The sequence below is a fragment of the Coffea eugenioides genome, chromosome 7 (assembly GCF_003713205.1).
Source record: "Coffea eugenioides isolate CCC68of chromosome 7, Ceug_1.0, whole genome shotgun sequence".
Taxonomy (NCBI): domain Eukaryota; kingdom Viridiplantae; phylum Streptophyta; class Magnoliopsida; order Gentianales; family Rubiaceae; genus Coffea; species Coffea eugenioides.
This window is the reverse complement of record NC_040041.1, coordinates 12,021,158-12,093,246: the sequence shown is the minus strand read 5'-3', so window position 1 is coordinate 12,093,246 and position 72,089 is coordinate 12,021,158. Positions and strand designations below refer to the sequence as shown.

The window sequence follows — 72,089 nt, the reverse complement described above, 5'->3', positions numbered from 1 at the left end:
TTTCACGGAGATGATGAAAAGCTATGCGAGGAAATGGAACTTCAAATTTCTCGACTGATACGTGAGAAGATTTATCCCAGTAGTCCCCAAGTCCGACAAACTTATTTCCATGTCCTGACTGCTTCAAAGTTATCAAGTTCCTCAAACACTTCAACTCTAGAGAAGAATAAGCATCTAGTGGCTGACTTCATGGATTGTCTCGTTCACATTATCACGGAGCTAGTAGAATCTTGTACCAGTATTCTGGTTCCGATTATGAAGCGAATGCTAAAACTCCTTGAGGGGTTAAGATTCCTGACAATCCTTCTCAGGCATCAGCAGAAGTTCAAAGAGCTACGCCATGAAATGAAGACTCTTATTGCAGTTGTGGTCCGTGATGCAGCAATCGTAATTTTCTCCCTTTCTGTGAATCAGTTAATCACTGAAGGCTTGGCCAACGAAACAGATCTTGCTCTTCTTCATTTGCTCAAAGTGCTCAAGTTTATTAGGGCAGAAGTTACACAGGTCTATCCACTAACATCAGTTTCGGGATTTGGTTTTCCTAGGATCAATGAGTTGGGCTCTATGGATTTTTTTTTAAAAAATCTAAAGAAACTAGCAAGTTGTGATGAAATCAATGGTTCAATTGCTTTTCCAGTGGATAAAATCCAGAAAATCCAAAAAGATTTTGAATTTTTAAGATCTTTCCTGGAAAAAATCAAGGAGCAGTGCAATCAGAGCAAAAAAATCCAAGCTTTCTGGAGTCGTGTTATGGAGGCTGCATATAAAGCAGAGTTAGTGATCGACTGGACACTTGTTGGTGATGAACGTGAATGTTGTTTGGATGATGTTGCTACAGATATCAATCTTATGAAGACTGAAGCCCAAGAGATGTATGGTAGCATAAGCTATGATGGCGAAACCAAGAGAGTTACCGAGACTTTCACTTGCGTGTCATCACAAGTTATTGCGGCCACGAAAAATAAAGATTTTGTGTGTCTCGATGACGAGGTGAAAACTATCACTGATAGACTCACTGGAGGATCAAGGAAGTTGGGTGTTGTTCCCATCGTTGGTATGCCTGGGCTCGGTAAGACCACATTAGCCAATATGGTTTATAGTTCTCCTTCAGTAAAGTTGCACTTTCATATTCGTGCTTGGTGCACTGTTTCTCAAATATATAGCACACACAACTTGTTAGTTCAGATATTGCATAGTATTGATTCTAGGAGTCCCGAACAATATCCAGAGGAGAATGAAGGTGATCTGGCTATAAAGCTAAAACAAGCTTTGCTCAGAAATAGGTATCTCCTAGTGTTGGATGATTTGTGGGGCGTTGAGGCATGGAATTTGTTGGAAAAATCATTGCCAGATGATGCCAATGGAAGTAGGATTCTTATAACAAGCAGATTGCAGAATTTGTTTCTGCAATTCAAACTTGATAGCAAAGCTCACCATCTCCGCCCCCTTACCGATGAAGAGAGTTGGAAATTGCTGCAAAACAAGCTATTTGGCAAAGAAGGTTGTCCTGCAAAACTAAGTGGAGTTGGATTTCAATTAGCAAAATCCTGTAGGGGCTTACCTCTCACAGTTATCCTTGTTGCTGGAATTCTTGCTACTACTGATCAAAATTGCTGGCAAGAAGTTGCAAAAAGTCTAAGTTCCAGTATTGTCCTTGACGACGAATATTGCATGAAGACACTTGAGCTGAGTTATAGTCATTTACCAGGTGATTTGAAGCCATGCCTTCTTTACTTTAGTGCATTTCGAGCAGACAAAAATGTTCCAATTCGAAGGTTGTTATGGCTTTGGATCTCTGAAGGATTTGTGCAGAAGACTGAAGAAAAGAGCTTAGAGGATGTGGCAGATGAGTACTTGAAGGATCTGGTTGATAGAAGTCTAGTTATGGTTTCTGAACACAGAACTAGGGGTGGTGCCAAAGCCTGCCGACTTCATGATTTGGTACATGAGTTTTGTGTAGAAAAAGCCAAAGAAGAAAATTTTCTACATATTATTCATAGTCAGAATGATCTCACTATTCTTACTATCCCAAGCAACCCCCACCGAGTTTGTGATCAAAATGCCAGAAATTTGATGACTTGGGATTTAATGCTACTTTTTCCCAATTTACGCAGTTTGTTATTGTTTAAAGAGGATGCTTTCAGCCTTTGGTTACCTCAACTTCTCAGAGTGCTGGATTTAAGGAACTTGAAGTTTGATGCACATTTTCCGATGGTAGTAGTATTGCTTGTTCACTTGAGATACTTAGCTCTTTATATTAGAGGAATAAATAGCATCCCACCTGAAATATCCAACCTTTCAAGGTTACAAACTTTTCTGGTAAGAGGATACTCAAGATATTTTTTGTTACCGAAGACTATCTGGAACATTAAGACACTGAGGCATCTCTACTATACTACCAATGGCGGTTTTGCTTTTCCTGTTGAAAATCTTGAAGTATCCCCATGTTTAGATCATCTAGACACTTTAAACCTTGCCATTGATCCCTCCTCTCAAAGCTTGCAAAAGATACTGAGAAAGTTACCAAGCATCCGCAGGCTAAAATGTTCAATAACGGGTGGTGTCAGAATCGGAAATGGTGAAGGGATTCTAGAGTTTGACTGTTTGAGTCAGCTAGAATCACTTAATCTGTCTTATTTTAAAGGATACGGATTTAAATTCCCAAGGAATTTGAAGAAATTGACTCTCTCAGATAATGAGCAGCCATGGAGTGAAATTTCAACGATTGGAAAGTTGCCAAATCTTCAAGTGCTCAAATTAGACCATCAAGCCTTTGCTGGGGAAGAATGGGAAATGGAAGAAGGGGAGTTCCCTAGCCTCCGGGTCTTGATGTTGGCACGCTTAGACTTTCGCAGATGGATTGCTGCTTCTGATAATTTTCCCCGTCTTGAGCAATTGCTATTGTATAATTGTCGAAAGCTGGAAGAGGTGCCTTCTTGTTTAGGGGAATGTCCGACTCTTGAAGCGATCGAGGTGGGACGGTGTGGTGAGTCTGTTGTCAGTTCAGTGGAGAAAATTCAACAAGAACAGATGGACATGGGAAATGAAGATCTAAAGATCGCTATTGAAAAATGTGGTGATGCATGGATTGGCTAAGAAGAGCCAATCCCCTCAGAAACAGAGTCAATTCCCTCACAAGGAGTCTGATTTCAAGGTTTTTTCAAAGCAATTTCTGGAGCTTCCCAATTTTTTTTTTCATGCAGCTAGCTAGAACTTTGTAACTGCAGTGGCAAGCACTGTCACGCATTATTCAGTCCAACATTATCTATCAGAGTCTATGTCTAAACTTTTCTCCATGTTCTTTTCTGGTTCGATGATGTTTAATGGATTTTATCATTTTATAATCTCAACTCGCAAAATCTTCTTTAATGCTGGCTGCTACAGATTGATATGATGCTTAAAACTAGCTGAGCATGCCCATGCATACATGCAAGATACACTTTTCTCTCCTTTCTTTGTATTTCAGTCAGAGTAGTGCAGAAACTTGTGACTTGCTTCTGTTTTTCCTCAACAAAGAACCATACACTCAATTAATTAACATGTTAAAACATAAAATAGTTTCTGTTTTTGCAACAAATATTAAGAAGAGACAAGGAAAAAGAAAAAAACAAGAAAGGGCAAAGCACAACTTGGTTATGTTACTTTTCGATAGAGAAAGGGCGAAGCAAAAGAATAGTACAATTCGCCTCAAATGGTTGTCTGATACAATTTGCGTATTGTTGTTAGACGCAGGCCATTTTCATTGGCATTTGGCCTAGAAATAGCTTTGGATATCAAGCCGAAAGGAAAAGAAAATCCAAAAACTTGTGCAAGAGTTACCTTTACATGTGTCTTTCTTCTTTACACTAATTTCATGCACAAACTTCCTGTAAGTAATTACCAGTGCTTTTGGTAGTCTAAAGAATGTAAATATTCTAAAACTTTTTGTTTGCTGTTTCATCTTTTAGTTTGTAGGAAAAGGAAAAACAGAGACTCATAAAACGTTGCTTGCAATGTTATATCTAGGAAGTAAAGTTTCTTTCTTTTCTTTTTTTTTTTTGAATTATTAACACAGTGATCAAAGGCCAAAGGAACCAATAGCGACTGAAGAGAGTTGTGGAAGAAGGGCCTTGAATTCGTCCAGTTAATTTAAACGGTTCCAGAAAATTTACCTGTGCTTGTGCACTGCTTTACAAACTATTTGACAATATATGACATGACTTTCTTTCATAAAAATAAATTGTGGTAGTAAATTTGGTGTAACTAATAGTGAGTTTTTCCATAAAACAAGTAAGTTTCATAATTTATGTAACTTACTATTTAAATAACAAATATTTTTAGCAAAAAATTAGCATTTTTAAATATAAAAATTACTATTTTTCAAGCAAAATAATGATTTGATTAACAAATCTTATCACTTTTTTGAGTAAAATTTACAACATCATTAACAAATCTTACTAATTTTCTAGTAAGACTTACCATTTTTTATACAAAACTTACTACTTTTTCAAGCGAAACTTTTGACTTGATTAACAAAGGATTAATCACATTTATCGTCCTTGAGCTTTGGTCAAATTACAAATCAAATCCTGAGATTTGGTCAAGTAACAATCTAACCCCTGAATGAGCAAACGTTAAGCATAACGCCCCCTAACGTCGTCAACCGTTACTAACATTAATGTAAAAAGCTTGTGTGACTGCCCCAAAATGTCCTTAAGGAGCTCCTGTACTATTACAAACACATTTTTGCTTATTACCTTCTAAGCCAAAAAGAATATATTTTGCTTATTAGACTCCAATAGAAAAAAATACATATTGGCTTCCATAAATAGCCTTTCTCATAAAAATTGATATAAAAATTAGAGTAAATCTTTTATACATTATCAGTGTATACATAAACAGGATTAGAAACATGTCATATATATGTGCAAATTTTGGAATTTAAATTCAAATTGAAATGATATGACGTATGCATTTGTTGATTGATATGATAACCAATTCTTCCGGTAAATCTTTTTATTTTATGCAGTACTGTCGATTAATCGGATGACAATTCTTCCATTACAAAAAGTTAGTTAGACAACATAATGTGGTTGATTTTGGAAGTTTTCAATTATGAATCTATTATGGATTTGGCCGACATGACTTTGCTTTATGTAGGGTATAGTTTCTTTACTTTTGATCTGATATTGTTCTCTTATCTCAAATCCAACTTGGTGTTAATTTGGGACTTGACCAATAAATTAAGCAATTCCATTTCTTGGTTAAAAGGAAGTAAATATAAATCATAAGATTGTTGCATAAGCACTTAAGAGTTAGATACCCTGATATCTAGTTTTACAAGTTGTGAATTTATGGGAACTGTAATATGTTAGCTTTGATCCCACTAGCAAGAATTACTGGTAATCTTGTGAAGAAATAGCACTACTGTTTTTTGTTTCTTGCAATAGAAAATTGTGCGGTTCACCAACGGACAAGAAGCTAGACTGGTCCCTCAAATCTTAGATTGCTGTTGCACCATGACCAAGAATATGGAAAATAACCACTTGGGATCCTCAGTGACATGTTTTTTATACCAATCCAATGTCACCTATAGTATTGTGCCAAGTGTCCTGTTATTATTTACACTTTAATTTTCAAATAATTCAACTTGGTTTGGTTTAACACAAGTGTAAATAATAATAGGACACTTGGCGCAATACTATAGGTGACATTGGATTGGCATAGAAAACATGTCACCGAGGATCTCAAGTGGGAAAATAACTTAATTGAACCTAGTTATGAACAATGTGTGATTATTTATTTTTTAAAGTAAGTTTTAGTTGAACAATTCTTTTTAATAACAAAAACCTCCTTTATTGTCTTGGAGGTCAAACTTGATGGTTATATTTTTAAATTTATTTTTGGTAGGGAGAGGTGTGGAATTTTTAAGAGGCGGGAGGGGAGATTTAAAATTTTAAACCCAAAATCTTTAAATCCTGAGATTTCGACCCATTAAACTAGAGCATAAACATGTAAGAGTGATGAGAAAAATTAAAACGAAATTTTTACTTTTTAGGAAAAGAACTCTTGATGCTAGAGTTGGACTTTTAAACATTAATGTAGATACTAGTTTGAAACACCCTTCATTGCAGGGGGATCAATTTGGTTCCATTTTAAGTCTTCTTGTATTATAAAATTTGTGAGTAAATAGTTATAAATATGATTAAACTAACAGATAAGAGTAAGAGAAATAGAGCAAACAACCAAAAAATTCACCCAGTATAACACTATAATTGTTTAAGTACACTAATTTTATTTATAAGTGGATGCTTTATTTCTTCAATTGTCATATTTTCAGCTCGAACGTTCAGTGTTGGGCTAGTATTTTATTATTAGTCACGGTGACTTTTCATTGTTATGTATGTCATTTTTCTACGCGGTCTAAAATGGTCAGCTGTATGGGAATGCACTTTGGCAGCTGACTCGTTTAGGCCCCTCACGTCTCCATGAACACAACAAGGCAAGATTAGAAATTAGCCTGGCAAGTTGCAACTTGCAACAAGAAAAGAAGAAGAAAAGAGTCTCGCCGACAATAGCTGACTAAGTTCAAGACACAAATCTGATCTCAGAGTGGATAGAAACTACAATAATAATGGAGATATCCTGCAGTAGTAGCACTGATTGCTTTGATTTCGCTCTAGATTATCTGGACTGGTTGAACAAGACCTTCAAATATGAGTTGCACTTTTATATCGAGGGTCTGGAGATCGAGGTCAGCTTATTACAAAGCTTTGATCTGTATCTGACAAAGTGTAAGAGGAAGAGGAGGAGGAACCATGAAATCTGTCTGGAACAAGATGCGGAGGAGAAGGATGTTACTTCTTTCAGAATTCAAAGTCTGATTATCACAGGAATGCAAGACCTTGATTTTGCTTGCTGGGAATACTTGATGCGTTCTCGTTTGTCTGGTTTGACTCAGATCAAAAGTGAGCTCACCATATTCCAGGAAGCAATCGAGCTGTTTTTCGAGACAGATATCAAGGAATCATGCATCAACTTTCTGTTGGACTATTACTGGCTGAGGGATCCGGAACTGGTTATTGATTTCATTGATTCGGTTTCAAAGAATCTGTCAAAGCTTCGCGAAAGGGACGTATTCGAAACTCTTAAAGAGAAGCTAATGTTCTTGAAACATTTCATTCACTTTGCCATGCTTCACGGTGTCGAGGGTCAGCAATTGATGGATCTCTTAATTCACGCTGAAGTGGTGGCTATCGATGCATTACGCCTGATTTCTATATGGTGGTTTGACGGAAAAGGTGAAGTACGCAATGGCATGGAACTTCAAATTTCTCAACTAATAGGTGAGAAGATTAATCCCACTGATCCACAAGTTCGAGAAACTTATATCCATGTCTTGACTGCTTCAAAGTTATCAAGGTCATCAGACACTTCAGCTCTGGAGAAGAATAAGCATCTAGTAGTTGACTTTGTGGATTGTCTTGTTCACAATATTATGGAGCTACTAGAATCTTGTACCAGTATTCTGGTTCCAATTATATTTCACATGCAAAAACTCCTTGACGGGCTAAGATTCCTGTCAATCCTTCTCAGGCATCCGGAGAAGTTCAAAGAGCTACGCCATGGAATGAAGAGTCTTATTGGAGTTGTGGTCTGTGATGCAGCAATAGTAATTTTCTCCCTTTCTGTGAATCAATTGATCAAAGAAGGCTTGGCCAAGGAAACTGATTTTGCTCTTTTTCATTTGCTCAAAGTGCTCAAGTTTGTTAGGGCAGAAGTTGCACAGGTTTATCCAGTAACATCAGTATCGCCATTTGGTTTTCCTAGGACCAATGAGTTGGGCTCTATGGATTTTCTCCTTGAAAATCTGATTGAACTGGAAAGTTGTAATGGGGCTGAGGATTCAATTGCATTCCCAAATGATCAAATCCACACAGTCCTAGATCATCTTGTATTCTTAAGATCTTTTCTTGGCAAGATGGTAGACCAGCACAACCGGAATGGAAAACTCCAAGCTCTTTGGAGTCGTGTTATAGCGGTTGCTTACAGGACAGAGTTTGTCATTGACTCTATTGTGATTGGTGATAAACATGAATATTTGGAAAGTGTTGTCAGAGATATCCAGCTTTTGAGGACTGAGATTGAAACCTATGAGTGCACGAGGCATGACACTGGAGCTCAGAGAACTAACCGGAAATCTTTCCACATTGAGTCAAAACGTAGCACCCCAGTGTTGAATGAAGTTCTTGATGATGAGGTAAAGACAATTATTGATAGACTTACGAGGGGTTCAAAGCTGTTGGATCTTGTTTCAATTGTGGGTATGGCTGGACTTGGTAAGACAACATTGGCCAATAGAGTTTACAATGATCCATTAATTTCAAGCCACTTTCATATCCTTGCTTGGTGTACTGTTTATCAAGTATATAGCATACAGGATTTGTTACTTCAGATTTTGTGTAGTATTTCTGCTGGGAGTCACAGCCAATACCTTAAGATGGACGAAGATGATTTGGCTGAAATGATCTACAAGCGTTTGAAGGGAAATAGGTATCTCGTTATTTTGGATGATGTGTGGGAGATTGAGGTGTGGAATTTGGTCAAAGGTTCATTGCCTGATGATGCTAATGGAAGCAGGATTCTCTTTACCAGCAGAATTGAATTGCAATTCAGTCCTGATAGCAAGGCTCACCATCACCGCCAGCTTACTGATAAAGAGAGTTGGAAATTGCTGCAAAAAAAGCTATTTGGCAAAGAAGGATGTCCTCCGAGACTAATTGAAGTTGGATCTCAAATAGCAAAATTTTGTAGGGGCTTGCCTCTCACAGTTGTCCTTGTGGCTGGAATTCTAGCTAATACTGCTGAAGATTGCTGGGAAGAAGTTGCAATTAGTGTAAGTTCCAGTATTATCCTTGACGATGAATATTGCAGGAAGACACTTGAGCTGAGTTATAGCCATTTACCCGATGATTTGAAGTCATGCCTTCTTTACTTTTGTGCATTTTCAGAAGGCAAAAGCATTCGTGTCAGCGGTCTTTCATGGCTTTGGATCTCTGAAGGATTTGTACGAAAAACTGAAGGAAAGGACTTAGAGGATGTGGCTGACAACTACTTGAAGGCTCTGGTTGATAGAAGTTTAGTTATGGTTATCAAACAAAGAAGTATGGGCGGTGCCAAAAGCTGCAGGCTTCATAATTTGGTACATGAGTTTTGTGTAGGAAAAATCAAAGAAGAGAACTTTATACATATTATTCGTCGTGGGAAAGATCCTTTTAGTCTTGCTAGCCTAAGCAGCCCCTACCGAGTTCATGATGCAAATTCCACGAAATTGAAGACTCGGGAGTTAATGCTGTCTTTTCCTAATTTACGCACCATCATGTTGGATCAAAGTTCTTCTTTTTCTCCGTTGGATTTTGAGTTTTCGTTACCTAAACTTCTTAGAGTGTTGCTTTTGGAAGGCGTCAAGTTTGTTGCAGATTTTTCGATGGAATTAGTATTGCTTGTTCACTTGCGATTCTTGCTGATTGATACTAAAGGAATAATATCCATCCCATCTGCAATAGCCAACCTCTCAACTCTCAAGGTTGCAAACATTTTGGATAGAAGGAAACTCAATGTGCTATTTACCGAAGACCATCTGGAACATTAAGACATTGAGGCATCTATATGCAGGTGGCAATTGTGGTTTTATTTTTACCATTGAAAATCTTGAGGTATCCCCGTGTTTAGATCATTTAAATACTTTAAACCTTGCCATTGATCCCTCCTCTCAAAGCTTGCAAAAGATACTGACAAAGTTTCCAAGCATCCGCAAGCTAAAATGCACGAGATCCTACGAATCAGGAGAAGACCCTACCAGAATTGGTGACCGGATTCTCGTGTTTGAGCCTTTGAGTCAACTAGAATCACTCAATCTATCATTTTTTGCTGGATATGGATTTAAATTCCCATTGAATTTGAAGAAGTTGACTCTCTCACGTAATCGTCAGCCATGGAGTGAAATTTCAAAAAATTGCCCAATCTTGAAGTGCTTAAATTACTCCATCGCTCCTTTGATGGGGAAGAATGGGAAATGCAAGATGGGGAATTCCCTAACCTCCGAGCCTTGAAATTGTCTAGCTTGCGATTTCGCAGCTGGACTGCATCTTTTGATAGTTTTCCCCGTCTTGAGAAATTGATTGTACACGAATGCAAGAAGCTGGAAGAGGTGCCTTCTTATTTAGGGGAATGTGCTACTCTTGAAATGATTGAGGTGAAAGGGTGTGGTGAGTCTGTTGTAAGTTCAGTGAAAGAAATTCAACAAGCACAGGTGGATATGGGAAATGAGGTTCTAAAGATCGTAATAGGAGGAGGAGGAGTAAGAAGAAGAGGAGGATCAACTCCCTCAGAAACAGATGAAGAATCAAGCAGCTCAGAAATAGGAGGAGGATCAACTCCCTCAGAAACAGATGAAGAATCAAGCAGCTCAGAAACAGAGTCAATTGAGCCAAGTCCCTTAGAAACAGAGCCACTTCTCTCAAGTTTCCAGTACGACATGATGCAGCTAGCTGCAACTTTGTGACTGCATAATTCAGTCCAACATTAATTATCACACTCTGTTTGTAAAATGTTCTCCATGTTCTTTTCTGGTTTGATGTTTAATAGAGTTTATACTTTTATTATATAATCTCATTTCGTGAAATCTTCTTCAATGCTACTATAGATTGATTTGATGCTTATGACTAGCTGAGCACAAGCATATATGTGCAAGATTCACTTTTCTCTTCCTTTCTTTTTTAATGCAACAAATATTAAGAAGAGACAAGCAAAATTTGAAAAAAAAAAAAAATTTTGGTTATGCAGAGCAAAAGAAAAGTAAAATTTGCATATTGTTGTAATATGCAGTCCAATTTCATCGGCATTAGGTCTAGAAATTGCTTTTTTAAGCCAAATTTATGACTTGATTAACAAAGGATTAATCACATTTATCTTTCTTGAAGTTTGATCAAATTACCAATCTAACCGTGAATGAGCAAACGTTTAACAAAAGTCCCCCTTGACGTCTTCAGCCGCTAGTAATGTTGCCAAAAGCTTGTGCGACAGCCCCAAAATGTCCTTATAGAGCTCATGTATTATCACAAACATTTTTGTGCTAATTGCCTTCTAACCCAAAAAGAATATATTTTTGCTTATTACACTGCAACAGAAAAACTACCTATTGGCTTCCATAAGTAGCATTTCCCATAAAAATTGACAAACAAATTAGGGTCAATCTTTTATGCATTGTCAGTATATATACAAATGGGTCTAGATACATATCATTTTTTCAAAATTTTGGAGTATAAATTCAAATTGAGAATGTAGCATGCATCTAGGGATGCTAATGTAAATATTGTCAATGTATAAAAGATTAATCTTAAAGATTAACTACAATTTTTGTCAAATTCTTTCAAACTCAAAATTGGTACTCTCACAGTATCATAAGTCTAAAACGTGTTGGAATCATTTCCAAACTAGTGAAATTTTTATGGGTAGAGCTAAATCCATAATCTCTCAGTCTAAATTCACGCCCCTAATATCAAGATGACAGTACAGCCTACAAGAGTTTGATAGAAACATTTTTCAACACAAAAACTTGTATTTCATATAACAAAAGAAGTTTAAAATATCAATCATAAGTATTAATTAATTGAAATTGTTTGATACCATCATCCTAATTATTGATCTATTTGTGTTTTCTAAAATTGTACTTCAATCAACTTTGAAGTGCAACATGCCAAAATGGCAAAAATATTGTCTTAACACAAATAAAAAAAAACTCTCATCTCCTCTGAACATGATAAAAAGAGATAAAAACATTCTCCCCACCAAATAAGAGGAAAAAATAAATGACATCAAAGTGAATAAAAAAAATGCATCTCCTCTGAACATGATAAAAAGAGATAAAAACATTCTCCCCACAAAATAAGAGGAAAAAATAAATGACATCAAAGTGAATAAAAAGAATGTCAGATATGTTAAGACCATTCATAATGATAGAAATTTTAAATCCAAATGAGCACCATCTATTTTGAACAAACAAGGGCTAATTTTTGTTATTGAAAAAGTCTCTACCAAGCCTTATAAATGCTATGGGTTTTTTGGTCAACTTAGTTATAAGGATGTGGGTTTAGATCGTAGAAGTATGGATTTAGCCCCCACCCAATTTTTCTTTAGTCATAATTATGAGGTATATCCTCTTTGTCAAGTACTCATTGAATATTTTTAATAAACACGTCAGCTCTATGCCTAACCCCCTATCAATTCCTGGTTTTACTTAAAAAAAAAAAAACTCAAAACTGGTACTCATTGAAAAAGTAGTAAGTTTTTGTATAAAAATGATAACTTTTGCTTAAAAATTAGCAAGGCTTGTTAATGATATGGTAAATTTTACTAATAAATGGTGATAAGATTTGTTAACAAAATTATAAATTTTTCTTGCAAAAATGGTAAGCTTTATAAATTGTAAGTTTTGGAGAAAAAGTGGTAATTTTAGCTAAAAAAAAATAGTAGGATTCATTATTTAAAGAGTAAGTTACATAAATCTTGAAATTTACTTCTCTTATAACAAAACTTACTGTTAGTTGTACTAAATCTACCACCACAAATTTGTCAGTAGTAAAACCTATAATAGCAAGTGAAAACCTGCACGTGGAATCACATTAGCCATCCATTTGTGAGTTGTGGTAACTTCACTTCTTTACACTTTTTGTTCGCGAATGTGCCTTGGCTAAGTTTGGGAGTTTAGGATAAAAAAGAGAAGAAGGGAAAACTTAAGTTATGAGAGAAGAGAAGGGATTGTTGTGTTGTTTGGGAGTTTTGAGAATTAGTGGAATGATTTTGGATATAAAAGTCATTAAATATTTGTTCAAGACATTTTTAAGGATAAAATAGGTATTTTAAAAAACTTTCATAAGTTTCCTCCAACTTTCTCTCCATTTCTCTCCAATTTGGGAGGAAAACTTTTACTTACTATTTATTCTTTTAAATCCTTCCATTTCTCTTCTTTTCGTTCCTAATAAAAACTAACAAACGAAGGAAATGTTCACTTTCTCTTCTTTCCCCTTCTTGTCTCTCCAAATCATTCACTCCCAAACGAACATGTTTTGAAGTATTTTGTCATGATAGAAGAAGGAGAAACTTAAATCAAATTAATAGAACATGATTTCGACTATTTCTTTTCTTGGAGTACAACATGATTTTCTACAAGGTAATGCTCAAGTAGTTTACTATATATTTGGTTGAATTTGGTTAGTATTAGAGATGCAAACTAACAGCCATATAAGGGGCGGAACTATATATATCCTACGTTTGCAATCGCACACCTTCAATTTTTTGAAAACTATACAATAACTTATAAAAAGTTTAGCTCTTTACTATTGGCTCACTCTTGACTCCTGATCTTTCAAAGTATTCTATCTAGCTAGTCCCAAAATTGTCCCCAAAGAGTATTGAAATATTTTACATTTGCCCTCACTATTTCAAAAATAGATCTTGAAATAAAACATGACGCTAGTTTAATTTCTAATAAGTCTTATTTACTTACCATTGAATTTCACTAAGCTTGTAATGCTTAAGCAAAAGTTAAGGACGAGTCTTCTAATTGTGAAACCACTCGATATTAAAATTTATTTATTTTTTCAATCTTCAACTCTTAGAATTCCAAAGTTTCTAAAATGATCTTTGATTACTGTCAAGGGTTTATTCCACTTTGCACCCTTAGATTTTGATAGAAATATTGATCATTGCAATGACTCAACCGTTTTTTTTTTTGGCAATCCTTTTCTACGTGAATTCCTCCATAATGAAATACGCCATTGCTTTAGTTTTAGCGTGCATAGTGTCAATACTTTTAAAACTGATTGAGTAGACAAAATAATCAATAATCGAGCCAGTCACGTTAGTTAAGGAGACAAGGAGCTGGGGAGATTTTGGCCTAATAGTTAAGGTTGAACCTCTAGACCTTAAAGATTGTAGATTTGGAAAAAATCTACTTTTCGTCTCTAAACTTTGAACTACGGACGCATTTAGTCCTCAAACTTTTAGACGCAATATATTTAGTACATGAATTAATAAATTCTGATCAAATTTAGTCCAAAAACCGTAAGTTGTTCAATTTGGACGGAGAAGACTCACCTGTCTTGCACATGACCGTTAAGTAAAAATAATTTCTTGGTCAAAATCAACAGTCACGTGCCAGACACGTGAGCCTTCTCCATCCAAATTGAACAATTTACCGTTTTTGGACTAAATGTAACCAGAAATTATTAATTCATATACTAAATGTGTTGTGCCTAAAAGTTGGGAGACGAAATATGTCTCTATTCCAAAGTTTAGGGATAAAAAGTGAATTTTTCCCTTCTAGATTTTAATCCATCTTTTTCCTTTTTTTGCTTTTTAAATCCCAGCATTTCCTTTCTAAAAGGAGGGGGGGAAGGTAGACAAGCAGCAAAAACCATTTAAGACGTGCTTGCTGCCAACTGCCAAGTGCCAATCTTTTCCTGTTTGGACCCTTGTGAACAATGCAGTGAATTGCAAAAGCAAATTAAGAAGATGCCACAATCTGCCCTATGTAGGGTATAGTTTTCTTTACTTTTGATCTAACATTGCTTGCTTATCTCAAATCCCAGTTGGTGTTAATTTGGGACTTGACCAATAAATCAAGCAATTCCATTTATTGGTTAAGAGAAAGAAAATATAAATCATAAAATTGTTGCTTGAGCGCTTAGGAGTTATATATGCCGATATCCAGTTTTACAAGTTGTGAATATTGATCCCACTAATAAGAATTACCGGTAATCTTGTGAAGAAATTAGTCTGTACAGCACTACTGTATTTTGTTTCTTTCTATAGCAGGTCACTGGTGGAGGAAATTATGTGGTTCACGAACTAATAACAAATTAGACTGGTTCCTCAAATCTTATATGGGTTATTATCACTTTACCCCCTTAAATTATATCACTACTATCAGTTTACCCTTTAATGTTATCTTTTAGTCACTTTACCCCCATAAATAATTCAACTCAACATGTTAAGAAATTTTGGACAAAAATACCCTTTTATTTCATAGCATTACTACATTGTTATTATCATTTTATTCGTTTAGATTATAGTGATACAATCACTTTAGTTCATAACATTATTTTCTAGGCCTTTTACCTCATCGTTAATCTAACTATTATGGTCAAAAAATTTTAAATATATTTACCCTTTTTTATATATAATTAAAAGTAAAAAAAGTTGAAATGATTATTCTTCCTTTTTTTCACTTTAAGAAATAAAAAATATAAAAATAAAAGAATTTTCTCAAATTTCTTTTTTCACACTTATTAATACTAGGAAAAGAAAGAGAGATAAGAAAGAAGGAGACAGAAAATTAGATTTTGCAAAGAAAAAAAATAAAGAAAAGTTTAACATTATCATATTATTTTAAGGTTATTGGGATTAGGATTGGAATTTGGTAGTAAACAGAAAAGTGAAATAATTTTAAAATAATAAAAGTATTTAATTCTTTCTTATTTGTAATTTTTTAAAAAAGAATTGAGCTCTCCCTCTTCCCCTCTTCCCCTCCCTCTCTCCATCTTTCTATTTTTTTTATATTAATAAGATTGACAAGAAGAAAGAAATTAATACTTTGACTTTTTTTCTTGATACTAAAAAGGAGAATAGCCACTCTAAATTTTTTATTATTTTTATTATGTAAATAGGGAATTTTCTTCTAAAGTTTTTTAACTTGCTAAGTTAGTTTAATGGTAGGATAAATTGCCTAAAAAATAACTCTAGGGGGTAAATTGATAATGAGACTATAGTTTATGGGAGTAAAGTAATAATAATTTTAAGAGTTAAACATATCTTTTCACTTTAATTAACAAACTCCGTTAAGTTTGACCATTGGTCTTAGGGGTAAAGTGACTAAAAGATAACGTTAAGGGGGAAATTGATAGTGACACCAAACGTTAAGGGGGTAAAGTGATAATAACCCATCTTATATTCCTGTTGCACCAAGAACAAGAGTACAGAAAATTACTTGATTGGACCTAATTATTGTTTTTCACTATTTTGATTAGATAAATTCTATTTAAGAACTTGGGAAAGAAACGTAGTAATTGTAACTTTTATGCAGTTGTAAAAATAGGTATACATTGGCCAAAAGATATATAAGTCCTAAATTCTAGGACAATGGTCCCTCAATAAATTTAATTTTTTTTCTCCTTATTGTTTATACTAGATAGTTGTTTTTCTCGAATTATTTGGAATTTGTGAACCCCTTTTGTGATAAAAGTGCTTCAACAAATTGTCCTCTTTGTGGCTAAATTTGTTTATCCCTATTACTTCAACTGTAACGAGCTGGAGCCCTATGGTTTATCAAAACATTGAGGAGTTCATGTTCCCGGACCAACTGTAGTTGGTTTAAACAAAACAAACACTGATTGTATCTTGGTAGTTGATATATACTTTAAAAATATTGTTGTTTTTATATAAAGTTTACTTTATTATTACAGGAATATTAACATTACTAGTAACAAACAAAGATGTGTGGTAGATTAGTTGGCCACCGGGAATGCATTCATCTCTAGGATTTTTTGGAAGTTTCATCAGGTGCAAAAGCACCCGTTTGATCTGATAGTAGTTCAATCTCCCCTATGTTCTCTCTTGGTTTATTTAGGCCCATTCCCTCCCCCTTAGTATGGAGTAGAAGTAGGAGTAGAATAGGAAAGCTAAAAATAAAAAATATGTGGTCTAAGGAGATTAAAAATAAAATAACAAAAGAAAGAAATATGTGAATCAATTAATGCAGCCTCAAGCCCTTTTTTGGGCTGATCGTGTGAAGAGGCGCCTCCCAGATTGGTGACTGATTTTCAATGATGGCTGTATACACGAGGGATTGGGCTAATCTTATACTCCACATATTCTTGATTGTCCAAGAAATACAAGATATGGATTTGTTGTTGGTTGCTTCAAGACAGGAAAACTTGAACGACAAAGATTTGGAAAGGATATTCCTTTCAATGCACGGGGATCAATTTGGAAAGGGATTTGGTCTACTTTAAGCCATAGTGCTACTTGAACGATTATAAAATTTGTGAATGAATAGTTATAAATGATTAGATTAACATATAAAGTAAGAGAAATAGAGCATACCCCAAAAAAAAAATCTCCAAGTATAATACCATAATTATTTAAGTACACCAACATGACTACAAACCAGAATGACATAATGAGAGGTTATACTTGAGGACAGTAGTGCAGTGACAAGGAATCACTATAACTTACGAATGAGTGGCATGTGATGCTAAGTATAAGTTCTAACCTGTTATTACAGGTTTTACCAAGGACAAAATTGCGGTGTAAATTTAGTACACCTAATAGTAAATTTTTGTATAGAAGGAGTAGGTTTCACACTTATCTACCTTACTTTTTAAATAATAAATCTTACTAGTTTTTTAACAAAAAAAATTATCACTTTTTTTCCAAAACTTATAATTTGTATTGAAAACTTACTACTTTTTCAAGCAAAATGTATGACTTCTTTAACAAATCTCACTATTTTTTAGAAAATTTGCCACACCATCAGCAAATTTACTAATTTTAAAGTAAAGCATTTCATTTTATTATGCAAAACTTACAACTTTTTCCAAACAAAACGTATGACTTGATTGTCAAATCTTATCCATTTTTTCTGGAGATAATTTCACAGACCTCCCTTGAGGTTTTGGAATGTGTCACTGAGATCTTTTGAACTTTCAAAAATCTCACTTGGCTCCATTTTTTTTTTTTTTTGGCTGTTTGGGTAACAAATCAGCCTATGCCAGGAAAAGTATAATATAAAATGAATTTGACGAGAGAGATCCACCACACCCAAACTAAGACAGTCAATTTCAGTCGGGCTGGGAAGGTATTTTTCGAAAAATAATGAAAAGATTATAGCTCAAATCTCAAAACCCTAGCTACTAGTTCGATGTTGAATCGAAAATAGTACAACACGGCTTACATTTCTTCCTTTTTTCATTAAAAAAAAAAGGAAGGAACTTAATTACAAAGATTGCTAGAAATCGTCTAGTACGAACTGAGTTACAAATTCAAGAGAACTATAATCCAGAAAATCTAAATCATCCAGCACGAATTGAGTTACAAAACCCTCCAACGAATCATCCAGCACAGTTGGAAATCTAGGAGAACTTGCATTTGCAGCAGTTTCAGCCAATCGGGGGCATTTACGATTAGATCATACATAGAAACTGTGTAGCTGGGAAAGGCGATTTCCTGGGGCGGTTCATGCACGCCTCGATTAAGATGCCTTAAATTTATATATGCTTTTCTTAAGCTGCCTCATGTGGGCAGTCAAAGTTTCTGCGAATTGCCTAATCTACGCGATTACCTAAAAACTTGTCCTCTCTTGCTACGCCAAACCATAAACCTTATCAAACCAAATCAATATTCAACTCATAGCGTGTGTGTGAAAAAATGTGTTTTTACCGTTCGAGGCAAGACTGACAGAAAGCAAGTCCTGAGATCCAGAAATTAACGTGAGAAAAGGAAAATTATATTCAGCACATGTTATTATATTAGGGTTTTGCAACAGGTCTAATTCTTTTTAGGGCCAAACTGCTTTGCCCTCTCCATGTCTTATGGTAGAGTGTCAGTCTGTGCTCACTAATTAATCATTTCTTGTAGAAAAATCCATGCAACCGTTGTTTTTTTATTAGCTAAAAAATTAATTTTTATCAAGTCTTGAATGATATAGCACTTGGGAATCTCTTCAACTAATGAAGCCAACCTGTCCCAGTAAATTAAGAGGGTTACATTGGCTAAACTATTATGAAATCATTCAAATTGTTAGTGATAGAGCGGTTATTTGGCACATTTTACACTGTTATTTCGCCCTAATTTTGGCTACTTACTGTGCGAAGTACTGAGGTTTAACTTATATTTCATATTTGTATGAATTATAGGTGGTCGGCATTAAAAATGATCTCTTGAGGCAAATTTACAGAAGACCCTTCGTCTCAGAGCGTGGCCACGCCTTAAAAGGTAGACGTTACCGAAAACCGGACTCCGGTCCACGTGAACCGCGAGGAGCACGGGATTAAAACTCCAAAAGGCTAGCTTGAATTGGGCCAGACGTCTGAGAGCTCCTGGCGGCGGCTATACAAAGAAGAAAAAGCGAGATTCAGAGGATCACCACTCTTAGCTTTAGTTTTTACCTTTCTGCAAGATTAGTGAGACGTTGGCTTTTTCTTTCTTTCTTCCCTACGGGAGTTTGAGTTTTTCCTTTTCCCAGGCGCTAGACGTCCTTGCCCTTTTTGACTTTTCACTGGATAATTTCTGCGTAGTTTTTGGCTTGTACCGGCGGCTTCAACACGAAGCCAGAACCACGCGAGCTTCATCGTGAGAGCTTTTGTCTCTTCTTAGTAGATAATTTGACTTACGGCTTTGGCTCTGCGTTACTTTATTTCCTCCAACCTCTTCGGCAATTAATTGAATGAATTCAATTAAATCACGCGGGATTGACACGATGAGGAGCGGCTAATTTTCTCCTCTACCCAAAGATTGACGCAAAGGCGCGGTCCATAATATCTGTGAGATCTAATCGAATCTTTATTATTTCTTCCAATTTATTGCTATTCGTGCGTTTCCTGAATTAATTGTTCATGGGTATTGTATTAATTGAATATCAACGGCCAGGTATTTGATTTAATTTAATAGCCTACTGCCACGTTAATTAAATAGAATCCGTAATTGTTCATTTAGTTAACATCCCGTGACAACCACCATAATTGGCTTTATGATGGGGAAACGCAAGATCTAGCTTAAATAAACCCTCTTAGCGTGTTTATTGGTTAGGGTTGGGTTCTTCTAGCTTTAATGCAATTGGGTAATTAAACTCCTATGGTCATACTTAGGGTTGTTATCTGGTTAGGGAAGCAGTTAATGGTCGTACCTTGACTGTCGAAAAAGTAAGGAAGAACTGGTTGTCAGAGCTTATTGATAACTATAACCAATCTAGTGATGAATGGATGAAATACCTTTGCATCGATGAGCATTTAATTGGACCGTGCCTGAGCAGTTGAATCTTTGGGTAGAATTTTATTAATTGCCATTTTTAGTGAATTGTGCTTTGTGAGTTGGTTTTGAATTTAGTTCGCTTTATTTTTATTCTTATTTTTATTTTAATTGTTTGCCTCCCATTGAAAATCCCTGATAGGGTGTTAATTGTTGGTTATTTTATTATTAATCTCCCTTTTTATCCTTGCCAAATATTGTTTAATTGTTAATATTTACTCATATTTGGTATCTGAACTTAATTTCAGGAATGAAGCAGAAAACTACCAAAAAGGAGGGACTTTATGGAAAATATGGAGACTTCTAAGGGATTCAATTCTTGGGTTCTTGAATTGGTGGGGACCACAAGCTAGTGAAAGGCATTTAGCCATTTGGGCTCTTCAAAAGAAGCTACGTAGAGAGACTTGGAGAAACAAGTACTTTGGAGGTTTTGTCCACATGTGCGGGGACCACGGATAAGAAGCATGAGTCATTTGGACTCTAGGAAAAGAAACGTACAGGACTTTGAATTTGGTGTGGGGACCACTAGAGATAGCATTAGACTTCCTTTTGGCTTTTAAAAGGGAGAAACGGACGAGAGGTGAGGGGAGGAATAGTTTTAGCTTAGTTTTTAGCATAGTTTTAGATTTCTTTTCTAAGCTCTTTCGCATGGTTGTTCTCTATTAATGGAGGACTAATCTCTTAATTCTAGTCAAGGGGACAACTGAAGACTTGGTTCAACCATAACTGTGAGATCTAAATTATTTTAATTGTTTCCTTCATTTATTGGTATTTATATGTTTTCTGCTTTAAATTGTTGTTATAGCTATCGTGTATGATTGAATAGATGCGCAATATTTAATTATTCACGTAGGCTATTTGCTAGTTAGGGGTAATTGAATCCGTAATTGTTCGTTATCTCTACCTCAGTAGCAGCTGGCGTAATTGGTTTATGTCAGGGGAGCATATGATCTAGTTTAGACAAACCCTCGTAGCGTGTTTGTTGGTTAGGATTAGGCCTTTCTAATTATTAATGCAAACCAGAAATTAAATCCTACGGTCGTACCTGGGGTTGTTCTTGGGTTAGGGAAATAGCTAACGGTCGTACCTTAGCTATCGATAAATTAAGGAAGGGTTGGTTGTTTATCGCGTGCATGACAACTATAACTAATCTATTAATAAATGTTGGAGTTATTTCTGCATCAATGATCAGTGCATGAACCATTTCTGAAGTATACCCTTGGCTAGAGTTTCCCCAATCATTTCTTTTAATTAATTATTTTCTGCAGTTAATTTATTTAGTTAGCATTTAATCCAAAACCCCACATACTTTGAACTCTAGAAGAAACGAATTATCCCCAGTCCCTGTGGATTCGACCCTACTCACCGCTATATACAAAATCTGTATTTTTCTCGAGTAGGTATTTATTATTGTACAGGTTCGGCACCTGTCAATTTTTGGCGCCGTTGCCGGGGACTGGTGCCAGATTAATTTGTTTCTTTTTGAGTTTATCTTGTTTTCATTTTTTTAATTTATTTTTCTCTTATTTTTTTTTATTATTATTATTTTTTATGGCTGCTAACATTCCATATTTTGATGATAGACTGGACTTTGTTCCTGAATGGGGTTATGAGACTCATGTTTTTCCTAATGATCAATGGGCTGTTGCAAATGGTGAAACTTATTTTGACTCAGGTTATTCAACTGACACATGCCCCGCATTTCAAGATAATCTAAGTGCTCCAATTGGTACTTTTGGAGATTTTCCACCCCAATATCAAACGTGGTATGACCCTTATCCAAACAGGTATGATCAAGGATGGTGGGATAATTCCAATTTTAATTATGCGACGGGGCCAATGGATTTTCAACAGCAAGAGTCTCAGCAATCATCCTCCGTGTCAGGTATGTCTCTTGAAGAAATGATGGGATTACTAATTGCTAATACCAATCGATTTTATCAGGAGACACAAGCGAGCCGTCGCGACCTGGCGGATCAAATACGTCAATTGTCATCCAGGATAGAGCGATTAGCTTCTCACCTTGAAGAATTGCCCTCACAAACCAATATCAATCTTGAAGGAGATGAGGGTGCAATTATCCGGCCAAATGACATGGAACTGCAAGAGTTTCAAGGATACGGATTTAAAGATGCAGTTGAAAAGGAAGCTGAAGTACAAGAAATGAGACTCCAAGATCAACTCGTTCAAGTGAATGAATCCAGTGAACAATCTCCAAATGCGGTGACATCTTCTCCACTCCTTAATCAATATTTTCCTGACTCCTATTCTTCAATTCCTGTTACTGAAATTGATTTTATTATACCAGAAAATTTGAAATTTCATGACATGAATAAATTAAGAGTGGCAATGGAAAAATATCTTGAACCGAAGAATGCATGTGATGGAGGAGTGAATGGAGAATGCAAATTGTCGTTGACTTGTTTAGCACCATTTACTAGTCCATGGAAGCCCGCAATTTGTGTGCTCAAGGATTACTCCATCTATGAGGGTTACCATGATCACATTGAAGATGAAACACTGAAGCGAGCCACAAGATTTTATCCTCCGTGAACAAGCATAGCATGTCTAGCCAAAGACATTAAAGAAAGGCGCTTCTTGGGAGGCAACCCAATTGTTAATTTTGTTGTTTTAGTGCTTAATTATTAAATGATGTCGTTTCGTACGTGGGTATTAGTCACTCTTGATGTTTTCTAACTCTGATCAGGATAGGTAATCTTGGCGTGCCCACGCGAGGAGGGCACGCGTTAAGCGTCTAAGTCCAAGTCCCATGGTCAGTGGATGGTGGTAAAACATGGCGTGCCCACGCCGTGTTGGTAAATTCTCAACATCTCGCGACACTGGTAGAAAATGGGATCTTGGCGTGCCCACGCGAGGAGGGCACGCGTTAAAGTGCGTAAGGTAACTCTCGAAGTCAGTGGATGCTCTCTAATCTTGGCGTGCCCACGCCATGTTTGACAACCCAAAAAACAAAGGAAATAATTTTTCACTTAAAAAAAAAGGGGCTGTAATTTTTCACTTTCGAAAAAAAAAAGGTTCCTTTTTCATTTTCAGTTTTGGTTTTCAAAAATCGAATTTTCCAATCTCAATTCAATTTAAAAAAAAATAAAAAAAATTTCCAGAAAAAAAAAAAAATTTTTTTCTTCTTCTTTTCTTTCTTTCTTCTTCCCTATTTCCCTTTCCCTTCTCTTTGTCCGCCGCTGCACACGCCATCAGATCGCGGCCTCACCTCACGGTCGCCACCAGCTCTGCCAAGCCGCGCCTCTCCCCCACTCTCACCTTCCAGGAGTGCCGCCTCCTCAGCTTCGCTCGCCGCACCCCACGCCACTTCCAGCTCACCTCGCGGCTCCATTAAACTCAGCCCACGCAGCCCACGCGCCGCCGCTCCACCAGCAGCTCGCGACCAAGGTGCGCCGCTCGCCTCTCTCGCCTTCCAGACCGCCAACCCAGCTCACTTGTCCCCTCTGCCTTGCGCGCCCAGCCAACCTCAAGCGCCGCCAGCTCTCCCTCAAACTCAGCTGCCGCCTGAAGACCAGCACCACAACCTGAGCCGCGCGCGGCTCCTGCCTCAGCCTGCTCTCCCGTGCGCACCCTCAACCTCGCACACGCCTCCGCAGCCAACACTACGAGCCATCTCCCTCTTTGCCGCACTTCACCACCTGTCAAACTTTGACAGGTGGAGGTATCTCTCTTTACCCTTCCTCCCCCTAGACACTAATTACTGGATTTGGTTCGCAGTTGGGGTAATCTGCTTGATTTGTCACTGAGGAGTTAATTGGAGTTTCTCTTGCAATTTTGGGGTTGGTTGAGGACTTTTCTGACAGTTAACTTCCTTGGGCATTTCCTGCGGCTCATTTTGGCTAGATTAGAGTTTAATTGTTGCTAGATGTGGGGGTGTTTTCAGATATTTCTGGAATTGTTGGGCTGTATTGATTTTGCGTTTGACTACAGTGGGATCACTATTGCTCATTGCCTGTGATTGATGCTTTGTTGGGACGTTTGTCTCGACCTTTGGCTGCCTAATTGATTTAAATCCTCCTGTGTGTACACCAGTGGTACTGGTTGCATTGTTGCTTACAGTTTCTTGATCCTCGGTGCTTGACTGCCTATTTGACTCCTGGGTTTTAGTGCTTAAATTGTTTCTCGAATCCTGAACTGTGGTTGCTGGAATTGCCAGTTTCTGTGGTCAATTGCTAATTTTAGCAGGTTGAATTGGGGAATTAAATGTCCAATTGGAGACAGTTGTTCCGATTTTGGGTCCATTTGTGTCTAAATTGTATAATTTGTGTCGAATTGTGGGTAATTTGCTGCGGCTGTTGGTTAAATTAAGAGGTGCCTGTTACGCTTAAATTTGCTTATTGAAGTGGTTACCTCTAATTGCCTTGCTCAGGAGCATTTTATCCTTTTGGTTTCCTTTACTAAGCTCTTTGGAACACTTGTTGCATTTTGAACTGTCTTGATTCTGAATTTGACTACGTTTGGACCATAGGTGCTCATTGATTGCAATTGTTATTAGTGTTGGGGTATTCGTATAACCTGTGGGTGGTTGAATTGTGCATTTTGTTCATGGGGTTGGCTTTTCAATTGCTATTGCTTTGAATTTCCTGTTCCCATTATTTGTCGGTCATTGTTGTCTCTTGTCAATTGGAGTGATCTTTAGAACTAATGGTGAGGCCATGGTCATCTTCTAGGTCTGGACACCTAGAACCTCACATGGCGCAGAATTTGGCAGCATTTATGCACCATGCAGGTCTTGCTCCTCAGTTCTCGCCCGATCTGCCCCTATTTTGACGACTTCAGGGAAGTCCCGTTGCCCTTCGCCTTGCTATTACTATTTATTTATCACATTGAGGGCAATGTGTGATTTAGGTGTGGGGGGATCAGTTTGGGTGCTAGTATTTCCAATTTTCGATTTTTAGGTGTTTTTCCTTTGTTTTAAGTTTGATATGCATCTCTTTTTCGTTTATTTTCTTTTCTTTTTCTAGTGGTCAGTCTTCATATGAATACCAAGTTTTGATGTTGGATTGTTGCCTATAATTCTGCTATTGCCAAGTTTTATATAATAAAAGGGTATCAAGTTAATGTGGTTGAATCCAAAAACATCTCTTTGGTGAATATCGATGATTGTTTCATTCTTATAATTTTTGGTTAACTTTTCTAGGCATAGCGAATGATTATTGGCATTTTCATGTGAATTGGTCCGGTTATTAACTTTAGTTCTCCATGTTTGAAAATGAGGCTAGCTAATGCAAGTTTTCTTTTGGTTCTTGTGTTATATTAAGTTTTTGTGATTTTTAGCTATGAATAAATTGGACTGTACTCCGCTATTAGTTACTACTGAGTAACCGGGGATCTGCACCTAAAAGTGTTGATTCTCGCGTCAAAAAGTAGTAATTGCTATGAGTACATGGTCACGTGGCGATAGAAGCTGAGTAACCGGGCTCCTTCATCTGGCCAATGTTGGAGTTCGCGTCAAAAGGCTCAAATGGCTAGCGACTAAGTCTTTTGTTACTATTGAAAAAAAAAAAGAAAAAAAAATAGAAAAAAAAATGTGAAAAAAAAAGTGAAGGTTGTGTTAGTGTATAATAAAAGTCAGCTTGCCGAATTATGGATTTAATGTTGAGATTTTGGTTAATAGTTGGACCATTTGCTGATAAATGTTATGCGTTATTCCTTCTTCTTAGATTAGTTAACATGAAATTAGAGGATCTTGTGGTTTAGAAGCTAACCGGAGTGATTTTTCTTGGATGTTGACCTGTGATGCTTGATATTTATTTTTCTTGGACATCTTGGCAATACGGTAGTTGGAGCAATAGCCATTGTCGAATTTTTGGTGTTCAGTTGCTGTTCCCATGCTTGAGGGCAAGCATGATTTAGGTGTGGGGGGAATTGATAGGGTGTTAATTGTTGGTTATTTTATTATTAATCTCCCTTTTTATCCTTGCCAAATATTGCTTAATTGTTAATATTTACTCATATTTGGTATCTGAACTTAATTTCAGGAATGAAGCAGAAAACTACCAAAAAGGAGGGACTTTATGGAAAATATGGAGACTTCTAAGGGATTCAATTCTTGGGTTCTTGAATTGGTGGGGACCACAAGCTAGTGAAAGGCATTTAGCCATTTGGGCTCTTCAAAAGAAGCTACGTAGAGAGACTTGGAGAAACAAGTACTTTGGAGGTTTTGTCCACATGTGCGGGGACCACGGATAAGAAGCATGAGTCATTTGGACTCTAGGAAAAGAAACGTACAGGACTTTGAATTTGGTGTGGGGACCACTAGAGATAGCATTAGACTTCCTTTTGGCTTTTAAAAGGGAGAAACGGACGAGAGGTGAGGGGAGGAATAGTTTTAGCTTAGTTTTTAGCATAGTTTTAGATTTCTTTTCTAAGCTCTTTCGCATGGTTGTTCTCTATTAATGGAGGACTAATCTCTTAATTCTAGTCAAGGGGACAACTGAAGACTTGGTTCAACCATAACTGTGAGATCTAAATTATTTTAATTGTTTCCTTCATTTATTGGTATTTATATGTTTTCTGCTTTAAATTGTTGTTATAGCTATCGTGTATGATTGAATAGATGCGCAATATTTAATTATTCACGTAGGCTATTTGCTAGTTAGGGGTAATTGAATCCGTAATTGTTCGTTATCTCTACCTCAGTAGCAGCTGGCGTAATTGGTTTATGTCAGGGGAGCATATGATCTAGTTTAGACAAACCCTCGTAGCGTGTTTGTTGGTTAGGATTAGGCCTTTCTAATTATTAATGCAAACCAGAAATTAAATCCTACGGTCGTACCTGGGGTTGTTCTTGGGTTAGGGAAATAGCTAACGGTCGTACCTTAGCTATCGATAAATTAAGGAAGGGTTGGTTGTTTATCGCGTGCATGACAACTATAACTAATCTATTAATAAATGTTGGAGTTATTTCTGCATCAATGATCAGTGCATGAACCATTTCTGAAGTATACCCTTGGCTAGAGTTTCCCCAATCATTTCTTTTAATTAATTATTTTCTGCAGTTAATTTATTTAGTTAGCATTTAATCCAAAACCCCCCATACTTTGAACTCTAGAAGAAACGAATTATCCCCAGTCCCTGTGGATTCGACCCTACTCACCGCTATATACAAAATCTGTATTTTTCTCGAGTAGGTATTTATTATTGTACAGGTTCGGCACCTGTCAATCCCCCAATTCCATTCTACTAATTTGGAAAGAAATAATTTCCTACCCGCTCCCTGTGGAATCGACCCTACTTGCCATTGTACACAAAAGTAATACTCTTATAGACTAATCTGGTATATCGGATCAAGCAAACTCTTCGGGAACAGGGTGAATCAAGTAACCCATTGCACACCTAGGGTCCCTGCTCCAATACTTGGATTTGTTCTATAATTATTTGTGGTGGTAATTAGGACTTTTAGTAATTATTATTGCACAGGTTCGGCACCTGTCAGTTAGCAGTCACAAGACAGTCTCTCTTGTATCAATGAATTCATGGCATTTTTCTTTCACTGAAGGTCCTTGATTGAAATGTCGTGGCCAGTAGATATATATTTTTAGAAAGTAGAATGAGGTCCTTTTTGCCTAACCGTGATGGAAAGACAATGCATGAAAAATGAAAAACTGACAACAAGATTTAGAAAATACGTAGGCATTTCTAGGATTATGCAAGACAATATTGAGGCCTTGTTCTCGCCTGCTTTAGATTTTACAAAATCAATTATGGAAATTGATTATAGAGAATAATCAAAATCATCAAATGTCCTTTTTGGGTGATTATAGATTTTAACTATTTTTATCATTAAAAAATCTACAATATGAAAACAAAAGCAACTTAAAACATCACAAAAACTGATTATCTTAAATCAAAATCTATAATCAGTTGAATAATCAACCATGAACAAATCCTAAGTCATTTGACAATGGAAATCGGTGATTATAGCTTTTAACGAAACAAGTTGTTCACGAACATGTTGTTCGACTTGTTCTTGTTTGAAAAAAGTTAGATCGTTTAACAAATTAATCGAATTCAAACACGATATTAGGCTCAGTTAATAATCGAGTTGAACACGAACCTGATTAGTTCGCAAACATATATGCAATTATAAAAAATATATAAATACATTTAATACTATATATTATATTTTACTAAAAACGTAATTATACATAAATTAGTATTTAAACTTTTTTTAAAATCAAAAAATACAATTAAACTTTTTTTAAAATAATATATTATTTATTAAAAATATAATTAAATCATCTCCAAACTCAAATTCAAGCTCAAATTCTGCTCGTTAGTTCAATAAGTCGGGCTTGAACTCAAATTCGAATATTTGTACAAATAAACGAATCAAATTCGAGTAATACTTCTAGTTTGTTTAATATACGCATCAAATAATGTATAATTTTAACCCTTTCACCCCTTCCCACACTTTTCTGACCTTAACTGTCAGACACAAGATTTGAATCCTTCCTACACTCTTCCAAATCTCAACTGCTAAACACAATATTTGAATCTTGAATCTAGAAACTAGGAAGATTCTAAGAGTGCTCCCCTTGCTACTGGACCAATCCCAGTGGTTTATTAATGTATAACTTACTAGCACTTTTAATAACTACGGTGAACAAAAGATTGGATTCAAAATAATTTATAACTCCCTTCAAAAAATAATGTATAACTTACCACGATATGACATTATGAGTAAAGATGTGAGACAATTGCGGCCAGAAGCTCTATCTTGGCCTGATCATGTGAATGGGGTAAATTATCCTAGAAAGGAGACTGGTTTCAGATTGTTTCAGTGACTTGGGTTGAGGTTGTGAAGTCCCAGGGTCTTATATTAATATGTTCCTTCTGATTCAGATTTTCCAAAACAATACAAGATATAGATGTTAGGCAACCACAAAAGGATTTGTTAACAAGTAAGTATTTCGACTCTATAAATCATAAGTTCCGTTCAGATTGTGAGTTTTCATAGAAAAATTTCTAGATTATTCTTTTAATACATTTTTAATTATTTTTTATCTTGCGTATATCACATTGTCAAAGTATTTTTTTATAAAAATCCTAATAAATTGCAGTTGAAATAGGATATATTTTTTGAGCACATAGCTTTGATTATGCGGTTGATTTATATTCCTCTTGATTTTCAATGAAGGATCAAGACTTGTTTGAATTATTCTATATCCAAGTCTCCGAGTTAGCGTTTATATACATCAGATTTCATCAATTTAGTGTTTAGCCAACTTTGAGAAGATTGTGACGTCTCTTATCCTTGAGAATTTAAGGGAGTTGTAGTGACTGTACTTGCTATATAAATTTTAAGGGAGTGTTCAACCAAGCATTTGGGTCTTACTCAGAGATTTTTTAATACAATTTATCCCAATCTTTCACTTTTTGATGTTTTGAGACATATAATTTTGCGAGGTGAAATATGTCAAATTTTTGCTGGAAAGATTTTGCATGGATGTTTATTTTTATGAAAGGGAAAATTGTTCGAAACGTCCTCACATTTCCTCAAATGAAATTATTTGCTCTTCACTTTTAAAATGGCAATTTTACAGATTCTTTACAAAATCAAATTAATCAGTAAAATTTAGTCCCAACTTAGAATTCATCTTTTATATTTAAAAGGGTGTGGCATCTTAGGATACCTTTAAAGGTACGTTTCTTCAAGCTTCAGTTTTTAACGCAATCAACTTCCTTAATTTATCTGATACCTTAGCTAAGTTTGGATTTTACGAACCATCAAATTGTCATTTCTTGTTATCTTCATATTGTTTCACTTTTTAAGTACACTATCGAAAGAAAGGGAAAAAATATTGACGATGGCATTGATGGAAAATATGAGCAGTTTTGAGTATTGGAAAATATTGACGGAGCAGTTTTGAGTATTGTGTTTACATTCTGGTGAAAATATAACTATTTACTGCTTTAGTATTATATTCCCTATTTTACAATTTCGTGTAGATATCGAAAATGAAGAGTACGTATTACAACCATTTACTACGGCCGCTTTAGTATGCAGGTTTGCCCCGAATTGGTGTCATATCTACCAATATTTGCGAATGCACTTTGGCCGAAAGTAGACAAAAGCTGACTCGTTTAGGCCGAAAGTAGACTAAAGTCTCCACCAAGACAACTAGACAAGATAAAGAGTCTTTGCAAATTGCAACGGAAAAAGAAAAAAAAGAGTCTAGCCAATTTGACAATTTTCAGATAATCAGAAAGTTGTAAACCTTGAACTGAGTTTATTATTCAAGATACAAATTTGATCTCAGAGTGAAGAGAAGATACAATGATGGAGATATCCTCCAGTAGTAGCACTGATTGCTTTGATTCCGCTCTAGATTATCTGGGCTGGATGAATAAGACCCTGGAGTATGAGTTGTGTTTTGATATCTGGAACCTAGAGAAAGAGGTGAGACTGTTACAAACCTTTGATCTGTATCTGAGAATGTGTAGGAGGAGGAGGAACCATGAAACCTGTTTGGAACGAGATGAGGAGGAGAAGGATGTTGCTTCTTTCAGAATTCAAAATCTGATTAAAAGAAGAATGCCAGATCTTGTATTTGCTTGCAGCGAATACTTGATTCATTCCCGTTCACCTGGTTTGATTCAAATCAAAAGTGAGCTCAGCATATTCCGGGAAGCAATCAAGTTGTTTTTCGAGACAGATATCAAGGAATCGTGCATCAACTTTCTGTTGGACTATTACTGGCTGAGGGACCCAGAACTGGTTATTGATTTCATTGATTCGGTTTCAAAGAATCTGGCGGAACTCCGCAAAAGGGACGTATTCGGAACCCTTAAAGAGAAGCTAATGTTCTGGAAAAGTTTCATTCGCTTTGCCATGCTTCAGGGTCAGCAATTGATAGATCTCTTAATTCACGCTGAAGTGGTGGCTATCAATGCACAACGCCTGATTTCTATATGGTGGTTTGACAGAGAAGGTGAAGTACGCAATGAAACGGAACTTCAAATTTCTCAACTAATAGGTGGAAAGATTAATCTCAGTGATCCACAAGTCCGAGAAACTTATATCCATGTCTTGACTGCTTCAAAGTTATCAAGATCATCAAACACTTCAGCTCTCGAGAAGAATAAGCATATAGTAGTTGACTTTATGGATTCTCTCGTCCACAATATTACGGAGCTACTAGAATCTTGTACCAGTATTCTGGTTCCAATTATATTTCACATGCAAAAACTCCTTGACGGGCTAAGATTCCTGACAATCCTTCTCAGGCATCCGGAGAAGTTCAAAGAGCTACGCCGTGGAATGAAGACTCTTATTGGAGTTGTGGTCTGTGATGCAGCAATCGTAATTTTCTCACTTTCTGTGAATCAATTGATCAAAGAAGGCTTGGCCAAGGATAATGATGTTGCTCTTTTTCATTTGCTCAAAGTGCTCAAGTTTATTAAGGCAGAAGTTGAACAGGTTTATCCAGTAACATCAGTATCGCCATTTGGCTTTCCTAGGACCAATGAGTTGGGCTCTATGGATTTTCTCCTTGAAAATCTGATTGAACTGGAAAGTTGTAATGGGGCTGATGATTCAATTGCATTCCCAAAAGATCAAATCCACACAGTGCTAGACGATCTTCTATTCTTAAGATCTTTTCTTGGCAAGATAGTAGACCAGCGCAACCGGAATGGAAAACTCCAAGCTCTTTGGAGTCGTGTTATAGAGGTTGCTTACAGGGCAGAGTTTGTCATTGACTCTATTGTGATTGGTGATAAACATGAATATTTGGAAAGTGTTGTCAGAGATATCCAGCTTTTGAGGACTGAGATTGAAACCTATGAGTGCACGAAGCATGACACTGGAGCTCAGAGAACTAACCGGAAATCTTTCCACATTGAGTCAAAACGTAGCACCCCAATGTTGAATGACGTTGTGGTGGGTTTTGATGATGAGGTAAAGACAATTATTGATAGGCTTACCAGGGGTTCAAAGCTGTTGGATTTTGCTTCAATTGTGGGTATGGGTGGACTTGGTAAGACAACATTGGCCAATAGAATTTACAATGATCCATTAATTTTGAGGCACTTTCATATCGTTGCTTGGTGTGCTGTTTCTCAAGTATATAGCATGCGGAGTTTGTTAGTTCAGCTTTTGTGTAGTATTTGTTCTGAGAGTCCTGATCAATATCTTGAGATGGATAAAGCTGATTTGGCTCACATGCTGTACAAGCGTTTGAAGAGAAATAGGTATCTTATCATTTTGGATGATGTGTGGGAGATTGAGGCATGGAATTTGGTGAAAAGTTCATTGCCGGATGATGCTAATGGAAGCAGGATTCTTTTTACCAGCAGAATTGAATTGCAATTCAGTCCTGATAGCAACGCTCACCATCTTCGGCAGCTTACTGATGAAGAGAGTTGGAAATTGTTGCAGAAAAAGCTATTTGGTAAAGAAGGATGCCCTCCAGGACTAATTGAAGTTGGATCTCAAATAGCAAAATTTTGCAGGGGCTTACCTCTTACGGTTGTCCTTGTTGCTGGAATTTTTGCTAATATTGCAGAAAATTACTGGAAAGAAGTTGCGAAGAGTCTAACTTCCAGTAGTGTCCTTGCTGATGAATACTGCAGGAAGACAATTGAGCTGAGTTATAGTCATTTACCAGATGATTTGAAGTCATGCCTTCTTTACTTTTGTGTATTTTCAGTAGGCAAAATATCTGATGTCTGCATTATTTCCTGGCTTTGGATCTCTGAAGGATTTCTACGAAAGACTGAAGGAAAGAGCTTAGAGGATGTGGCCAACGACTGCTTGACGGCTCTGGTTGATAGAAGTTTAGTTATGGTTACCGAACGAGGAAGTGCGGGCGATACCAAAGCCTGCAGACTTCACGATTTGGTGCATGAGTTTTGTGTGCAAAAATTCGAAGAAGAAAACTTTATACATAATATTCGTCATGGGAAAGATCCTTATAGTCTTACTTGCCTAAGCAACGCCTACCGAGGAGTTTATGATACAAATTCCAGGAAATTAAAGACTCCGGAGGCAATGCTATCTTTTCCTAATTTACGCACCATGATCTTGATTCAATGTTTTGAGCTTACTGTGTTGGATTTGGAGTCTTCGTTACCTAAACTTCTTAGAGTGTTGATTTTAGGAGGCATCAATTCTGTTGCAGTTTTTCCTATGGAAGTAGTATTGCTTGTTCATTTGCGATTCTTGAGACTTGATATTGCAAGATTGAAATCCATCCCATCTGCAATAGACAACCTCTCAAGGTTACAAACTTTAGTGGCTAGTGGATTGGATGTGGATTGTTGGTTACCGAAGACTATCTGGAACATTAAGACATTGAGGCATCTACATACAGGTGACGATTGTGGTTTTATTTTTCTTGTTGAAAATCTTGAAGTATCCCCATGTTTAGATCATTTAGACACTTTAAACATTGCCATTGATCCCTCCTCTCAAAGCTTGCAAAAGATGCTGACAAAGTTTCCAAGCATCCGCAAGCTAGAATGTACGAGATCCTGCGAATCAAGAGAAGAACCTACCAGAATTGGTGACGGGATTCTCGTGTTTGAGTCTTTGAGTCAACTAAATCACTCAATCTGTCATTTTTTGCAGGATATGGATTTAAATTCCCGTTGAATTTGAAGCAGTTGACCCTCTTACGTAATCATCAGCCATGGAGTGAAATTTCAACAATTGGAAAATTGCCCAATCTTGAAGTGCTTAAATTACTCTATCGCTCTTTGGATGGGGAGGAATGGGAAACGAAAGATGGGGAGTTCCCCAACCTCTGCGTCTTGAAATTGTCTGGCTTGCAATTTTGCAGCTGGATTGCATCTTCTGCTATTTTTCCCCGTCTTGAGAAATTGGTTGTGCATGATTGTACGAAGCTGGAAGAGGTGCCTTCTTGTTTAGGGGAATGTCCGACTCTTGAAATGATCGAGGTGAGACGGTGTAGCGAGTCTGTTGAAAGTTCAGTGGAGCAAATTCAACAAGAACAGATGGATATGGGAAACGAAGTTCTAAGGATCGTAATTGAACATTTTGGCTATACATCAAGTGACTCAGAAGAAGAAGAAGAAGACGAAGAAGAAGAATAAAGTTCCTCAGAAACAGATTTATCAAGTGAGCCAAGTCCCTCAGAAACAGAGGAAGAATCAAGTGGCTCAGAAACAGACTCAATTGAGCCAAGTCCCTCAGAAACAGAGCCACTTCTCTTAAGTTTTTGGTATGACATGATGCAGCTAGCAGCAACTTTGTGACTGCAGTGGCAAGCATAATCACGCATCAATCAGTCCAACATTATCTATCACACACTGTTTGTAAAATGTTCTCCATGATCTTTTCTGGTTTGATGTTTAATAGAGTTTAAACTTGTGTAATCTCAATTCCTGAAATCTTCTTCAATGCTGCTACAGATTGATTTGATGTGATGCTTATAACTAGCTGAGCACAAGCTTATATGCAAGACACACTTTTCTCTTCCTTCTTTGTATTGGAATCAGAGTAGTACAGAAACTTTTTAACTTGCTTTTGTTTTTCCTTAACAAAGAACCATACACTCAATTAATTAAAATGTTAAGACATACAACAATTTTTTTCAATGGAGACTAGAAAAAAAAAAATACATCTTGGTCATGCTACTTTTCAATAGAGAAGGGGCGTAGCAAAAGAATGGTAAAATTTGCGTCAAATGGGTGTCTTATAGATCCAGAAATAAAAAAAACTTGTACAAGAGTAATCTTTACGTGTGTCTTTCTTCTTTACTGTTTTCATTCGCAAACTTTCTTTATCTTCAAATTAGCAAAGGTACTTTTGGATGTCTAAAGAAAGTAAATATTCTAAAGCTTTTTCTTTTGATGTTTCATCTTTTAGTTTCCATTCCAAGTGATTAACTATTCAAACTGATCAAAATGAAAAATCAAAGAAACGAAATGGTATTTTTGTTGAGCAATGTTTATACTTTGTTATTCAACTAGTCTCAGCTTTGCAATTGTTTGTTCCTCTAGAGAACTTAATGACAGTCAAATTAAAATCTTCAGAGACGGAAAGAGGTTGTTTGCATCAAAAATTCTCTCTTCAAGGAAACACACTTTTTGTTTAATGAAAGAGCTTTTACATTTTTGTTTACATAATCTTTGTCTTATTACACAAATCTCCATTCTCTACAAATGCAAGTCTAATAAATAGAATTCATAATTATTAGCAAAGTAAAGACTTAAATCATAAAATCAATTTCTAAAGGGGATTAGAGTAAATAAATTGACTTGTTAGATTTTAATCATTCTAATTATTTTCACCATACTCATCCCTTCTTTTACCCCTTGGAAAGCTCGTTTACCAGCAAGAATTTAGATGTGCCTTTTTTCACTTAAAAAAATAAAACCCAGGGTTAAGTTTCTAATGAAATCAACAAATTTAAACAAATGAAAAAAGTTGCATCAACATTTTGAATGTTATTTTTCCTTGTTAAGGCAAATGAAATGCAATTTTACAATTAGAATGAATTAATTATTTAAGAATAAAATATATGAACCGTACATTATTTCTTTCTAGTTGAACTTTTCAAATTTTTTTTTGTAAATTTAAATTGAATAATGTGAGGTGCATTGTTAAATTTGGATTATTTACATTTTTTCTAAGTGTTACTGGGTTAGTAATTGTTGGATAGAAATTGTTGAATAAAAGATTATTTACATTTTTTCTAACTGTTACTGAGGTTAGTTGTCAATTGACATTCAACTGATAGAAATTGCTGAATTCTTTTACTTATGCTTTTCTTTCAGTACTTTTTCATATTAACAAAAAGCACATAATTATACATATGTGTCGTAATATTCATATCAAGATTCTTCAAATAAATATGGACACTTTTCTTTTTATATATTTCTCTTTTGTTTCAAGAGCATCTATTTTTTTTATACTAATATATTTTACAGTTTTAAAATTGTGGCTGATGCAATTAATTACACTATTTCGAGTAAGAAATTTCTTTGGGTAAGAAACTTTGACACACACATAAGAATTGGAGATGGAATGTAAGGACCGCTAAATACTTTTAATAAGGAATTTGTCATTTTAATTACCATTATTATTGAGGTTTAACCATTTGGAATGTTTCGTATTTTTAATTACTATCACAATTAAAATGCAATAACTCTAATCGAAAGATGTGGTAATATGGGTACAACTTCACGAATCTCTTATCTTGAAATTAAGACTCTAAACTGTCCTAATAAATTAAAAACTTTAGATTGGCTAAACTAGATATCTGATTGTTCAAACCATTCAAATTAATGGCACATTTCTTTCATCAAAGGTGCTTGATTGAGATAATCCTTTAGCATTTAGTTCCATTAGAAGTCCATAGCAAGTAACAAATGTGGATGCATTTGTTCCTACTAGGGGTGCAAACGAATCGAGCGGCTCGATTCAAGCTCGACTCGAGTTCGATCAACACCGAGCTCGACTCGAGCTCGAGCTGGTTGAGTCAAAGTCGAGCTCGAGCTCAAAATATTAAACTCGTTAGACTCGCGAGTTCGAGTATATATATATATATATATATATTTTTAATAGTAAAATTACATAAATATCCTTAATATTTTATTATTTATTAAGAAAAAATATTATTTTATTTATTTTTTAAAAAAATAAAATAATTATTTTTATTTTTTTCGAGCTCGAGCTTCAAAATTGCCAGCTCGTCGAGCTTGAGTTCGAGTTCGAGTTCGAGTTCAATGAAATTAAGTCAAGGCTCGACCCGATAAGGCCAAAACTCGACTCGACTCGGCTCGTTTGCAGCCCTAGTTCCTACTATGGAAAGTCAGCTTCTTTCTCTTCGTCTAGTTATCAACGTGCATACAAAAAATAAAAAATAAAAATGCAAAAGCACTTCAACGAAACACATTGACTGTACTTTACAAGACTTAAAGTCTCTTTTAAATCCAACAAAGAAAAAGAAAAACTCATTGCTCGTGGCCAGTCGACATTTTCTGTAGAAATTAGAAAGGGGTGAAAGACAATGCATGAGAAATAAATAACTGACAATAAGATTTAGAAAATACCTATGCATTTATAGGATTGTGTAGGACAATATTGACAATAGAAATGGATGAGATCCAGAAAAGTAGAGATGCAAGCATGTAACATATACCAAGATTTACAAGGAGTAAATGAGTGAGATTTAGAAAAGCCTAAAATGCATAAGATCCATAAAGTATGGTGTGCAGAAAAACAAAATCTATAGTTGTTACAAAAAAAAAATCTATAGTTGTTATTTAATCAGATTTCAATAATGTATAATTTACCCACGCGTTAAATAATTACAGTGACCAAAAAAAAGATTAGTTTCAAAATATTGTATTACTTAATCGCAATTTGTGGTTGCTGGATTTGACTTGATAGGCAAAGATGCAAGCCAGCCACAAGCTCTGTCTTGGCCTGATCAATGATCATGTGAAATCCCCCAAAAAAAAAAAAAAGGATCATGTGAATGGGGTAAATATTCCTAATAGGGAGCCCGGGCTTCAGATTGTTTGGGCTGAGGTTATGAAGTGAGTGAAGTCCTATGGTCTCATATCAATATATGAATTAATCTTCTATATCCATACCTACAATCTCTCTCACCTTATCATCCAATCCAACACTCCCCAAATTAATCTTCTATACACTAATAATGTATACGATCACTATTGGATGTATGCCAAATCATCTGATTTAAATTTGAAATCCAAATTTTATTCATATATCACGTATCCACTCGTGATAATATATATACCGTCAATATATAAAAGATTAAGTCTTAATATATTGCTGCTATTTTTAGATTGTCCAAAAGATACATGATATAGATGTTAGGCAAGCATAGAAAAGTTTGTTAGCACATATATCTTTCAATTCCACAATTTTTCATGTTGGAATAGTAAGATTTTATAGAAAATTTTTTGAAACATTTTCTTGATACATTTTTCAATTATCTTTTTATCTCACACACATTATATTGTTATAGTACATTACTTTATAGAAATTCTAAAACATTGCAATGCAATCTGGATATCAGTTTTTGGTGAGCATATAACTTTGATTGTGCAATTGACATATATTCCTATTGATTTTCAATTGAAGGGACAAGAATCATTTTGAATTATTCTGCGTCCATGTCTTGGAGTTAGCATTTATGTACATCAAGTAGTTTCTTTAATTTAGGGTGTGTTTGATAAAAAATTAAATCTGAAAACTAAATGAATCCGTTATGTTACTGAATAGTTAAGTACTAAATATGATATATTTGAGTGTATATTATATTAAATGATAAGTGAATAGTTTATCACTTATTTTTTGGAGCAAATTTTGTTTAGAAAATTCAGTGTCACTTAATTAATATAGATGTTTTATGTTTTGTTATCAAACGCATCTAAACGTATTAAAACTGAATCTATTAAGTTTAAATGCTGAACTGGGTTATCAAATAAGGTCCTAGCATTTAGTCAATTTTTTAGAAGATTGTAACACCTCTTTATCCAGTTATCCTTGAGAAGTTAAGGAAGTCGCTGTACTTGCTATAAATTTTGAGTGTTCAACCAAGCATTTGAATCTTACTCTGATATTTTCTAATCCAATTTATACCGTTCTTTCACTTTTTGATGTTTCGAGAAATATATAAATTTGCAAGCAGAAATATGTTGAATTTTTGCTTGAAAGAGTTTGTATGGATGTTTATTTTCGTAAAAAGAGAAGGTAAATATTTTTTCTAAATACACCAAAAAATCAAAAAAAAAATCTTTTTCTTTAACCCTTCTACTCCTTCTCACACTCTTCCCACTTCTAATATAAGATTTGAATTTTGAACCTGACAGCCCCTTCTTTCATTAGACCGACCCCAGTGGTTCACCACAAATCAATTTTACTATAAAGGAAAACAATTTATACTTGTCTTGAATGAGTACATCAACTTCTCATCTAAATGAGAAGTGCAAGCCAAGTGCTTCCTAGACAGTTGAACCGCAACATAATGATCAGATGACCTCTATCCAAACCAATAATGAAATTTAGCGAAGATATCAAAGATCCTAAAGACTAAAATATCTCATTATTTTTCTTTTTTTATGCTCATGCTTTTGTTAAATCACTAATTTAGCTCTATAGGACTGTGTGCAAGTTAAACTAATAATTCAAGTGATCTAAATCAAAATATTAGTTAATTGTCACAAATGCAACATATAAGGGCAATCTAGCGAGTTTGTTTAGATTGTGAATTTTTTGCAGAAAAAATTTTAAAATAATTCTTTGGCACATTTCATAATAACATTTTTATCTCGCATGTATCATATCACTACACTATATTTTTTTTACATAAATTTACAACCCGATCAAGCTCTAGTTAGTCAAAATCAATTTTTGCATCTGCAAGCACACACCCCTAAATTGCGTGCTTTATGGTGCAAGTCCGGTTTGATGCTTCCCACATCTGGGCCAGTTATTCTATAGTGAATTCCACTTGAGATGGAATGCACTGCCCAAGTCAAACATATGACCAAAAATCCAGTCCAAGCAAGGGATGAGTCATGAATGCAAGTTTACTCTTTCCCCTAATTTAATTTATTTTTGTTAGTAATGCATTGCTTATATGTATTGGGATTCGATGCCTTGTTCATGAGCGAGATCAGTACAATGAATGTAATCGGCAATCAAAATTTTAGCAGATGTGAATGTAATTACTCTCGGAGTAAGAGGAGGAGTTGCTTGAATTGAGAGATTGAAAGCCTTAATTAGGTTAACATCGCTCATCCATAATGGTTTTTGTTCTTGCTATGTTGTATTGTGATGACTTGCTAAAACAGAGAAATTTATGTGAAGAATACAAAACATATCATGCATGTATGGTGTTCTTCTTATTTTTATTATTTTGGTTAAAAAACAATAACCTCCCCTCTAGTTTTTGCAAAAGTCAGATATGTCCCTTCTTGATTTTATGGTAATAGGGACCTCCTATCTTGTTTTAACTTCTTTTTTTTATTGTTATCATCATTGTACTTTTTTTTAAATTTGTCACCAAATAAGTTGATCTTTTGATTCCAGTATCTAATGCTAATGTATGTACGAGTTTGGATTTCCAAGTATTAAGATATTTGTTAAATATACAATTGGAAATACCTCATTTTATTACAGAAATTGATACAAGTGCAAGTGTCTTTATTTTGATAAATGGGTATAAAAAAAATCTAGAATAAAATGACAAATCTATGAATTTTTCAATTTTCATGATGAAACCCTCTTTTATCTACTTATTTTTCGTTTTCGGAGAGAACTACAACTCTTTTTTATTGACAACTTTCTTTTAGTAAATGCAAAGGACATTAACAAGAAAGGTAAAGGGCAAAAATGTAAAATCAAACCTATTTTTAGTAAGTTTTGGATTGATGGAAAGCATTGATAAGAGAGGTCCATGTTATTTTGAAAATAAGAGAAGAGGGGAGGTCGATCCCTAACTTTTACATAAACTTGAAGGGAAGGTTATTGTAATTCACCTTTTTTGTTAAAAACAAAAACAAAAAATGGTGCCTATTTCGTACGAAATATTGTGAATTTAGCCTCAAGGCTTTGGTTGGTTGGGCTGTTGGACATAAAACAAGTTAGCTTAGCCAACTCTAGCCCGGAAAACTAAACCTCTCCACAACCCAACCATTTACGCATCCCATCCCTTTCCTTTTTTTGTTTTAAATTAATTTCGCTGTACAAGGAAAGAAAGTCATCTTCAAGCTTGGCAAGCCCATTCTTTATATTTAGTTAGTTTCTTCTGAGTCATGGGCAAATATCATGGAAATGATTGGCCGAGAAAATGGAGGGAAATAATTGGTGCAATTGAAATTGGTCGTGTTATTTATTAGTAGTCTCATATTGTTTTATTCAAGTTGTGAAGTATTGAAAGAAAGCAAAATAGGGGCCAGAAATATGCAAAAAAGTTACGAGCATGAAGTTTCACTAGTTCAAAATGATGGGCCAAACTAGGGTTATTTCTTTTTCTGTTGAGGGGTGCTTTAATTTCTTCAGTATTCTTGTTTTCAGCAGGAAAAATGAAATGTTGGGGATAATATCTTCTTGTTAATCAGTAGTTAATTCAATATTGAGGATTCAGTTTGTTAATTATGGTGATTTTAAAAGTTCTATAGCAGATAATTGTTAGTTTACTCAGCAGGTTCTTATCATGCAAAAATGACAGTTGTAATTTAACCTTGATGATGGCTATATGCCATCTAATTGGTAGTTTTTTGTTTTCTTAGTAGTCTAAACGATGATCAGTTCCTTTTGACAAGGGAATTACGGCTAAAATCTGTCATATTGATGAATTGGCAGGATTTATTATGTCTAATACTGATAATTTTACCTTTTGTTTAGTAATTTTCGTGTTTGAATTTGTAAGAAATATTACGTGAATAATCTTAGTCACAACGGCTACAGTTTATTGCTGTTTGAGTAATGTGTCCTGATTGTTAGGTGTTCTTAAACTTCTAATTAGAAAAACATTCAAAAACTTGTTATGTGTCTGCATTAGGGGGAAAAAACATTCAAAAACATGTTATGTGTCTGCATCAGAAAAAACATTCAAAAACATGTTATGTAGGCATGGATTGTTTCATCATGAAAGCGATGGTAAATTTTATGGTAATGCTTTTCTTTGTATGTATTAGCAAGAATTTGTTTGAATTGTTCTGTAGAACTGCTAATGCTGCTAGCTTGAGGCACCGATAAATTTTAGGGATAATTTCAGAAACCTCTCTTGATATTTCTCACAATGTCACTTGTCTCACCTGAGATTTGTAAAATTACACTAACCTTTCTTGAGGTTAAGATTTTGATAACAAAATCAGTTCAAGTCAAGAAAAATATCATTAAAAAGGCTCTTTAAGGAGAGAGATAAAAAGTTTATTCCATAAATACCCCTTATGCCTTTGTATAAGTTGTATTAGTAAAATAATGAAAATAAATAAAGGTTGAAAAAAATTAACACATACGTTTCACTATTCAAAAAGTTCACATTCAATATATTAGACAACAAAAAAAAACAATAAAACTACACTAATGATCACAAAATTTAGCAAAATAGGCCGCTCATGTCTCTTAACATGAGGTTTGATACGATTCACGTGATTTTGAATAGAAAAAAAAAATTGAATTTCTGTTGTCTTCTATCTCCTTTCTCCTTTACTTCCATGAAATTACTTTACAACTATCACAGTTTTAAGAATTTTAGAAAAAATTTCTAGTCATTGTCAAGTTCTTTTAGTAACAAAAATTGCACCATTTGATATATCAATTGGTATTATTTTATAATTGCAAGTTACTATTCATCATTAAAGTTTTTCTAAACAATTAGTTTCATTAATTAGTTACTAATAGTTAATTAGACCTCACTACTCAACCGTTAAATATTAGTTTCTAATAAGACATAAATGTCTTAGGGTATATGAGTAATTTTATCCCATGTGATATAAGCAATTAGGCCCACAATTCTGCCAAAGGAGGTAAGTGTAATTTTATAAAATTCAAGAGAGCCTAATGAAATTATGAAAAACCTTAGGGGGGCTTTTCGAAATTATCCCTAAATTTCACCTTGGAAACTCTCCCTTGCCTGCAATCATAGGTCACGTGAGTTGCCCAACTTGGGCCAACATGGTACCTCCTTGGGTTAATGAGTCTGACACAAGTGCTGAGAACAAACAAAGCGGACTATCTTTGTCCTAATGCTGCCACTTTCACAAAATCATTTCAATATGCCCATTTTTGTAGCCAAACATCCACACATACATACCCCATAGGCCAGTTGGCCTTATAGACAGGATCCAATGAACTTTTATGTGCACAAAATATGTAATTCAAACAAATAAAAAGCCCAACCCACGTGCTACTTAATTACACTGGTGTCCTCTCAGATTTTGCAAAATTGTGAGAAAATCCAATAACTTTTCTCATTAGAGGCAAGTAAATTTTTTTTCCCTATACTGTGTTTTGAATTATTTTCCTTCCCTTTAGGACTCATTATAGCAAAGGTGAGATTTTGCCCATAGTTGGCCTAGCGTGATAGTTCAACCAGTCAGCTCAATGAATCGACTGTTTAGCCAACTAGGTTGTTAGTTTGATTGAATAAGCAAGAAATTCAATGAAAAGTCAATATCTCGTTGATTCAATTGGTGAAAAACTAGAACCCTGGTGACCAACGATGACTAGCTCAAGTCGCAAGGAGTTGATATCTATTCATTGAGATTTTGGATTTGAATCTCATGAATAGAGGAAACTACGTCGAGAGAATTGTTCCTAACAGAGTTTGATAGTGCTCGAATTAAATTAATCAGGGTTCAACTAGTTAGTTCGATGAATCCACTGCTTAACCAACTAGGTTGTTAGTTTGATTGAATAAGGAGGAAATTAGATGAAACGTCAATACTTCATTGATTCAATTGGTGAAAAACTAGAACCCACGTCGACTTCAATAAGTTCCCAAATTTGTACTAGTCAAGTTGGAAAACAAAATTCACGACTTTTCTTGTATGCTAGAACTAACAAAGTAAGTAGCAAGGGATGGACCATAAGGTCTGTTTCTTTTCTTAGTATTTAATGAACCATTTTAATGTAAGAAAATCTTAAACAAGCCTGCCATAAAGGGGTGTCTTTATAATTAGGATAGAAATCAGGGAAAGCCCATGTAATTTTCTTATATCTCCACATTTAAATATAAATATATTCATATTCATATGGGAAACACACGATGAATTATAAAAATAGAGAAAGGACAGGACAATTAAATTTGAAAGAAAAAGGGACCTTAGACTTTCAAGTGCATAGAGAACCATCTACTCCAACTTTTGGAATTGCCAATCGATGCTTTTTGGCTTTTAAAAAAAATCCATTGCTCAAATTGAATACTAATAAATTGCAAAACCTCCAACCATTGAATCAATCAATTCACAAGCCCCCAATTGTTTTAGTGATATCCTTTTTTCAAGATCCCTCATAAATTAACTTCCACTAGGTTATCGGGTGCATTTTCTAATCCGTTTTGGCCTATTATTAATACTATATCTTTACTAGAAATGGAATGGTCAAACAATTTACTCACATGTACCTTACATATCCCAGCCTCCTCTTTCCACAGATTTCTTTTTGGGGTTGTGATTCCAATCTCTTCCATCTCTTTTCTGCAATCAAATTAATTTATATAGTACTAATTGAAAGGGAAAAGAAGGGAGTCAGCAAAAGTCTGCTGGAGTTTCAGCAATAACTGCTCCTTGTCTTCTTCTCTTGTACAACTAATTTAATGTACTAAATCATGCAAGCCTTTAATCAGCTTGCTGACAGAACCCTGAATTCTGGGTGCACATTATTTTCTGGTCCCCCATATGCAGATTCTGTTTCCTCCAAATATCAACTTGGGAAAGAAAAGAAGAAAAGGCAATGTGTTGGAAACCATTGTTGAACCCTTTTCTCTCTCTCTCTCTCTCTCTTTTTTCCCTTCTTTCTACTCTTCTTCTCTCCTTTTAGGTGGTATCTTTTTGAAGTTTTCTTATCCTCTGAGTTTCAATCTGTGAGTCTGGTTACACTACTATATGCAAAGAGAATGACTGGAATTACTTCTACATGGTGCAAAAAGGGGGAAAAAAGATTGAATAGATCAGGTTTAGCTTCAGAAATAATATGTCATGTGCTTTTAATTTGTCTTCAGACTGTAAAAATTCAATCTATATCATCTTTTGATTTAAACAAATTTGGCCAGAAATGTAGGAACTAACTGCAACAAAATCAAGCTTTGTACTAACATTCCAATTTGTGTCCAAGACATGACAGCTTAAGTTTCAATCAAGAAGACATCAAATCAAAGAACAAGACAACCAAAATTCATGACATATCAAAACAAAATTCAAATGAAAAGAATTTTTTTCCTTTCTTTGTCTATATAGCAAGTATACTTGTCAAAAAAATTTGCTTTTGATTTACAAAAAAAAAAAAAAAAACTGCCCCTTTCTTCAACCCTCATCCAAATTCTACATCCCAGATCACAAAATCCCACAAAACATCAAAATGGCATGATATGAGTAGTCTTAGTATCATAACTTGATAAACAAGAATTCCTAGATTGAACCCTGAAAACCTTAAGCAAATCACTGCACATTTGTCTCACTGCTCCTGAAACATTGCTTTGCATCAGCAACAAAATCTTTGCCATCCCATTACTCTTTGTCACAGCTTCTTGTGCCCTTTGATCCCTAAACAAACAGCACAAACTCCACAGTATAGTAACTGAATGTTCAGTTGCCAGTGTTGAAACCTTGAGCACTTTTTTCACTATTGCCTCCACACATTTCTCATTCCCACAAATTTCCACTCTTCCTTCTTTACAAGTTGACACGATTTCAAGCAATTTCAACACTTTTTCAGTTGAGCCAACGCTTAATTCAGCCTCATCTAACGCTTTTGAAAGTACAACCACTGCTCCACTACGTACAAGCCTGAGTCTGTTTTTCTTTGGCATTGAAATTGTTAGCAAACAAGATAAACAACTTTCCATGGCTTCTTGATCCCACTCGGAACTCATCATTAATCTCAACAAGCCCCTGTATACGTCGTCGTTTTCACCTAGCAGGTGTCTTTTTTCGCTGCTCAAATTCGCAATGATTTTTAGTAGTTTTGCGACGGAAATTCTGAATTCTCGACTCCCTAGCTGGAGAAAGTTTAACATGGCGCCGACGAACTTGTCGTCGATGATCATTTCTTGTTGCTCCAGTGCGGACTTGTGATTTTTAAAAAGCACGTAAGAAAGCTGGAAAACTTTTTCGCTGGCCTGAATTTGCATGGGAAGCTTGGAAAAATTTGAAACTAGCGCCGGCAAAAGCTCCGAACCTCCCGACGAAAGGAAATTTGAATTTTCCTCCGATTGTTTGGCGAAAAGGATTAATCTACCCATGCATTGGAGGCTGATTGAGATGAACCCAGAAATATTTTCCCCATGGGAGCCCGGGGGAAGGAGGAGATTGCTCTTGAGCTGTTGAATTATGGATTTGGCTTCAGCCTGGGTGACCGAGTTCACGGCGGTTGACTCGGTGGCCGGTGACCGAGTCCTGGACGAGTCGGACCAGATCTGGATGAGCCGTTGGAGAGTGTGATTTGGGACCAAATCTTTGGATTGAAGAACTTGCATGGTGGCCGGACAAGTATTATTGCCGCCGTCCAGCCACCGCTGAATGCTGCTCCGGTCGTACGTTACTCCGGTGCAGAGACTGACCGGTGACTTCATCACGTCTAATGAGATTGGACAACGGAAAAAATTCGGCACCGTTATGCATAAATCGTTCCTTTTTCTGACCATTTTTTTTGTTGGGATTCTTGCACCGAGTTGAAAGCTATCTTGACTCGGCTAGTAGCTCAATGAGTTTCGGAGAAACAAGTTTTGGTGGGAATGGAGGAGAATTTAGAGAGAGAGAAAGGTAGAGGTTGGGGAATAGAAGGGACAGCAGCTTAAAAAGAGCAAGAGAGTCAAAGGTTGGGTGATGTAAGATGGTGGGGTCCATTCAGCACTTTTCTTTTCTTGATATTTATTATTCTGTTTGTAAAAGTTGGAAAATATATATTTATAATTTTTTTGAGAGAAAAATTACATTTAGATTTTTCTTCCTTGCAAAGAAGATGCATAAATTAGTCCATATGCTTATCCCTTTTTTTTTTTTCTTGGAAAATACACTTTTAAGTTTTGTCTATGGTCAATGAAATGGAAGGTGCTTTCTGCTCTGTCTTTTGTGGTATTGGAGTAAATACAATGAGTGGTAGTATATTGCTTTTAGAGTACATATTGTGGTTGGATTCTCCACTAGGGAGTGAGTGTGATTTGTCTATCAATGTTGAATTACATAATAATCTTTTAATTTTCTCAAAATTTCAATTTTTTGTCCATTTTTTGTTTCTGTATTTAATAATTTTCCTTAAATTGGATTGAAGCATTTGTTTGTAATCTAGCATATATGAAATAAAAATATGATTGAAAAATAAAAATTGATTTAAAAATACAATTATGATGCAATCAAATAATTTTGTAGAGGAAAATTGCAACTCAATCAAACCAATTGTTGTTTTGACTTTGGAGGTTATCACTTCCTTTAAGTTGCAAAAGCAACATTTAAAAACTTTTGGTAAAAATCATTGGAAAATTTTGGCTGTTATATTAAGTTGTTTCCTATTTCAAGTAAACAACATGGGATCTAAAGTGCACATTTTTATATTTCAAATAAATTATTTTTTGATTAATGAAATTACATGGATTACTTGTAATATTATCTGGATTACTTGTAATATTATCCAAAAAAAGAACGACCTAAATTAAGAAGTTAGAATAAATTTGGTAGCTTTTTTTTTCTTGTGAAGATAAAGATCCTTATAGATCTTGTCTTTTGGCAAACCGTAATGTGATAATACAATCCCCCCCCCCCCCAAAAAATTTATATGATTTTTTAGTTAAATATCAAAAGTTTTCATTCTTTTAGCATATATATTGATTGTATTTGGTGTATATATTGGTTGTGCAATTACACACACAATGTGTATACTAGTGATCCATTATTGTATGAGGCTTCCATTCGAGGTAGGAGAGTGTGAGAGCAATTGGAAGCGTGAGGGAAAGAATCAAAAGAAATGTGAAAGATATAACAAAAGGAGAAAGGGTTCAAGGAACCAACTAAATTCAAAATCAGTGATAATTATCTACACTTAAATTAGGGTCAAATACTACTCCTTTTCATTCTAAGTTGAATGTCTTTCTAATTAGACTGTTCAAAACAATGACCACTTTATTCGTTGAAATTCTATTCATCTTCAAATAGTAAATACCACTCAAATTATATTTGTGCCCACTCGTTTGTAGTATATTTATACATTTCAATTAACTAATAAGGTGAACATTACTATGTCTAAGCTTTTTTTTTTATAAAAAGCGAATTTTATTAATAAATTAATGGAAATCGTCCGATGCGATATGATTTATATAATAAAAATTTACACTAATAATAGATTGAATATGCACTAGAAATAACAGATCTATAATTTAACAGATACAAGATCTGACAAACTATGGTATCAATTGAAACTAAGACATTGAATTTAAAATGGAAGGAGTAATTAAAATTTAGTCCGTCATAATTTGATACTACAAATCATGGATTTTGGGGAGTTGAAGCTAATTTTCTTTGAAAAAGAAAAAAAAATTGAATAAGATATGACTCCGTAATAAGTCTCCAGTCAACCCATTCGTGGTTGGTGGGCCCACATTTCGTTTTAGCGGCTATGATTTAGTGTGGTGAATGTACACGCTGGTAGGATTGGATTCTGAGTTGAAATTGCCTAAGATTACGAATGGGGAACGTGGGGCGGATGGGGTCCACCGTGCACCGTAATCGTAGAGTGGGGTCCATTGCTGGGTTCTGTTGGTCGGCTGAGATGACATCACAAATTACGGAGACTGAATTGTACACCACTAGACCCCGTAGACCAGACGCCCTTTATATTTTCTCAGCCTAAAAAAGGCTGCCATTGTAAAAGTTTGTGGGATTGTCTACGGCTGGTCTTCCATGGTCTAACAAGCACCATGGATATTTAAATTAGTAGTAGTATTCACTTTTTGTTTTGCCTAACTTTTCTTGGTTTGAAAGTAAGTGTTGGGCTACAAGCTTTTGCGTTTTTCTTTTTTGGTCAATATTAGCTTTTACGTATTGACTCGGTATTAGTAATGACTCTTGTTGAGCGGTTGAATGACTTTACAAAAATGTCATGGATACTTTGTACTCCAAAATATTTTTTCTAGGTGGGAGTATCATATAATTTTTCCATTTGGATTGCTATTTTTTAAAATTTTTTTGTAGAAAAATGCATTATAGCGAGTTGATCTATGTAAAGTAAAAAAGTGATTGAAAAATATGTTTATAGAAAACTATGTAAGAATTTTTTAAATAAAAATCCGCAATCCAAACACCACTAAATCTATTGATTTGTACCGGTACAAGAAAATCTCCAAAGTAGCTATTGATTTGTTCTTGCAACTTTCTGTCTATTGTTAGATAAGCATTCAATACAAAAGTTTTTCCATGATCTTTATTTTATTTTAGGCCTGTCTAACGGGTGTCTATAGGACACTCTTTAAGATATCTTTTAGATATCATATTTTTGGAAATATAAAATTAGTTAGAAAAAATAAATAAATATAAGAGAGGATAGGTAAGATTAAATAGAAATATTATATAAATGTAAGGAAGAGTAATAATTGTTAGTATATGTATAAATATAATAGGTTAGGTGAATTTTAAATGTGTTAATGAGTGCCCAATGGATACTCATTAGAATAACCCATTTATTTTTAGCCTTCGCTTTTAAGGCAGGGGCAAGAATGATTTTTAGTAACAATCGTTTTTAACTTTTAAAAAAAGAACTTCCACATGTACAATTCAAAAAAAAAAAATCATGTAAATCTGACGTGATTAACATTCCTTTTTTTCAGATATCAATCTGTCTATGGCACTCGTTAAGATATATTTCGTATATCATATTTTTTAAAAAGTAAAATTAATTAGAGAAAGTAAATAAATATAAAAGAGGGTAGGTAAGATTAAATAGTAAAAGCATATAAATGCAAGAGAAGGTAATAATTATTAATATGTATATATACATGATATGCTACGTAAATGTTAGGTATGTTAATAAATGTCTCATGAATATCCGTTAGAAAAATTGTTTTATTATTAACAACATTGACCGTTAACATTCTATTATAAAGTTATACAAATTTATGTTTGTCATATATTATAGCCTATTACAAAATTGTACACCGTCTAGAAAACGCTTCCCAAATCCCTCGCTTTCTATAAAATTAATAATGATGAGGATAGCACACAAGATAGAAAACAAAAGTTACACATTTATTTTTGATCGTGTACACACGCCCCAATTGACTAATGTCGATAAAGAGGAGTATTAGGGATTCCCCAATTGGCAATCCCTAGAATTATTATGTACATAAATCTATATATACATCACCAATTAATCAAACCTTAAATGATGGAGTAAGTTGTGGGTCAGCCATGGTGCCAAAATATTTGAAGTTCCATTATGGCCGGTAAAAGTGTATATTTCTTGTCGTATTTTTTTTCTAGATCTTATATTTCCCCTCCGAAAATTTTATGGAAACTAGTAAATTGAAGTCCAGTATATATATCACTGTATAGGTCTCGTGTCCTAACATTAAATTATAAGATTATGGGGCGATTATGAGTCAGTGAGAATTGGATCCCTCTGCACATAATCTTACTTTTATATCAAAAAGAAATTATTTTTCATTAAGTGTATCGAAAGCAAAATGAATGTGTTTGAAGTGGATAATTTTAGAGCATTTTTAGAAAATTTTTACTGTAGAAACTTTTTTGATAAATGTACTTGTGAAATATAAATGTCGTAAAAAAAATGCATTTGAAGTTTTTCAAGAAATGGTAATTAAGAAAGGTATAAAACAAACACAGCTACAATGCAACTTTCTACATTGATAAGAAGAAAACTTACTACGTAGAACTTGTAATTGTTTCTCCACGTTTCGTACTCTTTTCTTTTCCCCAAAAACAGACTACACACGTATATTGCAATTTAGTAACATCATGAACAATAATATCAATCAATTTCCTTTTACTTTTTAGAATATAGCAAATCAGTAACATCATGAACAATAATGTCCATTAATTTCCTTTACTCTTTAGTCGTTTCTGATAGTGAATCATTTCCTCTTTGCGGTGAACTATTGCATCTCTCCGTGTAAATTGGTCTGCATATTCATTGCAAATGATGATGCTTCTTATGTTGGAAACATCATGAAGAATTATGGCACCAATAGTGACGTCCATTTCATGATGATTATTACCCTTTACTTTATATTGATACTTGTCTCACCTTTCACCCACGCCTAATTTTCTCTCGTCTTATGGAGTTGAATTATCCAAAATTTGCGTCTTAGACACTAAAGACAACGTACTTTTCCATTTATCTAAAGCTAATCATATTGATTGGACTCTTTAATAGTCAATTTGGATTTAAGATAATTCGAAATACTATACTATATATGTAATTGTCTTCTTTGGAGCTTCTAATATTGAATCACAATTTTCTCTATTTAATTCGGATGTTTTTCAAAATCTTGAAATAATGAAAATTTCATCTACATTTAGAGTCGATTCAATAGTCAGGAGACTACTTTTAGAGTCTTAAAAGAAAAGTAATGCAATTTGATGATTAGCTAAATTGGTAAGACTTGTTTATTTTCGTCGAAAGAAAGTTTGAATTAGGTTTATTGTCAGTGATTTCTTATTGGTAAGCAATGCGTAAGAACTGTTATCTTTTCCGTTTAAAAGTCCGTGAATAACATTAGATCAGCTTTAAAATGAGGTACCTTCCCCTCATCTAAAGATTTTTAAAAGCAAAGAGAAAGAAAAAGGTAATGGTTCCCATAGAAACCCATTATTGCTAGGAGACCTCTGCATGATGGCATGGACGCAGTGTTTTGGGCGGGCATGGGGCTTTGATGTAACCAAAATTCAAAGACAATTACCTAACACAATGTTGACTGCACCTAACACTTCAATTCTTGAATGAGCACCAAAACACAGAAGACCACGAATTTTCAAACCTTGATCGTGGAATGCTGTACCATGAAGTCCTACGACGTGAAACAAAGTCCAACATGGTAGTTTTGAACTATACGGCATGGCAACTCAATCATGCAGTCAAAATATGCATGATTTTCCGATTTAGCAACTTCTCAGACCCCATTACTTTGGCATCAAGAAATTTATTGAAGCTAGTCAAACAAACATTACTTTCTGGGTTTCTTATTTTTCTTTTTTAAAACTTTTCGAGGGCTCGGTCAAACTCGTTCATTTTCGGGGAGTTTTGAATAGTAGTAGGTTTTTTTCTTATAAAAGAATAAAGATCTGTAGAGGGTTTGAACTTTAATTAGTTTTGTTCCATATTTATCAGTTTTTAGTGGTTTTGATCGTTTAGTTCATCAGCTTAGCGAGTTTTCACCACCAGAAAACGTAGTCAAAATCATTGCTAGAAGTATAGCCATTAATATGGCTGGAAATAGGTCGATATGCAATTTGAAATTTTTCTACAAAAAGATGATTATGAATTTAAGCTCTTTTAGCATCGAGGGTTTCCTTACTTTCACTTTTTTGCTCTTTCTGGAAATGCTTCTATAAAATCATCAATGGAACGATAAATCTAGCCAATTTAGAGCTGCCTAAATTGATGATTTGTGTAGATTTGATCTCAGCATTCTATTTTAAGCTTGTTGAACAGTTATTTGTTTGCTATAGCTTCCATATATTGAATGTATGCCAACCTAGTTGGCTATAGGTGTTCAGCTGCTAAACAAAGCAGCAAGATATGTAAAAATGCGAATACATCTTACTAATTTAAAGGTTCAGAGTCATGAAAAGCACCTAACTTTTTGAAAAAGAGATTTTTTTTTTCCTTAAATACATCAGCTTAGTCGTTTCATTAAAGTTTGTGTTTAGATGTCTGCAGACACCATTTTTGGACTTTTGGATTTCTATACTTCTTTAATATCTATTTTCTTAGCAATTAAATTCTAAACTGATTGTTCTTCTAAGCTGTTAACCACCAACTCGATCATCGAAAATTGAGTGATGTCTATCTTTTTATTTTAAAAGCAAACTGTAACTTTCCATTCATTGAGCAAAAATGTTTGTTCAAGAGATGAAACTCAGCTACAAAATACTACCAAGTTGCCGGCAGGCCCCGCTCCAATGCTAACTGCCAACTCTCAATGGAGTTGAGTATCTTGCCCCAAGCTAGGACAATATGTCTTACTTCATCAAGAATAGTCTCCATAATACCAATAGCAGATACTGAAGCAGACTTGAAAACAATTGCATTTCTTGCATTCCATATCTGATAGACCAGACAACAGCAAACACAAGCCTCCGGAACTGATAGCAGAGAAAAAGAAAGGATGATTATGATTAACTTGTATATATAGCTTGTGTTGAAACTTGAAAGCCAATGCAGATATGCTATAAATGTTTTATGATAAGCTTAATCACTTGTGCTGTCTTTGTTTTTCTAGCTAGAAAAATTGGGGCTGACGATAGTTGCAAACAGTGCATGCCTTGATTTGGCTAACGATTCAAAAATTTCGATATATGAAAAAGTAATGCAAATTTGGACCATTCGATTTATAATGATAATTGTGAACGATACTTGGGCTTCTACACCTACGTTAGAAAGTTGTAGAAATTATTTGTAATGAAATACAATCTGTTAAAAGCATCAAGCTCGACTCCATTTAGGGGTAAATGAAAGAGCTTCCAATTAACTTAAGAGTAAGGGTAAATGTAGAACTGTTAATGAAGCTGAATTGACTCGAACTCAGCCGAAAAAATTTGAAGCCGAATCTTATGTATCATTGGACCAGACAAAGCTTAGGTTAGGTGAAAATATGATTTAGATTTAATTGATTCAAGTATGGACTTCACTGGGATCAACCTATCAAAGCCCAACGCAAATGATTCGTTATATAAATATGTTTATTATGTACAATAATGTGTTTGATATAATTTTTTTTTTGATCAAATAATGTGTTTGATATAATAGTTTACATATAGTTTTATGCTAATGACAATACTAAATATATATATAAGTATATATTAATTGTGAGCTTGAATCCAAGGTCGAAATAGGCCTAGAGTCCCAACATATTCTTGAGTGATTATGAGCCTTAATTGTATGAGCGCGAAGCCAAAAGCTTAACAGTTAGTATATTTACATTTTTTGTGAACCGTATTGGACTTATCAAAATCTGCTCAATTGATACCGTAGATAAATTGCTACACTAATACCTCAATTTTTACTTAATATTCTATTATGTCCCTCAATTTTCAAAAGGATTCAATTTAGTCCTCAACAATCCCAATCAAATTCAATTTATTCCCTCAATATTATGCCCCTTGATTTTCAATTTAGGCATTCGATTTTATGTGGATCACCTCAATAATCCCAATTAAGTTCAAATCAATCGTATTAAACACATATAGCTCTTTTCACAGTATTGAAACATACAAGATCGTTTTCTTTGATTGCGAGCTTATCTCTCTCTCTCTCTCTCTCTCTCTCTTCTTGGTTTCAACTAATAAGCCCCCAATTCCACCTCCACCAACTTCTATCTAGTGTTTTGAAATTGAGAATCGGCAGCAACTTGGCCAAACTCAGTAATCAAATTCAATAGGCTGGACCAGTTAGATAGAGCACTTTGATAGGGTGTTAATTGTTAGTAATTTTCTAGTTGATTACCGTCATTATTTGTGCCAAATATTTTGCTAATTGTCGGATTCTACTTATAATTGGTATTTGGACATAATTGCAGGGATGAAGTACAAAATTCTGGAAAAGGAGGAATGAGACATGGAAATCTGCAAAGAGTTACAAGAAAGACCAAAGTTTCCTATTCTGGTGGCCGTAGGGTGCGCTGGCAGTAGGAAACCAAGGAGGAAAAGGACTCTTTGTAATTGGTCCCTGGGGGATTTCGAAAAAACTAGGCAGATAGGTTTCCTTGAAAAAAGGGAAATTTTTCGTGGGAGAGGACAACTTTATTTTTTGCTTCTTTTTCCGTTCTTTCTAGGAGGCCGACTGAAAAACAGTTTTTAGTTCTGGATTAATAGAGAAAAATAGATGTCTTTGATATCGATTGAATTGCATGGAAATTTTCTCATGAGGCGTGGCTAAGCTTTTCATCTAGTCAAGGATCAACGAGACGACGCAGTCCCGAATATTTGTGAGATCGAATTGGTTTTCATGTGTTCCTTAATTTGTTGATATTTGCATGTTTTCTACCTAAATTTCTATGAGATTATTTTGTTAATTGGATGTCAAGGGTCCGATATTCAAGGTGACTTGTTAATCTCCTGCCAAATTAATCAATTAAATCTGTAATTGTTTAATCGATTAATATTAGTGGCAACTAGCGTTTATATATACTAGGGAAACGTGCGATCTGATCTAAATAACCCTCGTAGCGTGTTATTGATTAGCGTTAGGCTTTTCTAATTCTTAATGCAATTAGGGAATTAACTCATCTGGTCGTACCTAGGATGTTTCCTGATTAGGGGTAATTAATGGTCGTACCTTGGTTATCAATAAACTAAGGAAAAGCTGGTCGTCAGAGCTTGTTGGCGGCTATAACTAACCTATTAATAAATTAATTGAACCTCCCTTGAATCAATGATTGGATGGACGAATTGTGTCTGAGAAGTTGTATCCTTGGCTAAAATTTGTCCATTATTAATTTAATTCCTGTCTACGTTCGTATTAGTTACTTATTTGTTTTTAGTTGAATTGCTTAATTGTTCTTATTTTATTCCGATACAAACCCCCTCGTATCCCGAACTTGAAAAAAAAAATGAATTCTTCCCAATCCCTGAGGATACGACCCTACTTGCCCTATATACAAATTAGAGATTTTTCGTTAATAAATTCTGGTATATCGGATTAAGCAAACTCTTCGGAACCAGGGTGAATCAAGTAATCCATTGCATATCTAGAGTCCATGTTTTAGTACTAGAATTGACACGGAACTACGTTATTGGTAGGGGTGTGCATCGAATTCGAAAGCGGTAATTCGAAAGTTTGAAATCGGAAATTTTTGAAATTTTGGCCTTAATTTTCCCCGACCGAATTCGATTTCGAAATGGCTAATGCCGATTTCGAATTCGATACCGAATTAAATTCGGAATTCGGTGAATTCCGAATTCACCGAATTCTTTTTTTTTTTTTGCCCTCTCCTCTCTTGTTCAAAAACGAAAAACCTGTTCAAAGTAAATGCACAAGTAAAAACAAGTCGGTTGTCTGCCTGTCTCAAATTCAAGAGGAAGCTGAATAACAATTCCACATTCAACTTCACATTCCAGAGTGCATTTCCATTGTTTCCAATACCATAAATCACGAACTCTACCATTTCATAGTTCATACGAGAATACTTATACAACCATTCCAGTCCAAATTTCAAATACAAAACACTTCCAGTAAATAATACAAATCAAATATTATCAAACAATTCCAGTCTTTCATACGAGAATACTTATACTGTTAAACAAATGTAACTAGAGTTACAAGAAAGACCAAAGTTTCCTATTCTGGTGGCCGTAGGGTGCGCTGGCAGTAGGAAACCAAGGAGGAAAAGGACTCTTTGTAATTGGTCCCTGGGGGATTTCGAAAAAACTAGGCAGATAGGTTTCCTTGAAAAAAGGGAAATTTTTCGTGGGAGAGGACAACTTTATTTTTTGCTTCTTTTTCCGTTCTTTCTAGGAGGCAGACTGAAAAACAGTTTTTAGTTCTGGATTAATAGAGAAAAATAGATGTCTTTGATATCGATTGAATTGCATGGAAATTTTCTCATGAGGCGTGGCTAAGCTTTTCATCTAGTCAAGGATCAACGAGACGACGCAGTCCCGAATATTTGTGAGATCGAATTGGTTTTCATGTGTTCCTTAATTTGTTGATATTTGCATGTTTTCTACCTAAATTTCTATGAGATTATTTTGTTAATTGGATGTCAAGGGTCCGATATTCAAGGTGACTTGTTAATCTCCTGCCAAATTAATCAATTAAATCTGTAATTGTTTAATCGATTAATATTAGTGGCAACTAGCGTTTATATATACTAGGGAAACGTGCGATCTGATCTAAATAACCCTCGTAGCGTGTTATTGATTAGCGTTAGGCTTTTCTAATTCTTAATGCAATTAGGGAATTAACTCATCTGGTCGTACCTAGGATGTTTCCTGATTAGGGGTAATTAATGGTCGTACCTTGGTTATCAATAAACTAAGGAAAAGCTGGTCGTCAGAGCTTGTTGGCGGCTATAACTAACCTATTAATAAATTAATTGAACCTCCCTTGAATCAATGATTGGATGGACGAATTGTGTCTGAGAAGTTGTATCCTTGGCTAAAATTTGTCCATTATTAATTTAATTCCTGTCTACGTTCGTATTAGTTACTTATTTGTTTTTAGTTGAATTGCTTAATTGTTCTTATTTTATTCCGATACAAACCCCCTCGTATCCCGAACTTGAAAAAAAAAATGAATTCTTCCCAATCCCTGAGGATACGACCCTACTTGCCCTATATACAAATTAGAGATTTTTCGTTAATAAATTCTGGTATATCGGATTAAGCAAACTCTTCGGAACCAGGGTGAATCAAGTAATCCATTGCATATCTAGAGTCCATGTTTTAGTACTAGAATTGACACGGAACTACGTTATTGGTAGGGGTGTGCATCGAATTCGAAAGCGGTAATTCGAAAGTTTGAAATCGGAAATTTTTGAAATTTTGGCCTTAATTTTCCCGACCGAATTCGATTTCGAAATGGCTAATGCCGATTTCGAATTCGATACCGAATTAAATTCGGAATTCGGTGAATTCCGAATTCACCGAATTCTTTTTTTTTTTTTGCCCTCTCCTCTCTTGTTCAAAAACGAAAAACCTGTTCAAAGTAAATGCACAAGTAAAAACAAGTCGGTTGTCTGCCTGTCTCAAATTCAAGAGGAAGCTGAATAACAATTCCACATTCAACTTCACATTCCAGAGTGCATTTCCATTGTTTCCAATACCATAAATCACGAACTCTACCATTTCATAGTTCATACGAGAATACTTATACAACCATTCCAGTCCAAATTTCAAATACAAAACACTTCCAGTAAATAATACAAATCAAATATTATCAAACAATTCCAGTCTTTCATACGAGAATACTTATACTGTTAAACAAATGTAACTAGAGTGCCTTTCACACAAATAAGACAACATTTCAGTTTGACAACATTTCAAACTTGAATTTCTATAAGCACCAAATCAGAATCACCATTAGAGAATTCAAACATCAACAATTGTGGCTTCTGCACCTCCTTTGATCAAACCTATTATTCAAGAAAGAAAAAAAGAATGAAGTAGCTTAATTGCATTTATGAATAGAAAAAATATTTCAAGTTTGTCAATAAGAAAGAAGATAATTTACCAGATTCAAATTCCTCAAGATCCTCCAATTTTTCTTCTACATTCAACTCATTTTCGGATGCCCGAAACCAGTCTTGAGTACAAATCAAGGCTTGCAGAATTCTTGGAGTTAAAGAGCTTCTGAATGGGTCAAGAACACGTCCTCCGGTACTAAAGACAGATTCGGAAGCAACCGTAGAGACCGGAACAGCCAACACATCACGAGCCATTTGCGAAAGTATTAGCAACCGAAGACTATTACCTTTTGTTAATGCGCAAATTAGTCAGTTTATTTGTTAATATTTCCCCCTTTATTTTGACCAAATGTTGTGATAATTTGCTAGATTCTACTTATATTTGAATTTTTGTGTGATTTCTAGGAACTTCAAGTCAATTGAGGCAGAAAAAAATAGAAATTGAAGCCTAATTGAGGAAATTCCATTAAGAAAATCTTGATACAAGTTTCTTAGTTGATACTAGAAAGCCCGCATCCCATTGAGCTTCAATTGCACACGAGGCCCATTTTTGGAAAAAAAAGGAAAGAAACGCTAAAGAAACCCTGGGGGAACGCTAGGTCAAATAAGACCTCGGGTTCAACAAAAGAGGAGAGACTCTGAAAATCAGCGGAGACCATTCTGTTCCGTCCCGTTTTTCCTTCCTTTTCCCAATTTATTTTCCTTTTTCAATTAAGAACTCGAGTAGTAATTTTGGCTGCAATTCAACTATAAGGAGTGGCTAATTTCTTCATCTAGTCAGAGGTTAAATCGAAACTTTGGTTCGACAAAACTGTGAGATCGAATTGATTTGCCTATGTTCTTTAATTTGCAAGTATTTATATATTTCCTGTTCACTTATGCATATGATTATTTCTTGCAATTAAATACTTGATCACTGTTTAATTGTGTGAGTAATTAACAGCCATCTAAGAGTGCTCAATCCATAATTGTTGGATAATTTTAGTGCATGTGGCAAGTGACATGATTCAATTGTAGTAGAAACTTTTGAGTTGTTGTTGCAGAAATATATGATATAGCCTAAATAAATCGAGCGTGTGTGTTTGTTGGTTATAATTGGTGGCCAGTCTAATGATTAATGCTGTCAATAAGTTAAATCCTAATAGCGTGTTTAGGACTGCTTAATTGGCTAGGGCAATAACCACAGAGCTTGTTGTGGTTATCGAATCAGGAAAGTTAGGCAGGTTGTCAGAGCTTGTTGACAACCATAACCAGTTTATTTGTAAATGAAAGATTTTATCTCTGCATCTGTGATCAATGATTCGAACCATTAGTGGAGATTATACCTTTGACTAGAGATTTTCCTTCCGTTAATTTACTTTATATTTATTGTTATTTATTTTTTTTGCGATTGTCTTATTTTTTATTTGAGCAATTAAATTAGACAGTTTCATATCAATCCCCTCATTTTTATTTAATGTTACATTCATTCAAAATAAATTCCCAAGTCCCTGTGGATTCGACCCTACTCACTGCTATATTCGAATTTTATCTTTCACGTAATTAAGATACTTTGATATATCAGATCAAGCAAACTCTGGCACTAGGGTGAAGCTAGTAACCCATTGCACAGCCTAAGTCCCTGCTCCAGTACCATAGTGAATTTAATTCGTGACTTAAGAGTAGGAATTTTATTTTTGCTGGTTTGACACCCACCACCTTTCCACCAATTCAAGATATCGAACTCGGGATCCTCATCCTCACAATCCTCACTCAAATATTTGTCAAGTTCAGATTTAGCATTCTTTCTTCCAAGTTCAATTTTTCTTTTCTTGAATTCAATTCTGTATCTATCATTTATTTTTTTGGAGACTTCTCCATCAAAGGAAGAGATGCTATTTTCAGATCCACTAGAAAGTGAAGAAGTAGAGGATTGAGAAGATCCAGCAGGAGTATTGAGTCTCTTGTAATCATTAAACAATTCATACATTGCATCCTTGGCTACATGAGCCACAACGGCACCTAGGGGTGTGCATCGAATTCGAAAGTGGTAATTCGGAAGTTTGAAATAAAAAATTTTTGAAATTTTGGCCTTAATTTTCCCGACCGAATTCGATTTCGAAATGGCTAATGCCGATTTCGAATTCAATACCGAATTGAATTCGGAATACACCGAATTCTCTTTTTTTTTTTGCCCTCTCCTCTCTTGTTCAAAAACGGAAAACCTGTTCAAAGTAAATGCACAAGTAAAAACAAGTCGGCTGTCTGCCTGTCTCAAATTCAAGAGGAAGCTGAATAACAATTCCACATTCAACTCCACATTCCAGAGTGCCTTTCCATTGTTTCCAATACCATAAATCACGAACTCTACCACTTCATAGTTCATACGAGAATACTTATACAACCATTCCAATCCAAATTTCAAATACAAAACACTTCCAGTAAATAATACAAATCAAATATTATCAAACAATTCCAGTCTTTCATACGAGAATACTTATACTGTTAAACAAATGTAACCAGAGTGCCTTTCACACAAATAAGACAACATTTCAGTTTGACAACATTTCAAACTTGAATTTCTATAAGCACCAAATCAGAATCACCATTAGAGAATTCAAACATCAACAATTGTGGCTTCTGTACCTTCTTTGATCAAACCTATTATTCAAAAAAGAAAAAAAGAATGAAGTAGCTTAATTGCATTTATGAATAGAAAAAATATTTCAAGTTTGTCAATAAGAAAGAAGATAATTTACCAGATTCAAATTCCTCAAGATCCTCCAATTTTTCTTCTACATTCAACTCATTTTCGGATGCCCGAAACCAGTCTTGAGTACAAATCAAGGCTTGCAGAATTCTTGGAGTTAAAGAGCTTCTGAATGGGTCAAGAACACGTCCTCCGGTACTAAAGGCAGATTCGGAAGCAACCGTAGAGACGGGGACATCCAACACATCACGGGCCATTTGCGAAAGTATTGGCAACCGAAAACTATTACTTTTCCACCAATTCAAGATATCGAACTCGGGATCCTCATCCTCACAATCCTCACTCAAATATTTGTTAAGTTCAGATTTAGCATTCTTTCTTCCAAGTTCAACTTTTCTTTTCTTGAATTCAATTCTGTATCTATCATTTATTTTTTTGGAGACTTCTCCATCAAAGGAAAATATGCAATTTTCAAATCCACTCGAAAGTGAAGAAGTAGAGGATTGAGAAGATCCAGCAGGAGTATTGAGTATCTTGTAATCATTAAACAATTCATACATTGCATCCTTGGCTACATGAGCCACAACGGTACCCTCGGTATCACCAAACATTTTACAAGCAATGAATTCAAAATACTCAAACTTTATCCTAGGATCAAGCATGTAAGCAATGAAAATCAACATGTTCATATTCTCCAATCTTCTCCAATACTTGTCATACTTGTCTTTCATTGCTATTGCCATTCCACTCAAGTCGGGATTAGCACTTTCTGGCATTTCCTTTAGGATGCCATTAATGTGACTAAGTTCATTGCTAAGATTATTAGATGTCACATATTTGGAACCAGAAACCTTTACTGTGAGATCATAAAAGTTCTCCAAAAATATAGTTAAGAATCTTGCCTTTTCCCAATCACTTTTTGTTGGCAAGTGCTCTAACTCATGCAGCATATATGGATCTTGCTCCTCAAACCTCTCAAATGCCCTCTCAAACCTATGAGCACTGTCTAACATTAAGTAGGTTGAGTTCCACCTAGTTGCCACATCTAAACTTAGTAACCTTTTACTGTCAATTTTTTCAATTTCAACACATTCCTTGAATTTTTTCAAACGAGAAGGTGATTGCCTAATACATCTCACAACTGTTCGGATAGAATCAACGGACCCCCCAAATTTTTTTAGGCCATCACTCATAATCAAATTGATTATGTGAGCTACACATCTTATATGAATCCACTTTCCTCCTAATATAGCTTTAACCCAATTTTGCAATTTTCCAACCAAATATTGCACAGCCGTGTCATTTGAAGAAGCATTGTCAACTGTTACTGTGAAAACACCATCAATTCCCCACTCTAATAAGCATTTCTCAATACTCTTCCCAATTTCAGTCCCTTTATGACTACTAATTGGACAAAAATTTAAAATTCTTTTGTTCAACTGCCAATCACAGTCAATAAAGTGAGCTGTCAAACACATATAATTTATTCACTGGATAGATGTCCAACAATCAGTGGTAAGACAAACTCTAACAGCTCTACGCCTTAACATATTCTTCAACTTAATTTTTTCATCTAAATAAAGTTGATAGCAATCTCTAATAATTGTCCACCTTGAAGGAATTTGAAAAGAAGGACAAGCAGTTCTCATGACATGCTGAAATCCTTTACCTTCTACATGTTTGAATGGCAATTTATCAACAGTCAACATATAAGCAATGCTTTTTTTAATTACATCAAGGTCATATTTTCAACTAATAAGTGCACTCTTAACATCCCCCCCAAGAGCACCAACTTCACCCAAGCATAATGTACCCTGCCCTTTACACTTATTTGCAGGATTCGTTTCACATGATTTAACATGGGATAAGAGAGGAGTAGTACCATTAGACTTCGGATCAGCAGCTATCATTTTCATACAGTAGTTACATATGCCATGACGAACACCTTGGACATAGTGAGGTTGAAAATGATCCCAAGCTGGTGACCTTTTCTTGTACTCGCCTCTCTTCTTCTTAACACCAAGGCCAGATTCTTCACAGTTGTTGGAAATGGGAGCTGGACATGAAGATGGCGTTGAATCACTTGAACCTTCTATCACCTCAAAAGTGGACATGTTTACTGGTATGCAAAAGAAAATGAAAGTAGATAATTAGACTTCATGAATCAGAAGTTTGAACTCCTCCACTTGAGTAATACTTCTATAGTATTCAGACACACATATGCTAATTATACCTAAGAATATAAAACAGGTTTGAACTCCAAGATTAGAGCTCAATGGCAAAATCCAAGTTTGAAATCACAAGCTAGTAGGCTAATGGTCTTTGCAGATATCATCGCAGATAAGCCACACAAGTACATACACATTGGTAAAAAGCCCAAGTTAATGGACTAAATTAAATCATCAGAATAACAAAATATGCACGCAATAAAAAACATAAAGGCAGATTTAAAAAAGCCCAATGACAAGCTCCTAAACATCTACTGAATTTAATCCAATTTATAGTCATATCATGTCTCCTTTTTACATCTACTGAATTATATTTCTCCATTTACATAAAGTGAAAAGATATCCATGCATTTATATCTACTGAACTTTCTTGCAAAAGTTCATACTGCAGCTTGCAACAACAATCAGTCACCGACTTGAATTACATTAGGTGCACCACAGTGTACCTAGTTTTCAATGTACTATTTAACACCGTAAGCCAACAAATTGCACCAAATATGGAACGTTCATCTCTAATAACTAATAAGAACCGCTGAAACAAAAATCATAACCAAAGATCCAACCAAAAATCATAACCAGAACCTATACCGCGTGCTTGGAAGCTGCTTGATAAAATGCCTAAGAAAAATAAACTAGAAACATAGATGAAAAAGATGAGTAAAATCACTGGCGTACCTCAGAATGTCCTCTTCAAGTGAAGGCTGATGATGGCTTGAAGATGAAGAGTGAAGATGGCGTGAAAATGTCCGACGGTCTTGAATATGAAGGCTGATGGTGTCTGTCTAGACTGCCTCTGTCAGGCTTGAAGAACTGGTGAGAAAGATGAAGGTGTGAAATGTGATGCGAAGGACAGTGGAAATCTCTGAGGTAGTGAGGTGAAATGGGCGATGGATGCGGTGAGTGAAACAGGCGATGAGAAGCTGAGGCGGTGAAACTGTGAAAGAGAGTGAGAGAGAGCAAGCTGAGTTGGTGAGTCAAGCAGTGGAGGCGGAGGAAGGAAGGTGAGACTCTGAGGAAGACAGTGACGAAGTCACGAAGAGGCGATGAAGGAAGAGGCGGCGGAAGCTCAAGGTGAGTTAAGAGATTAGGGCTTTTGCGATGGCAGATCTGATAGGGAAGCAGACGGAAGCTACTTGTTATGTTAAAAACTATTATATTATAATTATATTTAAATATTATTATTAGAAATCGAAATCGAATTTCCTAATTCGAATTCCCCAATTCGAAATCGGAATTACCGATTTCAAAAATTTTATTTTCGAATTCGATCTGATTTCGACCAATCCGAAAACGGAATTACCGATTTCAGTTACGAATTACCGAAATTCCGAATTCGAAATCGGTTCCGAAATCGAAATTTTTCGAGTTTGCACACCCCTAGTTATTGGCACTTAGGATTATTATTATTATTACACAGGCTCGACAACCTATCACACTTGTAGTTGTCAAAACCCGATCTTTTACTAGATTTGACATGATCAATTGTTTTTTGCTTAATTAGATGTATTTGACGGGATAGCTAACCAGTTTTCAATCCAATCCAGTTGAACCAGCCGATCCCATGCATCTGAGTTTCAAAACATCGCTTCTATCTTCCCGTAAGACTTCTCAATGCTTCCCATCCTCTAGTTATCAACATTGCAAACCCCATAGGTGACAACACTTCAAACAGAAGCCTCTCAGCAATCCCGTGGCTTAATTTCCTTTCTCTATCCTTTCTCCTTTAAACCCTCATCTGCATATACGTACATTCCAATCAAACATGGAAAAGCTGTCATCATCTCAAGTTCTTGATGACAATAGAATACTTGAAAACTTAAAAAAAGATACTATCAAGAAAAGTAAGAAGAAATTATTTAGTAATCAGCATTCAAGAAAGCAGTAAATTAGTAATAAATGATACTCCACAACAGTTTTGTATGCGAAAACATTCCTTTCTAACTTCGTGGGTTGTCTTGTGCTGTGAATTTTATTGAGTATAATGGGGTATTGTGATTTAGAATTGCTTCATGATGGTAGGAATTGAGCAAAAGCTTGTTTGGTGACTTGTGTAGACAAAATGAACTAATAGTTTGAACTTTGGGACGTATATGTGAGAAGCTAAGAGCTTGAGGGACCCAATAACAAATTCATGAAATGCAATCTGGGGATCCCAAATTGAGCTATTTATTTCCATCTTTCGTCTTCCCAGAATTCTCTCTCTTTCTCCCCTCTCTGTAAAGGTGCAAATTGGAGAACCAACTTTCAATTACAATTGGGGAGCTAAAAAATTCTTCGTTGGGGCACAAAATCAAGTTAGGTAACACAGAAGCAAGTTTGGGTCTACATCTAGTTGCTTTTGCCGAAATTTTGCTCATTGTCACGCTAAGTGCTTGTTTATTTTTTTAATTTTTTTTCAGCCATGGTCATGCTAACCTTAGAATTCAAATAAAACCTTACCTTAGAGCCGATTTGAATTGCATTTTTTTTTTTGGAGAATTTTTGGAGAAAAATTCTTGTAACAGTTTTTTAAGATGTGATGTATTTAAGGTAAAAAAAATTAAAAATTGTGTGAAATGAATATTCACAAAGCGTAAAAAAATTTACTCCAAAAACCCACAATCCAAAGTTCAAGAAACCTTGGACTTCAAATCAAAGTCGTTTTTGCTTGTACACATCCAAATTCAGAAATACAAGTGAAAAATACAAAACATAACATGCATTTATACACCGCTCACTTTTTTTTTTCCTTTTCCTTTTTTCATCTAACAGTCCTATTCTGGCCACTGGCCCGACCCCAGCAATTCTCCCTTTCTTTTTCTTTTATTCAGCTACTCGAATACAAAACTTTTGCTCTGTAAAGGCAAATTTCATTTGCATGGGCCTCTGAAAAGCTGGAAATGAGGCCTTCAGAGAGAAGGCCCACAACCTTACTGATTACATCTTGCTGCTATTTATGGGCCTAACTTTTAAGTTTTGAACTTTTTGCCCCCCAAGTACCTGGACTTCAGGCCCTTTGAAAGGTTGGAGGTAGGCCACCTAGAATAGTCTTCATTTTCTCAAAATTGTAGACCATTGGAGTAAGAAGGGCTAATAGATCCTCAAAAAAAAAAAAAAAAAAAAAAAAAAAGGGCTAATAGAAACCTACAGTATCACGATTGTACTTTATCAAATAAAATATTATAATAATAAAATAAAAAAGAAAAATGCTAAAGTCGCACTCTTCTAAATAAATCCAAGGGGAGGCTAAATCCACATTACTTCATTCTAAAACTATACGTGTACAAGTATTAATATTAATTGTAGAATTTATCAATGCATTAGGGATGTAAATTTAGAAGGCAAAGGTGTAGATTATAGATTTGACTTCTCCCTAATTTTAACATGCTAAATTTAAGCAAATGAAACCATGAAAGTATATGAGGATAGAATAATAATGCGTGCTTGGTAGAACGCTTACAAGTTACAACCATCATAGATATTTCTCGAACAACATTCGATGTTGATCTATGCTACATTCAATTTTTTTTTAATGGAACTTTCTTCCCATTTCATTTCTTTTATCTGTAGTAAAACTTATACCATTAGTATTGATAAACTTGTGCTCTAAAAACTTATACAATGTGTAAATTTAGAAGGAAAGAGTGTGAATTTATTCCTTTCCCTATTAAGGTTTGTTTGGGATTGCAGTAATTTATTGAAAAGTACTTTTCTTGTAAAGTTTTTAATAAAAGTACTTATCAATTGTTTAAGTGCTTTTAAATTTATTGTTTGGAGACATCAGTCAATAAGTGCTTATTGTATTGGATAATGTGTAATTTGAAAATTTTTAAAAGTGTTTATCTCTTTATTTGGTCATAATATAGGATAAGATGATTAAATTTGATATTTTATTTTTTAAATTACAAAAGCTACTCAAAAGCACCAAATTTGAGCTTCTACAAAAAGTGCTCAAAAGCTCTACTCTAATTTTATGGGATGATATTCACTAAACGCTTTGAAAATACTTTTAGCACATAAAAGTACTTTTTTATCAAAAGCACCGCAACCCCAAACAGAACCTAAAACTAAGAGTAAATTTTATATACATTGACAGTATATACACTATTACCGTTGAATCCACGACACACATGTAAAAGTTGATTTTCAAATTCAAAATTTGCATAATTATCATTCATCCAATACTAATAGTATATATATTATTAGGATATAAAAGATTAATCCTAAAACTAATGGTAACAAGTTCTAGTATCAGTGTGTAATTCATCTTTGCAGCCAACCTTTCATGGAGGGATTCCAAAAGCTACCCAATGTATCCTTCTCTGTTGATCAGTTTCACTTGCAAAATTCATCTTCATAGGTTGATAAGATCTTTTACTCCCTTTTGCCATGAACATGTAGTAAAAGAAAATATCTACTGCTTCAAAGAACCTTCCTCTAGTTCTTACCCCCAAAAATATCCACAAAGTAAGGCATTATAGTTGTTCTTGCACAATTTATGAGACGATGACTCCACAATAAATTTACTTAAATAAATCATGAAACAAAGATAATGGAGCATAGAAATTAAAGGGTTCTCTATTGTTCTTGTTTTTCAACATCCACTTTCTTGACATGGATGTTGTTACTAAATGGTGGGACAAAATTTGACAAACTTAATAGATATTTACTTGCGAATTTAATTCCTTTGAAAGTTCCCTTATACTATGTTACTTTTTAGTATTGTATTATTGTATTGAATTTTGAAGTTGCATCCTTAAATGGACATGAGTTGAGTATAAGAAAGATCGTACAACTTCTTGGCTTAATTTTCATCTAGCATACCTTTTGCCAGTGGGACCATAAATTAAACGTTTCAGACTTTCAGTACACTGGATTTATTTAATAGGCAACTTTTCCTTCAACAGCTACTACTACATTAATCTTTTTTTTTTCCGAAATGGTAGAGCTACTACATTAATCAGAGCAGTAAGAAATGACTTTCCGGGAGGGGAAAAAGGAAAAAAAATATCAATTCCGATATTTTCCAGTATGATTATAACAAATTAATTTTTCTAAAGGTAGCATTTTGACTAATGGCGTGTTTGATAAAACTGAAATCTGAAATATAAATCTATTAAGTTATTGAATTGTTAAATATTAAATATAATATATTTGAATGTATATCACATTCAGTAGCATGTGAATAAATTATCACTTACTTTTGGGAGCAAGTATTGTTTAAGAAATTTAGTGTCACTTAATTAGTTCAGATGTTCAAACGTGTCTAAACATGTTAAGATCCGAATCCATTAAATTTAAAGTGTTGAATTGGATTATCAAATAGAGCCTAAGTCATTCTTGCACATTCTATTTTGTTTTGTATTTTATTTTTATTTTTGTGAACTTTGTGTACTTCAAACTAATTTCAAATACTTTTTAGGAGAACACATAGAAATACCCTTTGTACTGCCAAGCATTTATCTGAGCTTAATTAAATTAAATTATTTTCTAGTAGTTTACTCTAAAAAATAATGAGGTTAAGAACAAAAATTAAACACAATGGCATAAAAAATTAAATGTATGAAGAACCACTAATTTCACTCTTAATTCGACACCACCTTATTCAATTTCCTTTTATGAAATAGATTTCTCTAAGACCTGCTTTCTTGATTAGCTTGATCAATAAGGAGAATACCCTTTTGAGCTTGGAATCTCGTGCAAAGAAACCTTAACAATAATATGTATTTAGAAATGAATTATTAGGTATAACTTGTGCAAAGTTTTGAAAAATTAAATGTAAATTTGAAATTGGAGTTTAATTCATTTAGAAGGTAAAAAAAAAAGAAAAAAAGAACTAAAGTCAGCCTAAACCCGCGTGTTGTTGTCGCTAGTTATATCCAAATCATACCGACATTATCTGTACTATTTAAGGTCAAAGAGGACAATAAATTCTTTGACGAAGCAACTTAAAATGTTGTTGAAATACAGATACAAGAAATTTTTTTCCAAGTCTCGCGTCATCAGTTATGGGGTCCTTGTCAACTGTTTTCCAGAGGAAATAGTTGCACTATCGCTTTTACATAAAAGTCTAACATGGATAAAAATCATCTAAGTGCTTGAAGCAACACTCAAAAAAAAATAAAAATAAAAGTACAACTTTAATTTTCTTTGTCACTTTCAAATATGTAATAAATTATTATGGTGGCACATCCTAGACCACTTATTGTTCTCATATTTTATTATAGCCAAAAAAGGGTATAGATGTTATATATTTCTCCATTTTAGGGTACAATAGTTAAAAGGGTAAACCACTCAAAAAGTCTTTGAACATTTTCTAGAGCTTGCACTTTTGAATTGCTTATTTTTAGTCATTAAACTATGTATCAACCAATCAACGCAATTTGTTCATTACAGTTTCCTTCATAAATCAATAGGACATTATCCAACAAATTCATTATAATTAGGCCAAAACCTTCTAGATGATTACTAAATCTACTGTTTAACTTATCCGGATAACCAATTTTAAAGTCAACGAACTAAAAAGCTTAGCATGGTACACACATGGAACTAGGCAATTAAAGAACCACCTGGATTAAATATGTGCAGGTACTTAAATTCATTATGTCAAATATTTATATGGTATACATAGCTTCAATTCAGCAATTGATTTTGCACTATAAAATATTTTAATATCCACATATAAAGTATATTATTGTATAGAGAAAAGTACTTCGTAGGTTGTAGGATCTTGTAAGCCTAGAGCCCCGTTTGGATTGCATTTTTTTGGTTTTTTTGTAGAAAAATTATCGTAGCGATTTGATATATGTGAGGTAAAAATGTGATAGGAAAATGTGTTTACGGAAAACGTAACAATTTTTTTGAGAAAAATTACAATCAAACAGGGCCAAATCTTGATTGGCTCTTCAACTAAAGAATTTGCTAGAAAAATCTGATAAAAAAGAAAGGTTTTAGTTACATACCTAAATATTATACTTTCTAAACCAACAAACCAACATCATTGACATAGAAGAGTATATATTTAATGGATTAATTTGCAGTGTAAATTTTTGTTTCACTGACGAGTTTGGATGTATGACACTAACACTGTATGAAACTTCGATTGATAAGCCCTTCTATCATAATTGGAGTACTACCATATCGTGTTAAGATTGGCAGAAAACAACATCTCAAAATGGTGATGGGAAATACGTCCATCAAGGAAAATGATAAACAGATGAAACTTGAGTTAATCAAATGAAATGTCATTATTACAATTATTGAAGCGCTTTTGGATCGGTTGAGTGATTCAGAATCTCATTTCTCCATCCATCCCAGTTGTAGAGAACTGTTCGTCAAACGAACAGTCAATATCATAAGGTTCAAATTCAATGCCAACTTGCACTGCTACGTCAGTCAGTCACCATCTCGTGGTGGGCTGTTTGCGAGTTTCTCGGTTGTAAGCATTGTAGCATTTGAGTAATCAAATCCAATCTTCTTAGAATCTAATTGTTTTCAAATAAATAAGAGGCTAACATTACAATCTTTGGAGATAATGCCCCATGCTTGATCTCATGTATCTGTATCTATACCCTAGGAGTTATGGAAGTTTGTAAATATCATTCGAAAGAAAAATGTGAATTTTGTGTGTGTGTGTGTGTGTCTGTGTGTAAAGTTTTGCCTTGAAGGGGAAGGAAATCTCACTTCATTTACACACGCAACTAGTAAATTAAAGGTAACAACCGAGCATTGTATAGCAGATTTTAAAGGTACAGCTGAAGGAACGGGACTTGCAAAACATACAGGTTCATATTCCATGCAACCAGATTTTAAAGATGATACGCTGCCAACGCCCAAGCAACATCCTTATAGCAGGCCATCTCGAATGCATCAATGATCTCAGCTTAATGTTTAGGACATGCTCATTTGTTTGCCAGCCTAGTAATATTAGTACTAATACACTCAATTATCAACTGAGTAAACAAGCAATGCACATCTATTTTGATGAGGAGTTCGTTGATTCTCGGTATCTTAGTACACCTTTGTAAACCAAAACTTGAGCCCTTGCTCATAAATTGTATTTTCTCTATTAGTAGAAATATATTAATCTATCGTTTCGGATAAAAAAAAAAAAAGAGCATTGTATAGTAGTAGTGCCCTAAAAGAATAAAAGTTAGAGAGGACAGATTACTGCAATTGAATATTATTGTCTCTAGGACAAAGAATGATCATTGCATATACAATCAGAGGATCAGAGGAGATTTATATATATAAATAGATCGACCCTTAAATAGACCAGACAACTTGTGATCAATTGAAGACTCTTCTTTAGTTTATGTTAAATTGATTTTGAGACAGATAGCATAGAATTTGCATATAATAGCACAAGGACTGCAAACTTGTTTGCCCTTTTAAATAAGAGTGGGCTCTCTGCAATTTCCAAAGCAATTGTATTATACAGTTAACAATTCAAGCAAAAGTTTCTTGAAATTGAATAGGTGAGATCAAGGGTAAGACATAACTTTGAATGAGTAATTTATATTAGCGTACTTTGCATATTGCTATGTGGCCTTATTTTGAATTCAGTTTTCCACAGACAAATTTTTATTTTTTCCGTAAATGCATTTTTAAATTATCTTTTCACATCACACATGTCAAATCGTTCTAATAATTCGAGCCTAAAAATGGGTTGCATTTGTTGTTTAGCGAGTTAGTGTATAGTGTATTTCATGGCATAATTGAGACTAAAAATTTGGTGAGGCCCCTATATCACTTTTAAATAACAATTTTTTGGTAGAATTGGAAACATGGAAGTGGAACATCAGCGTGCGCACGGCGTTTTCTGCTTGATTTCTGTGAAGGAATTGGACATCTTTTTGCTCATTGCCATATAAAAGTGGGGTCATAGAAACGCAATAGACAATAGACAATAGACACGACCTTGAGTATTAAGGCGCCCCCACAAGCCCATTCCTCAATTAAGGGAACTCTGCCCTCTGAATCCTCAGAAACAGTAGTCTCACTAGTAAGTAAACAAATCTCCGTCCTTTCCTCCTACCATATATATTTCCTGTACGTACATGCTTCTGCTGTACTCTACTACTA

General features: G+C 34.8%; 4 protein-coding genes across 4 annotated transcripts in view; 3 read left to right on the top strand and 1 right to left on the bottom strand.

The window, feature by feature from the left end:
* The window catches only part of LOC113776914 (putative late blight resistance protein homolog R1A-3), a 3,780-nt gene extending 684 nt beyond the window's left edge, over positions 1–3,096 (top strand). The window contains exon 1 of the mRNA XM_027321964.1: positions 1–3,096. This exon is cut by the window's left edge and continues 684 nt beyond it. Coding sequence (XP_027177765.1) covers positions 1–3,096 — 3,096 coding nt within the window.
* Positions 3,097–6,613: 3,517 nt separating this feature from the next.
* On the top strand, positions 6,614–9,631 carry LOC113776913 (late blight resistance protein R1-A-like). Its single transcript, XM_027321963.1, has one exon. The coding sequence runs from the start codon at positions 6,614–6,616 to the stop codon at positions 9,629–9,631; it is 3,018 nt and encodes a 1,005-aa protein (XP_027177764.1).
* A 20,739-nt stretch (positions 9,632–30,370) lies between these two features.
* On the top strand, positions 30,371–34,146 carry LOC113776912 (putative late blight resistance protein homolog R1C-3). Its single transcript, XM_027321962.1, has 2 exons — positions 30,371–33,404; positions 33,662–34,146. The coding sequence occupies exons 1-2, from the start codon at positions 30,371–30,373 to the stop codon at positions 34,144–34,146; spliced, it is 3,519 nt and encodes a 1,172-aa protein (XP_027177763.1).
* A 10,895-nt stretch (positions 34,147–45,041) lies between these two features.
* Positions 45,042–46,503, bottom strand: LOC113778450 (U-box domain-containing protein 27-like). Its single transcript, XM_027323862.1, has one exon. It carries the CDS (start codon positions 46,401–46,403, stop codon positions 45,114–45,116), a length of 1,290 nt encoding a protein of 429 aa, XP_027179663.1. The 5' UTR covers positions 46,404–46,503; the 3' UTR covers positions 45,042–45,113.
* Positions 46,504–72,089: the final 25,586 nt, after the last annotated feature.

Excerpts from the sequence above, each read along its gene's own strand:
- LOC113778450 (XM_027323862.1), bottom strand. The coding sequence starts at position 46,403 with ATGGTCAGAAAAAGGAACGATTTATGCATAACGGTGCCGAATTTTTTC.
- LOC113776913 (XM_027321963.1), top strand. The coding sequence starts at position 6,614 with ATGGAGATATCCTGCAGTAGTAGCACTGATTGCTTTGATTTCGCTCTA.
- LOC113776912 (XM_027321962.1), top strand. The coding sequence starts at position 30,371 with ATGGAGATATCCTCCAGTAGTAGCACTGATTGCTTTGATTCCGCTCTA. Across the intron at positions 33,405-33,661 it reads ATTGAGGCATCTACATACAG|GATATGGATTTAAATTCCCG; the intron begins GTGACGATTGTG and ends CATTTTTTGCAG.